Genomic DNA, 72,089 nt, shown 5'->3' with positions numbered 1-72,089 from the left:
AGGCCATAGTTTCTAGATGCAATATTGTATGATCCTAGTATACATTCTCAAAACAGGGTTTATATGACTGGTTTAAAATTTAGTCAGAATGTTTTTTCTGATTCTCATTGTAAAGGAAAATACTTGAATAAGAAAGTTTTCGTTTAATTCATCTTGATTCCCCTACAGGTATCCAGCCATCTTGAAACTTAGTCATTTTAAAACTTAACTCTTAGATTGTTCATGTTTTCAGAGTGACTAGGCTTAGAATCATTGTTTAGTATTGATTGCAGGAGATATAATTTTCATATTGTGTGTTCTAACCTTTTTCTTACTACAGGTCTCCTTCCCAGCCGTTCCCTTCCTAATCCCCTCTTCTCCTCTTGAACTCTCTCAGTCTCTGTGATTTATCTATCAGAGTCTTGGAGCTGTTCAGTGGTGGACGTGTTGGGAATGTGCACAGACCCCGAGGATCTGGTGACTCAGACAGAATAGTGAGCCCACAAGTTATTATCCTCCTGGCTTGTGTATGTTCTCAGCATGGCCACGCCAGACGAGTTAGTCAAGGCTATCACCCAGCTCCCAGCATCCAAAGAATTGACAACTAGCTTAGCAGAGAGAGTGAGTCAGTTGCAAGATAAGGCAGAGAAGAAGGAACAAAGTCCCACAGGTGTGTCTTGGCCAGGTACTTCTTCTCAGTCTTCTGGAAGTAATCCAATTTTCCTAAATGTTCCTTCTGCTATTCCTTTAGCTCCCCCAGAATGTTTCTCAGGTGACCCATTGAAAGCGCAATCTTTCCTGGTTCAAGTGGAACTACACTTCACCTGCACAGCAAATAGTTTTCCCGATGCCCAGTCCAAAGTAGCTTTCTTGTCATCATATCTGACTGGGAATGCAGCTACTTGGGCAATACCTCTTGTGCGTAAAAATAGTCCCTTGTATAACTGGAGAAATTTTGTTCGTGAATTTGAGAGAGTTTTTGATCGTAGAACTGTAACACAGTCAGCAGATCGTGAATTATTAGATTTACGCCAAGGGAATCAAGACCTAGTGTCGTATTTAGCCAACTTTAACCGGCTGGTTGCCGAGACATCCTGGCCTGAAGAAAAACGAGCGGTCTTGTTTTACAAGGGATTCAAAGAGGAATTAAAAGATATCTTAGCGCAAATCAATCCACAACCTACAGACTGTCAAGAATTAAAAAATCTTGTCTTGAGACTTGATCATCGTTTAGCAGAACGTAAAGGAATGTGCAAAAAGATTGAAAAATATTCATGGTGAGTTCATGATAACAGAGACTCAAGAACTCCGAAAGAAAGAACGCCGGGAACCGATGGAAATTGGAACCATCAGAAGACCTTTGACCAAAGATGAAAAGGACCTACGCAGAAAAAATTGACAATTTCTTTATTGTGGGCAAAAAGGTAATTTTCCAAAGATTGTCCAATCAAACCAAAGAACAAGCAAGGTCCAGTTCAGAAGGTCGCAGCCAATGCACCAGTTGAGTTGGAAAACTAAAACACCCGAGATGCAGAGAAGGGTTGCTCTTGGGTGTCACCGTGGACCCTTCACAATCTAGACATCTTAAACTGGAAATAAGAGTTCAGGTCAAGAAAAAGATCTATTTCAAAAAAGCTCAAGTCGATTCTGGGGCTACTGGGAATGTTGTTGATGTCCAATTGGTTCGTGCATGGGGGGATCCCATGTATTGAAAAGAAGAACACAGAAATCATCCAGGCTGTCGATGGAAAACTCTTGACTGGAGGTCCGGTAACTCTTCAGACTATCCCCTTGTCGATGATTTGTGAAGATAAGATTCAAAGAAAGAAACATGAAGAGAAAATCATCTTAGACGTGATCCATGCTCCCCAATATGGGATTATCCTCGGCTTGCCATGGTTAACTGATCGCAATCCAGAGATCAATTGGGCAGAATGAAAAATCGTGTTCTCATCTGTGCTATGTAACGAACAATGTCTCCAAAAGATTCAAGTACCAAAAGTTTGCAACTCTTACATAGCTACTGCCGCGGAGAAAGAAATTCAGCTGCCCAAACAGTATTCATCTTACAAAGATGTATTTGATGAGAAAGGAGCAGAGACTCTACCTCCTCACAGATCTTATGACTGTCAAATTGATCTAGCCCCAGGTGCAATACTTCCCAACTGTCGTGTATATGCCCTGTCAGAACATGAAAATCAACATTTACGAAAATACCTAGATCAATTTTTGGAGAATGGCTTCATTCGCCCCTCTAAGTCTCCTGCAGGTTCGCCTTTGTTTTTTGTTCCTAAAGCTAAAGGAAAACTTCGAACTTGCATTGACTATAGGGGTTTAAACAAAGTCACCATCAAGAATAAATATCCTTTACCCCTAATTCCGGTCTTATTGGAACAAGTAAAGAGAGCAAAAATCTACACGAAGCTTGACCTTCGAGGTGCTTATCATTTGGTCAGAATGAGAGAGGGTGATGAATGGAAAACAGTGTTCAAGACAAGATATTGCCTTTTTTAATACACCTTCATGCCTTTTGGTCTGTGTAATGCTCCAGCAGATTTTCAATTTTTCTTGAATGACGTTCTTAGAGAGTACCTCGACATATTTGCCATAGTCTACATCGATGACATTTTGACCTACTCAGACAATGAAAATGAACATGTCCAACATGTCAAGAAAATTCTTGCAGCCCTTCGAAAACGCCTTTTATATTGCAAACTAACCAAGTGTGAGTTTCATGTTACCACAGTTGAGTTTTCAGGGGTTATTCTTACCCCTCAAGGTATGGTGACAGCAGAAAAGAAAGTAAAAGCCATATCTGAGTGGCCCACCCCAAAAACTGTTCGTGATGTACAATGTTTCCTGGGGTTTGCAAATTTTTACCGGAGGTTCATAAATCATTTCTCCCAGACAGTGGCTCCAATCACTAAGCTACTAAGAAAGAAAGAAAAGTTTGTATGGTCCCCAGAAGCTGATCAAGCCTTCTCGACTTTAAAGAAAGCTTTCTCCACTGCCCCAGTCTTAACTCATCCTGATGCGAATCAACCTTTCATAGTGGAAGCTGATGCTTGAGATGTAGCAATAGTAGCCGTCTCGAAATAAAGACACTGGTCAACTTCATCCTGTAGCTTATATGTCTCAGAAGTTGAACGAAGCCGAACAGAACTATGTCATTGCTGAAAAAGAGCTTCTGGCAATTCGTGATGCCTTTAAAGAATGGAGACATCATTTGCTGGGTGCCAAATACACTGTTACAGTATATACTGATCATCGTAATCTTCAATTCATGAGTTCCGCCAGACTTTTGACCCCTCGGCAATTACGCTGGATGCTTTTTTTTGCCGAATTTGATTTTGTAGTAACCTTCCGGCCTGGTAAAGATAATCGCAAGGCTGACGCCTTGTCCCGTCAAGAGTCTACCATGTTGCCTGCATTTCAAGCCTCCAGAGCTATCATTGCTCCTGACAAGGTTCTATGTATCATAAAAACTGAAGATTTCTTTGAAGAAATTCATAATTCTTTCACTGTTGAAAAATGGCAAACATGGGCCCAAGCTGATCCCAAAAGGTCAATCAAGCAAGGTTTACCCTTTCATGACGCTTGTTTGTTCGTACCCACTACCAAACTTCGCAAGATAGTGTTTCATTGGTTACATGTTATACCTACTGCAGGTCACCCAGGTACTCCTAAAACTTTTGAACTGATCCAACATTATTTTTGGTGGCCTACCCTAACAAAAGATGTAAAAGCAATGGTAAACAACTGTGAAGTTTGTGCTCGCATTAAAACAAGTCATTCAAAACCAAAAGGATTATTACATCCACTTCCAACCCCAAGTCGTCCATGGGACCACATTTCTTTAGACTTTTTTACCGGTCTGCCAGTGGTTCAACAGCATTCAGTAATTCTGGTAGTAGTAGATAGTCTCACAAAATATGGACATTTCATTGCCTGTGAAAAATTGCCCACTTCTAGTGAATTGGCAACTATTTTACTGAACAGAGTGGTTCGTTATCATGGACTGCCAAAGGTTATCCTCTCCGATCGGGGGTCACAATTTTCCTCCAATTTCTGGAAGACATGGTGTAAAACGCTCCAAGTGACATCTACGCTATCTACTAGTCACCATCCCCAAACAGATGGTCAAACGGAAAGACTAAATCAGACTTTAAAACAATACCTACGTGCCTACGCTGAAAAGGCACTTCATTCTTGGACATCTATGCTCTGGTTAGCTGAGTTAGCTTACAATAACTCATTCCACACTTCTATTGGGGTTACACCCTTTTTTGGTTTATTTGGCTATCATCCTGACACCTTGCCCATCACAATTCCTCAAGAAAGTTCTCTTACTCCAGCTGTGTCAGAAACCATTCAGCATTTACATCAAACCCAGAAACTGATTCAACAGTATTTAGAAAAAGCCAAACAAAAATATAAACAAAAATATAAAAGGCATTATGATAAGAAACATTGTGAGGGGCCGCAATATCAACCAGGTGACAAAGTGTGGCTTTCCACAAAACATATAGGGGGTCATTCCGAACCCGGCGGGTGGCGGGCGCCAAAAGACCGCACCGCGGTCAAATGACCGCGGGGGTCATTACAACTTTCCCGCTGGGCCGGCGGGCGATCTCCAAAAGATCGCCTGCCGGCCCAGCGGGAAAGCCCCTGCAAAGAGGAAGCCGGCTCTGAATGGAGCCGGCGGATTTGCAGAGGTGCGACGGGTGCAGTGGCACCCGTCGTGATTTTCAGTGTCTGCAAAGCAGACACTGAAAATCTTCATGGGGCCCTGTTAGGGGGCTCCTGCACTGCCCATGCCAGTGGCATGGGCAGTGCAGGGGCCCCCAGGGGCCCCACGACACCCGTTCCCGCCAGCCTCTTCCTGGCGGTGTAAACCGCCAGGAACAGGCTGGCGGGAAGGGGGTCGGAATCCCCATGGCGGCGCTGCAAGCAGCGCCGCCACGGAGGATTCCCTGGGCCAGGGGAAAACTGGCGGGAAACCACTGGTTCCCCTTTTCTGACCGCGGCGGTAATGGCCCGGGAAGCACCGCCAGCCTGTTGGCGGTGCTTCCTCTGCCCTCCACCCTGGCGGTTTCAAACCGCCAGGGTCGGAATAAGGGCCATAGACTTCAAGAAGAAGCACATGTTTAACCCCAAATTCATAGGTCCTTATACTGTCCTTCAGCAAATCAATCCGGTGACTTATAAACTACAATTGCCCGGATCCTTACGGATTCATCCAGTGTTCCACACTTCCCTCTTGAAAAAGGCAGTCCAAAAGGTCCATCCTCATCCAGCTTCTGTTCTAGTACAAGGGGAAGAAGAATATGAAGTCAAGAAAGTGTTGGATTCTAAACTGAGAGGGCATAATCTATGGTATTTAATCTCATGGAAAGATTATGGTCCTGAAAGTAACTCATGAGTTTCCGCATCTGATGTTCATGCTCCAGTGCTTGTGAGACGCTTTCATCGTCTTAATCCAAGCAAACCAGGTCCTAGAGCGCGTCTGGGAGAGGGGAGTACTGTCAACACCAGAGTAGTACACGCTCTATTGGCGACAAAAATGAAAAAACCCAGCACTCTCAAAACAACGTGATTTATGCATTGTGCTGATATGTTGTGTTTTAACCTTTTGCATTGCAGAGTTAAATCCTAAAAACTTATTTTTAACATGTTTACAAATACTGTTCCTTTGCAATGTATTGCTGCAGGTTTTCAGAGTGTGTTAGGGTGTGGCTCCTTTCCAGGGCCTTCCAGAGACTTTCCCTGCAACATGCCTGGGCGCGGTTCTAGGCTGGGCCAAGATTCTATAAAAGAGAGTCAGCCCAACTCCCAGTGCTCACTATTCAGAGGTCCCGGTGCAGAGCTGCAGCTTCTTCCTGAGCTCCTGTCCCGGCGGCCTATTTGGATCTTCTAGTCTTCTGCCCTCATCATTCATTTGGTAAGCATTGTTTCAGGCGGTAAGACGGTGGTTGGCCATTTCCAAACACCGGTATTGAGACTTTTCATATTTCTGGTTTTAATTCTTAAAAGAATAACAGATTATTTGCGCGCTGCCATTTTTGACAGTTTTATGATGGTTTGCAAATAGGCAGGACGCGTGAGTTATTCCATAAAGGTTTTGACTTCATTATTCATTACGCGCTGCCATTTCTTGACAATTACGTGGTGGCTTTAGAATCGGCAAGACGTGCGATTCGTTTTCTGGTGTTTGGACATTGTTGTCCATTGCGCGCTGATATTTCTTTACATTTACATAATGTTTTACGAGTTGGCAAGACGCGCAACTCATTTCATGAGCATTTAACTTAGTTGTTCCTTACGCGCTACCATTTCTTGACAATTACATGGTGGCTTAAGAATCGGCAAAACAAGCTCGATGTGTTTCATTGTACTTTAATCTTGTTATTTATTGTGAGCTGTTAATCCTTGACATTTACATTGTGTTTTACGAATCGGCAAGACGCGCGATTCGATTAATGAGGATTTGACTTTGATATTTATTGCATGTTACCATTTCTTGGTATTTTACATGGTAACACTCGCATTGGCAAGACGCACAATTCTTTCCTCGAGTTTAATTCATGTTGTTTTATTGTATGCTACTATTTTAAGATATTTATTATGTAATGTTTGAGTTGACAAGTTATGTGATTTGTTTCCTTAATCCAGACTGCGTTATTCATGGTGCACAATCGTTTTAATGGTTTTTACTATATATATATATATATATCTGTAATATTCGCAATTTGTGTTGAAACATTTTAAGAGTACACAGAAGGCCATAGTTTCTAGATGCAATATTGTATAATCCTAGTATACATTCTCAAAACAGGGTTTATATGACTGGTTTAAAATTTAGTCAGAATGTTTTTTCTGATTCTCATTGTAAAGGAAAATACTTGAATAAGAAAGTTTTCGTTTAATTCATCTTGATTCCCCTACTGGTATCCAGCTATCTTGAAACTTAGTCATTTTAAAATTTAACTCTTAGATTGTTCATGTTTTCAGAGTGACTAGGCTTAGAATCATTGTTTAGTATTGATTGCAGGAGATATAATTTTCATATTGTGTGTTCTAACCTTTTTCTTACTACAGGTCTCCTTCCCAGCCGTTCCCTTCCTAATCCCCTCTTCCCCTCTTGAACTCTCTCAGTCTCTGTGATTTATCTATCAGAGTCTTGGAGCTGTTCAGTGGTGGACGTGTTGGGAATGTGCACAGACCCCGAGGATCTGGTGACTCTGACAGTCTCCCACAGTACAGTGGCCCTTCTGTCAAATATGGTGGAGGTAAAGTCCTTGCCTCCCCACGCCAGACAGTAATCCTGTGCACTGTGTGAACTGCAGCTGCTCGGGCTTCTGTGCACTTTTCCAAGACTTCCTTCGTGCACACCCTAGCCCAGGTCCCCAGCACTCCGTCCTGCATTGCCCAACTCACAGAGTTGGACTCCGACGTCGTGGGACCCTCCTTTTTGACTCTGAGTCAACCTCTGTCCTCAGATCTTCTAAGTGCCTGTTCTGGAACTTCTGCAGGTGCTGCCTGCTTCTGCAGGGGCTTTCTGAGTTGCTGAGCGCCCCCTCTGTCTCCTTCTCCAAGGGGCGATCTCCTGGTCCTTCCTGGGCCTTAGCAGCACCCAAAATCCTCAACCATGACTCTTGTAGCTAACAAGGCTTGTTTGTGGTCTTTCTACGTGGAAACAACTCTGCATCCTCCAGCACGCCATGGGACATCTTCTGACCAAAGGAGCAGTTCTTGGCACCTTCCGTTGTGGCAGAATCCTCGGCTTCTTCCACCCGGAGGCAGCCCTTTTGCACCTTCATCTGGGGTTTAGTGGGCTCCTGCCCCCCCTGGACACTTGCGTGACTCTTGGACTTGGTCCCCTTCCTTTACAAGTCCTCAGGTCCAGGAATCTGTCTTCAGTGTTTTGCTGGCAGTTGTTGTCCTTGCAGAATCCCCTATCTCGACTTTACTGTCTTTCTGGGGTAGTAGGGTAACTTTACTCCTACTTTTCAGTGTCTTGGGGTGGGGTATCTTGGACACCCTTAGTGGTTTCTGACACCCCCAGTGACCCTCTACAACCTACACTAGGCTGGGGTCCATTCGTGGTTCGCATTCCACTTTTGGAGCATATGGTTTGTGTTGCCCCTAGGCCTATTTCTACCTATTGCATTCTATTGTGATTCTACATTGTTTGCACTACTATTCTAACTGTTACTTACCTGATATTGGTTTGTGTACATATAATTTGTGTATATTACTTACCTCCTAAAGGAGTATATCCTCTGAGATACTTTTGGCATATTGTCACTAAAATAAAGTACCTTTATTTTTAGTAACTCTGAGTATTGTGTTTTCTTGTGATATAGTGCTATATGATATAAGTGGTATAGTAGGAGCTTTGCATGTCTCCTAGTTCAGCCTAAGCTGCTCTGCTATAGCTACCTCTATAAGCCTAAGCTGCTAGAACACCTCTAATCTACTAATAAGGGATAACTGGACCTGGCAGAAGGTGTAAGTACCACAAGGTACCCACAATAAGCCAGGCCAGCCTCCTACATGGTGTCCCCTTGCTGAAGTAGCTTGCATGTTGTTGTTCTATGGGTAATGTATGAAATTGTATTGTTATATATTTGTCTTTTGCTTTAAAGGTACCAGCTGCAATTTATAGATTAATTGCTGCATAATGACAATAATTCTTTTATAATAACCCTAGTTAGTATGGTTTTCTAAATTTGTGTTTCTAAATTCTTTTTACATGAAGTCCAACATGTTAATGCTAATTTGTGGTTAGTGAGGGAATTTATTTTTACATGCTCATGATTTATATTGACTTTCTTTGATCTTTAGCCCTAATGTATACTATAACGCTGTTGCAACTATTGGTGTTGTTAATCAGTGTTATACTTGAGAGAATTTGCTTGCTTGCTGTGATTAAACTCAGATATATAAGACGTTCTAATCAGCCATTATTGATTCTATATGCTTATCATTAATGTTTGAGAGTTATTTTCATGACATTAGCATTGTTAATATAGGGAATAAATTCATAATCCTTCTTAATAAACTGGTGTGGTTATTGTTTAGTGTTTAGATTAATGAATACCTTGATTATTGTTGATTACTATGACAGTCATTATTGACATCCCCTCAAACCGATGTTGTGTCGATCCATTAGCCTAAGACATGAAATCCACTATTTAGTTTGAAGTAATAGCTAGGATTTCTTGGCACTGCAGCAGTTTTTGGTAGCAGATTACGGTTACATCATCGTTTGATGAAGTTATGATGAGGATGTTATAGTTTGTGAAAGAATTCTTTTACATTCATTTTGTAAACTTTTTCTGAAATGTTATACAGATTTGATAAAATGAGTTGCTAGTTGCCTTAAGTGTCTTTCCTCAGTTCTCGGAGACACTCTAGGTTGAAGAGTATGTCTCTAGCAGTGTTTTGATTGAATTGAGTGAGATGAAGTTATTTTGCGCTTGCATGGCTTAAGCTAATTTGCAGATGATTGAGGTGCATATGAGTTTAGAAGGAGTGGGCGTACTCCACTAGATATGAGAGTAGGGAAGCGGCGTTCTTCATTTGGGTGTGGCGCTTAGTGCAGGGAAAGTTATCCACATGGTTGTTGATGACGGACCTAATGAGAGAGGTCTAAGACTCCGGAGTATATTGACAAGTGTAGTGAGACACTTAGTATATGTTGTAATTTGTCCATTTAGTAGCCCGATCCGGCGTGGTTGGTAAGTCGAGGTTGTGAGATAATTGGTGTGATTGGATTTTACTGAGAGTTGGTGAGTACTAAGTGCACTAGGACAACAGTCCCATGATCAGTTGAGAAGTGAAATTTGCAGGTTGAATTTCGCTCGCGAATGAGGGGAACTGTGAAAAAGAGTAAGCAAAAGCCAAAGGTATACTTTGGAAGGTTCCTGAAGCGATTATAATAGCCTATCTGTAGTAAATTGGCAAATTTGTTTTCTTATTTGATTTAAGGTTTTGCTTGCAAACTAATGTTGCATTGATTTAATGTGTGAATTGTGGAAAAGTCAAGCCGAAAGACTTTGTCAGCATCTCAGTGATCACGCTGAGAAGGGGTGTGTGCATTAGTGTGACGTAAGCTGTGCCGCGCTGGGATAGGATTAGTGGATAAGTGGATTAGTGAGAAGGGTCGTGAACGGATTCGTCAATCAGTCAAATAATAGTGTAATGCGATTGGAAGGTGAGAATGTCGAAGAGAATTGTGGGATTGTAGTCACTTTTTCTAATTGGTTATTTTTGAACAGATTTCCATTATTGTTTTGCTTAGTTTGATTTTGTTTGTGAATAATTTTGTTTTTGTGAACTTTGTTTTTGAATAAATTTGGTTGAAAATAAAGATTTTTAAGGTTTTGAGAAGTATTTTTAGAGGTGATAAATATATTCTGGCACTTGAAGGAGAAATTTGTCCGCCAGAAAATACTCCAGCATACATTGTGATTGAGGAGAAGGGTGCGGGAGCGTGCCTTTGGTTGAAACACTGGGTTAAGATCACGAAGAAAGAAGGTTGTTTAGCTTTTCCAGAAAATGAAACATTCAATTTAAGAATTTTGGAGAATTTGAGAATTTGAGGTTGAAGTACAGTTTAAAACCTCCTCCGAGGCCAGCACAGTATGAAGCCTTAGCAATTTGGGAAATAGTAGCTAGACAGCAACAAGCATTGAAATTTGAGAAAAGAATGAGAGTAGAAAAGACACTAACAGAAGCTAGATGGGATGAGGAGCAGAAAAGGTGGAGAGTGGCAACTCTACAGGGAATTAGATTATTTCCTGCGAGGACAAAAGATGATGAGTCAAATGATGAAAAGAAAAAGAAAAAGAGTTCTTCGGTAGATAAGGAACGGAAACTGAAAGACTTAAAACGAGTTATGTTTAATGATGATAATGAGTTAGATGATGATGAAATAGTTTTTGAGATTTTGCAGACTTATCCCCCACCAAATACAGGTCAAGGAGATCAGAGAACCAGGGAGAGTGGAATAAGTGGGAATGGGACTAGTAATAAAATTCCTACTGCACCATCCACATCGGAGTTATCACAGAATATCCTGAATAATGAACGAGTTCAGATGCAGAGTAGTTTCAATGATTCATTAAACAACAGACATCAGTTGGAGATAAACATTCCTGAAACTTATCCAGAGACTGAGGTTATAAGGACGACTACTACTTTAATGTTGTCTCCAAGTCAACAAGGGCTGAATATGATTCAAAAGGAGCCTGTTCAAATACAGATTCCTCAAATGCAGAGCATGAGAACAATGCAGACACCGAAAATGTGATCTTTTGTTTGTCCAGATGCAATTTATGTACCTATTATGATGGGTCCGCTTAAGCCACTATATGCATAGACTAATAATAGTGGAGCAAATTCTTTGGTCCAGTTTCAGATTGGGGTTTTGGAAAAACCGACTCTAAGACAAGAACAAACCCTGAATGAGACTAATTATTTAATAGATTTGTCTCCTGTTGGGAATTCTGGGACCAGATCCTAGAGTAAACAGGGGGAGAGACTATTGTCTCCACAACAATGTGCGAGCAAAGCACAAGAACAAGATTTGGGTGCACAGTCTAATGAGATTTCTTTAAAGGGTTTATCTGCACAAGAGATAACAAAGTGGTTAGAAGATTTAAGTAATTCAAAGTCTTTAGAGAAAAAGAGCAGAGATGAAGACTCAACAAACAGAGTGAGGTTGTCAATGGAAGGGAATGGACTTCTTGAAGGAACAATGGGTGTTAATAGACTTGAGTCATATACCGAAGCTCAGTTAAGATACGTATGTAAAACAATTACAAAGGGAGCAGAAAAAGTACACCATCAATTACAGGAAATAGAGGACAAGTATGACAATTATCTAACGAAAATGAAAAGCCTGATGAGAAGTTATAGGTGAAATATGGATAAAGAAGACTTTATAGACATGAGGTCTGCAGGGATAAAAACACATCTTAGGGAACTACTTGAAAGAGTGCAGGTTTGGAGAGCATTAGACAAATGGGAGGGCAGATGGGTCAAGAAAAGAGAAAGACCAAAGAAAGAAGACATGGCACAGGCAGGAGACAAGTGAAAATGTTGCCAATGAGGGAAACACCAGGAGGAGATTTTGTACATGTACCTTGGAGTAGTGGTGCTATCTAAATTTTTACGAATGATTACCCAAGAAAAGCCAGTAGAATGGTATCAGCAGACCGATAGGTTCGTGAAGTTTGCAAAATGTCTGTGGGAAGACCTGAATACACTTTTTGATACTGTTGTTTTGGCAGATTTGTGGATTGAATGCAAAAGGAGTGTGGATTGTCCGACAAGTGAGCCACAAAGGGATTTGAAAACAGGTACAACATCTCCAGAAGTAATGAAATATTACTATAAAGTTGTTGAGTTCCTGAAAACAAGAATTTCACTGAAAAATGTTGATTGGCAACGTATAGATAGAACAGCGCAGGAAGGAAAGGAATCAGTTCATGCATACTATGAGAAGTTGTTGAAAGCATTTAAACACTTCAGTGGTGTGGAGACAATCGAGAAAGAGAGTATGAATCATTAGGTGTTTAGGTTTGTTGAAGAATTAAAACCAGAAATTAATCAAATGATTAAGAATCATTTAATTTGATGTCAGGCCAAACTGATTGATGAAGTGTTACAGTATGCGAAATACTGTAGTGATGAGATGAAACAGAAAAGGTTGAAGGAGAAAGCAATGGTGATACAGATTAAGGCTGCACAGACAGGACTGGAGGGAAATTTTCAGCAACAGCCGCAAGGGAATGACATGTTTCAGAGTCAAGGTAGAGGCAGAGGTCGAGGTGGAATGATGCTTTCAGTGGTCAATAGAAATATGGATTTGAATTCAGTGGTAATACAAGATGAGCATCAAATGAGGAAAGTGCTACCTTGTCGTAATTGCGGGGGAATTGGACATTGGAAGAGACAGTGCCCGTTACTGAATCAAGGTGGTGTTGTGCAACTGACAAATGGTGTCAATTCTTATCAGATCATGAGAAGACCTAGAATGGGAGGTCAAAATCAGAATTTCCAGAATAATATAAATACCATGCAGGGATTTCAACCTTTGCAGCCGGTGCAGCAGATACAGAATGTACAACCACAGGTACAACAAGTACAAATGCCACAGATGCAACAAAAACAGCCATAGGTGCAGATGGTACCTGTACAGCAAATGCACCTACCGAGGCAGGTCCAAATAAAGGGTCCTAAGGATCAACAACAGGTAATTCTTTCGCAGGTGGTCACAAATCAGAAACAGAACAAAAGTAAAAAAAACAGTTGATCAATTTCCTTTACACAGTGAGGATGAAATAAAAGATGAATGGCTGTTGGATAGTTCAGATGAGGAAGAGTATGTGATGGCGGCATCATTAGAGGTGGATCAGAGGGGTCGTTATGGGAAAGGTGAAGTACATGGTCATAATGTTAACTTTCTGGTTGACACAGGAGCTTCACGCTCAACAGTAAGAACTAAAGAAGTTCCAGATATACAGATTTCGGAGAAAACTGTCAGATTGTAGGAGTTGCGAGTAAGCATTTGACTAACACTGTTACAGAACCAGTTTTTGTGAAAGTTGTCAATTCTAAAGATTTTCACAGTTTTGTTATTTGCAATTCTAGTCCAGTGTCATTACTTGGAAGAGATCTGCAGTGTAAAATAAATTGTTCGATTTCATGTTCGACTAGAGGGATTGAGATTGAGACATACAGTGATGGAGAGGATTCAATGATTACTGTAAAAAAAGAATGAGTGTCTAGGGAGTTTCCTCTGATTAAGTTTGATGAGCAAACAAATGACAACAATAATTCAATTTATTTAATTGATTTATTTCCAGTTTTTTAAATAAAAGATCTCCCAGTTGACTTACAGGAAAGAGTCAAGTCAAAAGTTTGGGATCTGTCATGGAAGGACAATGGTCTGATCAAGGGAGATGAAGGAGTCAGAGTGGCTGGGAAGGAGAATGTGGTGTTTCCCAAACTGCACAACATCCAATGGCAAATGAAGCAATTGAAAGAATAAGGCCTTTGATAGAGTAGTTTCTGGAACAGAGAGTTTTGAAAGAAGTGATGAGTAGCCTGTGTAATTCACCAATAATGGGTTTGAAAAAGCCAAGAGGGAAAATTCGTCTTGTCCAGGATTTGAGGAAAATAAATGATATTGTAGTGAAATGTTGTCCAGTTGTGCCAAATCCAGCTGTGATTATGCCTCAGATTCCGTGTGCCCTGAGTGGTTCACAGTAATTGATTTGTGTCAAGCATTTTTGTCTGTGCCTCTTAATGACGACAGTAAATACCTCTTTTGTTTTAAATTCCTGACCAGAGTCTATTGTAGGTGCAGAATTCCTCAGGGGGTTTTCAGAGTCACCATCGATTTTCAATCAGATTTTGAAAAAGAACCTGGAGTCATTGGTAATGCCCTACCAATTGACATTGGTGCAATATATTGATGATCTATTGATTGCATCAAAGACAAAAAAGGCTGTAAGAAGGATACAATTGCATTGTGGAACTTTTTGGGAGACAATGGTCATAAGGTATCCCCTACAAAATTGCAATATTGCCAGCGAGAGGTAAAATATTTGGGTCATTTGATTGAGAAACGGTCCAGGAGAATTTCGAAGGAAAGATTAGCGACAATTATGAGAATGAAAATACCAAGGGGGTCATTCTAACTCTGGCGGGCGGCGGAGGCCGCCCGCCAGAGTTCCCCCCTCCAGAATACCGCACCGCGGTCAGAAGACCGCTGCGGTTATTCTGTGTTTCCCGCTGGGCTGGCGGGCGACCGCCAGGAGGCCGCCCGCCCACCCAGCGGGAAACCCCCTTCCCACGAGGAAGCCGGCTCCGAATGGAGCCGGCGGAGTGGGAAGGTGCGACGGGTGCAGTTGCACCCGTCGCGAATTTCAGTGTCTGCTGAGCAGACACTGAAATTCTTTGTGGGGCCCTCTTACGGGGGCCCCTGCAGTGCCCATGCCATTGGCATGGGCACTGCAGGGGCCCCCAGGGGCCCCACGACACCCCATACCGCCATCCTGTTCCTGGCGGGCGAACCGCCAGGAACAGGATGGCGGTATGGGGTGTCTGAATCCCCATGGCGGCGCAGCAAGCTGCGCCGCCATGGAGGATTCAGCAGGGCAGCGGAAAACCGGCGGGAGACCGCCGGTTTTCCTGTTCTGACCGCGGCCAAACCGCCGCGGTCAGAATGCCCTGCGGGGCACCGCGAGCCTGTTGGCGGTGCTCCCGCCGACCCTGGCCCCGGCGGTCAAGGACCGCCGGGGTCAGAATGACCCCCCAAGTTCGCAAAAAGAGATGAGAATGTTTCTGGGAATGGTACGATATTGTCGTCGGTGGATTCCAAATGTTTCATCTATTTCTAAACCTTTGCAAAAGCTGACACATAAGGATGTTTCAGACCCCATAATGATGGATAAAGAATGTATGAGAGCATTTACTGAATTGAAAGAGAGTTTGTGTCAAGCTCCAGCCTTAGGTATGCCTGATTACACAAAAACGTTCCTGGTGTTATGTCATGAACGAGATGGATGTTCTTTGTCTGTCTTGACACAGACACATGGTGGTGTCAATCGACCAGTAGCATATTTTTCAGCTACTTTGGATCCCGTTGCAACAGCCTTAACAGGATGCCTACGAGCAGTTGCAGCAGTTGAGCAGAGTATAACTCAGAGTGAAAATATTGTAATGGGTTATCCTCTGACACTAATGGTACCTCATTCAATAAAAATTCTGTTGACACGATCAAAGACACAATTCCTGACCAATGCAAGATTGACACGATATGAGAAAGCGATTCTTGGGGCTCCTAATGTGACATCAAGAGATGCACAGTACTTAACCCAGCAACATTATTACCAGATGAGAGAAATGATTCAGATAAAATAGATGATACTGAACATGATTGTTTAGAAGTTACAGAATTGTGCACAAAACCTACAGCAGATATTTGAAACACTTGCCTAGATGATAATGATCAAATCATCTTTGTCAATGGTGCCTGTCTGAGAGATAACAGGGGTACACTGAGAGCAGGCTATGCAGTATGCACGATTACTGGCATTCTAGAAGCCTCAAAGGAGTGTTTTCTGCTCCGGTCGTAGAATTGATGGCTCTTACTAGAGCGTGTCAAATTTCTGACCAGATGAAAATAACAATCTATACTGACAGCCAATATGGATTCGGCATTGTGCATGACTTTGGACAAATTTGGTCACAGAAAGGTTTCTTAATGCCATCAGGTTCAACTGTAAGAAATAGTGAAAGAATACATGAACTAGTACAAGCTGTACTGAAACCTGAGAAAGGTGCTGTGGTTACATGTGGTGCACATCAAAGGGGACAGGATTATGTGACTTTGGGAAATGCTAATACAGATCAGGTTGCAAAATTCTGTGCCTTAAATAGTATCTCATTCAAAAGAAAAGGGGAATTGATGTCCGAAAATGATGACGTCTATACACATTTTACAATGCAAATTGTTGAGACTTTGGAGGAGCTGAAGGCTATACAAAATAATGTTCCAAAGAGGAGCATAGAGATTGGGTGAAACAAGATTAAATACAAAGAGAAGATAACATTTGGGTGACAAAAGAAGGAAAAGCGGTTTTATCAAACAGTTTGTTGACATAGATGGCCAGATATTACCATGGTCAAGAGCACATAGGGAGAGATGCAATGATCAGGAGTTTCAAACAGTTCTGGTTTAATCCAGAATTTAGGCAAGTTGCTGAATTGGTTTGTCATGGATGCATTGTTTGCCAGCATCTGAATGTTGGTAAAGGAACAGATGTCAACATGGGACACATAGGCAATGCGGGAAGTCCATTCTGCAGAATGCAAATGGATTTTATTGAGATGGCTATGTGTGCTGGTTTGAAATATGTGTTTGTGATTGTGTGCATTTTTAGTCACTGGATTGAAGCATATCATACAAGGAGAAACAATAGCCTTACGGTAGCTAACTTACTTTTGAGAGAATTGATTCCACGTTTTAATTTCCTGGTCTCTTTGGAATCAGATAGAGGAAGTCACTTCAACAACAAAGTGATAAAATTACTTTTTCAGCTTTAAACATTCAGCAGAAATGACATTGTAGTTACCGCCCAGAAGCCTCAGGACTTGTAGAGCAGATGAATGGAACTTTAAAGTTTCGATTGGCAAAGGTGTGTGCATCTATAAATTTGAAGTTGCCAGATGCTTTACCTTTAGTTCTAATGTCAATGAGAACGACTCCTGATAAGAATACTGGTTTGTCTCCTCACGAGATTCTAATGGGGAGAGCAATGAGATTGCCAGTGATACCTGTAAATGTACTTGTAAGTATTACAGATGACATGGTGCTAGATTATTGCAAAAGCCTGGCTGATGTGGTTCGATCTTTTTTTCATCAGGTGGAAGCCACAACAGTGCAACAAACCCAAGGTCAAGGCCACAACTTGAGAGATGGTAACTGGGTTATCATACGGAAGCATGTCAGAAAGTCGTGTTTGGAGCCACAGTGGAAGAGGCCCTACCAGATCATTCTTGTGACAACAACAGCTGTGAAGTGTGCAGGTTTGCAGAATTGGGTGCATGCCAGCCACGCAAAGAAAGTGAATAACCCAACAGAACAAGAAGAGGGGCTGTTGAGGTTACCAACAGCTAACGACATTCCAGATAAAGAGCAAGAAAGAGAAGAGTTGGATCCTGAGAGTGTTCGAGATGTACCTACTCCTATGACGGATGAAAAAGAACAAAGTTTGGAAGAAATTGAACAGGCTGTGAATGGAGTAGAAGAAAAATCAGCACAAAAGGAAAGAGAAAGAATGGTTAAGAAAAGTTCTGATCAGAGGAGGGTGTTCACAGAAGAGAGTGATCAGAGACTGGTTGAGAGAAAACTTGTTCAAAGGAGGGTGTCCTCGGCAGCAGGTGGTTTGACAAACCAAACTGAACAAAAGAGTGACCCCAAAGGGGAAGGAATTGAGACAAATCCCGCTCAAGTAGATTCAACTCTTCCTGAACCAGTTGAGGGAACGTCAGAAGAAAGAGATTCAAGCTCAAGTTCAAATCCAATTTTGAGAAAGTTGTTGACGAAGAAAACGCTGGTAGGAGATAATTGGCCAGAGAAAAGTTTGAAAGGAGGAAGAATAAATGTTGTACCACCAATTCAGGAGGAAAAAGAGTTGAATGAAGGAGAAAACAGTAGTGGAGAAAATGGTGAAAGTAGTAAAAGACCAAAGAGAAAGAGAGTTGCAAGCAAGAGATATTCTGGTCCGGAATGGGCATATGTAACTACAAATGAATGGCAAGAAGAAGTTTTGAGTTATTGTTTTGACAGAGACACTGAAAATGTTCATTTTGGCATGTGAAGAACAACAGGGTATGTTTGGAAGAAGTTGAAATTGAAAACTATCTGAAAGTTGTGCTTATAAAGAGACATTTGTAACTGAAATTGACAAATTGATAACTGAATTTCACAAGCTGCTGTACAGGAATTGACCAAAAAAGACTGTCCTGAGTGAATGAACTATTGAAAAAAAAGATTTTAAGGAGGGGTTTTTGATTTTGTTTCTTTGAAATTTTTAATTTTTTTAATTTTTATTTTTCAAATTCTTTAGAGACCATGAGAAATTTTAGTAACCAAAACAGTAGAATTAACCAGGGCAAAATTGTAGGTATTGGTTTGGCGGTAGCGAGTGTGTTAATGTGTTTATTGTTAATTGTAGATATGATTGTTTGTGAGCTGAATGGAGCCAACCATATTGCAGAGATTGACAGTTCTTTGCATACTACTACATCAATAACAAAAGATAAGTTTAGAATAGATGTCAAATACTTACATGAAGAGAAAGAGTTTTCCTCTAATGTTTTCTATCGCTTATTGCGTGAGTATGTTGAGGTGATGGACGCGAAAAGACTGTTATGTTTGTACACAGATGCCGACTTCAGTTGAAGAAGGAACTACTTATCATAGCTTGCCTATGACATATGCTATAAGTTGCAGTTTTTTAGTAACAGGTTTCTATAACTAAGAATATATCCAGTATTTATTCTCTAACTTTGACTTAGTGTTTTGGCTTGTACCTGTCATTGGTTATTTGAATAAAAGAGCCAAGGATAATAACATAGTTTTATGAGAGATTTCTTTGAGCCTACTTTAACCTGTGGCACAGCTTTTGCTCATCGGAATAACTTGACCTGTTTACTAACACCTGTAGAGAAGACATTTTTAGATAATAGAGAAGATAGAAGGAGAGAAATAAAGGCGTGGATAAATAAGGGAATGATTAGTCGTAGACCTGGGATTGATTATGCTCATACTGACATTACTAAACAAGGAAAATTAACACTGGATGCTGAACAAGTGGGAAAGCTTTGTATATACAAGCCACAGAGTAGTAATGATAAAGTGTTTGTGGGAACGAGTGAATGTAGACATGTGGTTATGTTTCAGAGTAAATGGAATTTTATGATGAATGGACAGGATCCACCAGTTCCTGGTGTTTACTAAATTTGTGGAAGAAATGCATATCACCGTCTTCCTAGAGGATGGTATGGCACATGTTATTTGGGAGTAGTCTTTCCAAAAATACACTAGCTGGAAGACTTGAGTAGATTTCCTAAGATGACGAGAACACAAATGAGACACAAGCGAGAATCAGTTTCTAGCATTGTGGGAGACATTTTCGGAGCTATAATTCCTTCAGTGGGAGTAGTTGAAAATTCTGTTAAGATACAGAAGTTGTCTACAATAGTAGATAACATGTTGACAAGTTATTCTGGAGCTATCATTCTTCTAGATACTGAGTTAGCTGCTACAAGAGCTATGGCACTTCAGAACCGCCTTGCATTAGACATCCTTTTGTTGAAAGAGGGCGGAGATTGCAAATTACTTGGTTTGAGTCATTGCTGTACTTACATACCAGACAATTCAAGAGAAATAAGAGGTTTGATTAATAACATAACAAATAACAAAGCAAATGTAAAAGAACTAACTGAAACTACAATTTGGGAGAAAGCTGGCAAATGAATTGCAGCTGTGGGAAAATGGTTTGGTAACGTAGGGAAAGGCATCATATTAAAAATAATAAAATGGGTGTTGATAATTGTGTTTTGTCTAATTGGGATTTGGGGAACATGTAAATTAATCAAATGGCTGAAAAGGAGAAGATTTGAAAAGAATCAGAGAAGGTTTGATGTACAAATGACTAAATTTTACGGGAAAAGTAGAGGGAAAAAGGAAGACAATGCAAAGATGAAAGAAACAAGGTTTTGAATTTTTGAAAATAAAATAAATGAATTTATTATAGGTTTGTGTGATGAAATAGCCATCAGAGGAGGGATTGCAGGAGTGGAAATTTTTAATGATTTCTTTGTTAATCAATAATGTACTGATCATTGATTAACTAACATGTGAAAAGGGGGCATGGCCAAGATGGCGGCGGGTGCGGACGATTTAATTAGAGCTCCACACATGGCCTGAAATTATCTTGAAATTCCTCTTTCCCCAGGTGACAAAACTACTGAACTTGCGTGTCTGGTGCACCACAGTTCCCCGGGACCCCGACGAGCTGACCCGGTTGCCGCCGCGGATCGGTGGGGGTTGGGGTGGAGGCAGTGGCGCAGACCTAACATGGACCCGTGCGGCCCAGCGGTCGGGCTGCCATCCCCCGTAAACAAGAGCCAAAATACTGTTCCTGCTGAGAGTGATACTGACTGAGATCCGCAGGTTGCCGGCCTTCGTGGAAGCACAGGGCGGGACCCTCAGGCCTAGCATAAGGTTCATAGGCCTAAGCAGCGGGGATTTGACCCGGTCGCCGCGCACATCTCTGATGACGTGGCCTGGCCCCAGATCGGTAGAGGACGGGGTGCAGCCTGCAACGAAGACCCGACATGGACCTGTGCAGTTTGTCGACCGGAGCTGACACCCGACGCCAATGAATACCGGAGTACCGTCACTGTCGAGCGCGACAAAGTTACAGATCCGGCGGTGCAGGACGAAGATCCCAATCCCCGTGGGTGCACGCGATCGAACCATTGGGCCTAGGGTGAGGTATGGAGATCTGCGCAGTAGGCGGCGCTGCGCGATCATTGCTCCCTGTGAAAAATAACCTGGCAGCGGTCAGGAGCGGAGTCGGACTACGCTGCGCTCTCTTATCGGAGTGGTCTGGTGGTGTCCCTGGGTCCAAGAAACGAACAGTGTGCATTCTGCCCACCTCGAGATACACTCAATCTGCCCGTGAGTGGAGAATGGCTCAGCGACGCTTGTCCCTTCATACAAAGTGTTAGGGCAGCACTGATTTTATTTCTGTGCATGTCACACAGACGCGAGCGCATCAACATGCAATCACTGAATGTTGCTATTCGGCATACGGCCTCTGCTGAAACTGTCATAACACCCCCACACCTGCCCCCACAGATGCAATACTATTTTGGGAAGCGCTCGTAGTGCACCACTCTTTAGCGCTCACGCGGCTGGCTCTGCGGTCGCCCCACATCCTGGGTCTGGTGGTCCTGCGTGTGCTCCTTCGGAGATCTTCTCATGCTGGACCCTACAAAAGTTGCTATACAGGTGAACTAGTACAGCGAGGAAAGTTAAGACCTGGACCGTCTGCGATGTCCCTGGCCCTCCCCCTGATACCTCGAAATTGAAGTACAACACAGTATATAAGCTGCATAAGTCGCCCACCTAAGTCACTACTTAACGTGCAGCGCGACCAAAGTGCATGCAACTATGATGAAGCCGAAACCTCCGAGGGGTTACGTGGAGGCCAGACTCGAGGGCCCGCCGCTAGCAGTGGACACAGACTCATACTCCGCTGCCTTGCATAAAGTGACTGAAACACTGGCCGCTCACTCTATACAAATTGATAAAGTGTTGCAAGCGATATTAGACACTAAAACATCCCTCGAAGGGAAGATAGACGCGATGGCAGTGGAGGTCACTATACTATGCACTGAACACCGAAAATTAGCGGACAGAGTCACCGCCGCCGAATCAACCCTAGAAACGTCTCAGCCCAATATCGAGGACATGAAAGCCCGAATCCAACACCAGGAATCTGAGATAATACAGCTCCAAAGACAATCCTACTAAAAGACGCAGAGTACACGCCTACCTCAGATGCCACAAGACACATATAGCTATACTGCAGGAGACCCATGCAACTGCACAAGAACTAGGCGAAATTAGTAAGAGCTGGCTGGGCACTCTGTATGGTACTAAAATCTCAACATATGCGAAGGGTGTACTAATTTGGATCGCCCCAGGGGTCCCTTACGCGGTCCAAAGCACATATATAAACACAGATGGCAGGTATGTCTGCCTCACTGGAGAGCTGAATGGTAGACAACTAACTATAGCCAGTATAAATGCACCAAACACGGGACAGGGGGAGTTCCTCCGGGCCACGTCTGCACAGATTTCGCAAGACCCGTCCATACCTATTATCTGGGGAGGTGACTTCAACAGTGTAGTGGGCATATCAATGGACAGGTCCCATCCCCCAATGGCAAGTGCCCCTAGTAGACGGGTATCTAGGATGCTAGATACCTGGATAACAGAGCGGAGGTTACGCGATGCATGGAGATGCCTCCATCCCATCGACAAAGAGTACTCCTTTTACTCACCGGTACACAAGCTCCATACACGGATTGACTTACTATTATGTTCGGCAACGATAACACACTCAATACACATCGCTAATTATATGGCTAAAACCCTATCAGATCATTGTCCCTTAATTGCCACACTGAGGTGGGGCACTCAGTTGTCATGCATCCCTAGGTGGCGCTTACAACCCTCCCTACTGCGCGACCCGCTCTTTCGGGAAAAACTTGCTGACACCATAGTGTCCTATTTTACAATTAATAACCACATCACGCGCGATTGAATGGGTTGGACATAAGGTGGTAATCAGAGGCATGTGTATTGGGGAGACGGGAGGTATCCGATGCACATTACTCCTAGAGCTACACGACACTGAAGGGAAATTACGTAAGGCAGAATGCGAAGCGGCCTCAGACAGTGCCGCTAGCAATGTCATGATTCAACTTAAAAAACAATGGGGTGACATTGAAACTCGCTCACGAAAATTCGACTATCGACACTATATGGCATGCCTTCACGCCGAGGGTGATCGATCCAGCCGCTTGCTGGCTTGGCTAGCGAAAGGGACGCAGCGGCATACTCCTATAAACGCCATCCGCCTAGATACAGTCGTGATTGTGAATACACAATTAGAAATAAACGACGTATTTAAGCAATACTATGACACACTATATCAGGCTGAACCCTCCCACTTTCGACACAACTAGACGATTTTTTCAGGGCCTCCCCTGTAAATCGTCTATCGACAGAACAAGCATTCGAACTAGACAAACCCATAGAAAGGGACGAAATAATGCAAGCACTGCAACAACTGGCCCACAGTAAGGCTCCAGGTGGAGATCCACTACCGATCGAGTACTATCAGACTTTTTCATCACAGACGCTCACACTGTATCTGGCTATGCTGCAGGAGGCATATGAAACAGGTCGTCTCTCAGATTCACAGCGTGAAGCAACAATAGTAGTCCTTCATAAGAAGGGTCGCGACCCTCTGGATGTACGCTTTTACTGACCTCTGTCATGACTAAATTCTGACTGTAAACTACTGGGCAAGGTACTGGCGAACTGTCTTCTGCTGATAATCTCCTCCCTGATACATCCAGATCAATCCGGTTTTATACTCAAACGCAACACTTCCATCAACATCTGGAACCAGTTGCATTCAATAGCTGAAACCCCTGAAACAGATTATTCTAGAGTGGCGGTTTCACTAGACGTCAAGAAAGCGCTCGACACACTGGGCTGGCCCTTCCTGATGGCCACTCTGTGGTCAATGGGATTTGGCACAGCATTCACACGCTAGATATCTAAACTATACACCGGTCCAAAGGCACGAGTTAAGACTGGTACCATCATCTCAGAAGAATTCGAGATTGGCAGAGGTACGCGTCAGGGATGCCCCCTATCACCACTCTTGTTTGCACTAGCCATCGAACCTCTCGCAGCTAGACTGCGCAATAAAGCAACAAGATGGAGCATACCGGACGGCACGGAATACCGCATCATCTCCTTCTATGCAGACGATGCATTAATATACCTACGCAATCATTCAGAATCCCTATCGAATTTACTGCAGCTACTGAATTCTTTCGGAGACCTATCAGGCCTACGTATCAATTGGGCTAAATCATGTCTATTTCCCATGCGCCGGCTACCTGACCCACAGGGCCACATGCCTACCGAGCACAATTTACAATGAACTTATACTACTTTTAAATACCTAGGTGTGCACATATATCATGATGAATTTGATATAAAGGAGGGCAACCTGGACCGGGCGATTAGATCAATAAAAAGCTCAATACCCTTTTGGTGTTCATTACCACTCTCACCCATGGGTAGAGTAGCATTAGTTAAAATGATCATACTTCCCCGGCTACTCTACTATTTCACTGCCCTACCACTTTGGCTCCCTAAAACTTTTTTCATGCAGCTGAATAAGCTACTGACCGAATTAATATGGAGCAGCGGACGCAGTCGTGTGACCCTGGCCAAGATCTGTCTCCCGGTGGAAAGAGGCGGGATGGGTGTACCACAATTCGAACTATATTATGCAGCAGCTCAGCTACATTGTATCCTGAACTGGTTACAGGATCCTATCCATCCTGAAAGCCACATGGTGGGAGCGCAACTGGGTAGTTTAAATATACTGGAATGGCTTATCGGACGCGTGGGCTTCCCGCGCCACGGTAATATTCTGATAAAAGTGGCCGACCCTAGCATCACTATGTGACCAAGGGGGCCCGAATGCCACCATACTCGCCCAAGATCCCATTACTTGCTACCCCAGGTATATATAAACTGCACAGTCGTTCGAGCCTTACTATTTGGGCCACTAAAGGTCTCCAAACAATCAGAGACCTGTTCGCAGAGGGCCAATTTATCTCCTACGAAACACTTGCGGCGACATATACTCCAGGGCAGGGCGGGTTCATCATGTACGGGGCACTGCAATCTTTAATACGTAATACTGGGGGTACGGTGGAAAGGAACCCCTGTTATCACCTATTCTACACGAATTGCTGCTGGGCGCCGGTACAGAAGCACGAATTTCCTGGATCCATAACATATTACGGGCTTGCCCAGAAGAAGTACAGCTACAAGCCAAGCATAGATGGGAAATGGTCCTACATACACCCTTCACAACACAAACATGGTCCTTGGCTCTCACAGCCACACGTGAGGTATCATGCAATGCCCGCTTTAGATACACCCAACTCAATTACCTTCACCAGACATACTTAACTCCATATTGCATTTGACGCATGTTCCCACAGGCCAACCCTGATTGCCCGAGGTATGTCAGTACAGAAGCTGACTTTTTCCATATGACCTGGAACTGCCCACCACTACTCCGCGTGTGGCAGGACATTACAAAACAAACTGCGGCGTGGCTGGGATTACCCCTGACCCCCACCCTGAATCTTGCCTACTGGGTATACGTCACAGACGTAGTAGAGATAAACAAAAACACAGTTGCGCAGATCTAGCGTTCGTCATACTTAAACAACTCATTGCTATGCAATGGAAGTCACCTAGCGCCCCAGATACCCGCCGTTGGATAACTGACTTCCAGCATTGGGCCAACACAGAAATATAGGTGCTGCATACATTGCGCGATATCGGTGTGGTGGTCAAGGGCGCCGACATATGGGATTCCTTTGCAGACCAACTGAAGGAAAAGGACGATACCCGACCTCCCTAGACTGCTGGTATAATGACTATCTAGGACATTGCAACCGGTACACACCGGAATGTTCGATTACTTAGATAAGAGTCCTAAATCGAACATAGGCCATAAACGCGTAACTACAAGTTCAAGATAAATCGCTGCGAAGTCACACTTGAGGTGGGACTTTTTTCCCTTATCAACCACGTCCCACTCGAGGATTATAACTTACATCCTGCTTGCCTTTCGCCTGCTCACCCCTGCTGCCTCCCCACTCTCCGGGCCACCAAACACTTGAGCCGCGGTTCATCCATTGAGCAAACCTCATTTACCCTCCTTTCTATTTTCTTCTTTATTTTGTTTCTTTTTCTTCTAAGAAATGTAGGTGTATTGTTTAAATTGTTGTGTTTTGTTTATGTTACAAATATAATAAACAGAATTAAGAAGAAAAAAAACTAACATGTGAAAAAACTGGTGACTTTTGTAAATGGTCACCATAATTCATTTTGTTCTGTGCCTCAGTAAAACTTTAGTTAAAATCGCTGTTATTTTCTGTTGCTCAATGCTTACCTAAAAGAGTGTGATTAATAGCTTATAGATGTGTAAACAGCTACTCCTTTTGGGTTGCTGCGTTAGGTCTTACAAGGTCAGATTTATTAAGTCATTACAAGAGTTTGACTGTTCTGTTGTTTAAAATAGTCACTAACATGTGGAAGTAGATGATACAAAATAAGACGTTTCTTCCTGAGAAGAGAAGTTTTGATGAGATGGAACAATGGAGCCGGGAGAGGAGAAGAAACTTTTATAATTGCGTTTAGCTAACAATGTCGTCAGCAAAATCTTAGTTATCTACTAGTAATTTTTATTGGTTGAATTTTAAAACACCCCATGTACTGACCAATCACAAATTTTTCAACAGTTGATATAATATTCTGTCACCTGTTCTGGAGAGATTCTTCTTCTTCTTTTTCCTTCTTCATTAGTGCGAATTGAAGTATTTCTTAGTGGAGGTTCGAGTCATATTAGTGATGTAGGTTTAGCTGTCGATGTAGGCCAGACCCTAAGAAAACTTACCTGATGGTGTCCCCTTGCTGAAGTAGACTGCTTGTTGTTGTTCTATGGGTAATGTATGAAATTGTATTTTTATATGTGTCTTTTGCTTTACAGTTACCAGCTGCAATTTATAGATTAAGTGCTGCATAATGACAATAATTATTTTATAATAACCCGAGTTAGTGTGGTTCTCTAAATTTGTGTTTCTAAATTCTTTTTACATGAAGTCCAACATGTTAATGCTAATTTATTTTTACATGCTCATGATTTATAATGACATTATTTGATCTTTAGCCCTAATGTATATTATAATGCTGCTGCAAATATTGGTGTTGTTAATCAGTGTTATGATACTAGATAATTTGCTTGTTGCTTTGATTAAACTCAGAGATATACGACGTTCTAATCAGCCATTATTGAATCTATATGCTTATCATTTATGTTTGAGAGTTATTTTAGTTACATTAGCATTGCTAATATAGGGAAATAAATTCATAACCCTTCTTAATAAACTGGTGTGGGTATTGCTTGGTGTTTAGATTATTGAATACCTTGATTATTGTTGATTACTATGACAGTCATTATTGACATCCTCTCAAACCGATGTCGTGTCTATCCATTGGCCAAAGGCGCAAAATCCACTAATTAGTTTGAAGTAATAGCTAGGATTTCTTTGCGCTGCAGCAGATTTTGGTAGCAGATTACGGTTACGTCATCGTTTGATGATGTCATGATGAGGATGTTATAGTTTGTGAAAGAATTCTTTTTAAATCATTTTGTAATTTTTTTCTGAAATGGTATACGGATTTGATAAAATGAGTTGCTAGTTGCCTTAAGTGACTTTCCCCAGTTCTCAGAGACACTCTAGTTTGAAGGGTATGTCTCTAGCGGTGTTTTGATTGAATTGAGTGAGGTGAAGTTATTTTGAGCTTGAATGGCTTAAGCTAATTTGCAGATGATTGAGGTGCATATGAGTTTAGAAGGAGTGGGTGTACTCCAAAAGGTATGAGAGTAGGGAAGCGGCGTTCTTCATTTGAGAGTGGCTTAGTCAGGGAAAATGATCCACCTGGTTGTTGATGACGGACCTAATGAGAGAGGTCTAAGATTCCGGAGAATATTGACAAGTGTCTTTAATGGCTTTCTTTTTATAGTTTCACATAATTCTTTTCTCAGTGTTCAGTTCATGGGTTAACTTCACGTGCCAAAGTATTGACCTGGAATTTCACGAATAAAACAAAATGACAAAAAATCGCTTTGCCACTCATTAGTTGTTGCATATGCCCATTCAGGTCCAGAGTATCTTCGATTTGCAACTCATTTCCTTTTCTGCCTTCGATCTCCACTTAATTCTTCATCACTCAAATCTTCTTTTCTTGTTGTGTACTTCTTCTTCGATTGTTGACAATGTGTTTGGTTCTTTTCTCTTAGCTTGGGATCTTGGCCATTTGTCTCCCTTCAGTGTTCCTTTTGTCAATGCTCTTTTTAGTGCTGGACTTGCAGTTTCTCCTTGCTCTGCAGGATTTGGACTTGAGGTACCCGCAACTGGCTCTTGAGGGGTCAGATCTTTTTGACTCTGTTCTGCTTCTGCCCTTTCCACTGGGTCACTGGGCTGTTTTGTCTCTTCAAGCTGGTCAGCTGCTTCTGGGAGAGCCCTTCTCTGACAAGACTGTCCTGCTGCCTCAGTTGAGACTGGTTCAATTTCACTTTCCTGTATTTCTTCCGTCTCATCTCTTACAGGGGTATCTGGATTCTCCTCTGTCTGCTCAGAGTCTGTTTCTGATTCTCCAGTTTCTTTCTCCACTTCTGGAGCCTGTCTGGATGTTGTTCGTACTCTCAACAACTCTTCTTCATCATCCAAAGGACAGGGTACTTTTCAAGTGTGAGTGGCATGTACCAAGTTTGGAACTCCTACACACTTCAGAGCAGTGGTAGTAACTAGTATTACTTGATAGGGACCCTTCCACTGAGACGCTAAACAAGCCTTCCTCACGTGTTTTCAGATCACAACCCAGTCTCCAGCTCTCAGGTTGTGACTTTGTTCTTGGGGTGGCAGCACAGTTGTTGCTTCCACCTGATGAGATAAAGAGCAAACCACATCAGCCAGACCCTTGGAGTAATCCAACACCATATCATGTGTTATGTTCACAAGAGCATTGCAGGAACCGCTGGCTACCTCATTACTCTGCACATGAGGATTTGATGCGGCGAAAGTCCAGTTTTCCTGCCGGGTGTATTTCTCATTCGTATCAGAACTAGTGGTAGCGCATCTGGCCATTTCAGATTCGTAGAAGCACACATCTTTGCAAGTCATGACTTGAAGGTACCATTCATCTGCTCTACGAGTCCTGAGGCTACCTGACAATAGCTACAGTGCAACTTCCTCTATCTGGTTCCAAAGAGACTGGAAAACCAAAACGTGGTGTCAGCTCCCTAAGCAATAATTTTGCTATGGTAAGGCTGTCATTCCTGCGTGTGGGGTATGCTTCGGTCCAGTGACTAAAAATGCAAACAATCACCTACACGTATTTCAATCCTCCACACACAGGCATTTCAATAAAATCAATTTGCATTCTGCTAAATGGACCTCTCACTCTCCCAATGTGGCTCATGTTAACAACTGTTCTTTCACCCACGTTCATCTGTTGGCAGATGATGCAACGGTGGCACACTGCTTAGGCAAACTGTCTAAATTTTGGATTAAACCATGTCTGCTTGAATGTTCGAATCATGGCATCTCTCCCAACATGTGCTTGACTGTCATAATATTTAGACATTTGTGTCAGCAAACAGTTCAGCAAGACCACTTGTCCCTCCCCGGACACCCAAACATTGTCTTCTCTTTCTACACATTTCATTTTAACCCACGTTTTCTGTTCTTCTTTGCCAACATTTTCTTGCAGACCCTTTAACTCTTCCCAAGTGTCAACAACAGTCAATGCATAATTTGTACAAACTTCTTCTTCTGGCAACAGTTCCCATTTGTCTTTGAAGGATATACAATTCAATGCATAAACCTTGCAACTTGGTCTGCATATCCATTTGCCATTGAAACCAAATTTTGTGATCTCTGATGTGCACTGCATTTCACCACAGCAATGTTTTCAGGAATTTCTAAAGTTTGTAAGAAATCATGAATTCTTTCACCATTTCTAACTGGTGAACCAGAAGAGGTCATGAACCCCTCTGTGACCATAGCTGGCCAAAGTCGTGCACTATTCCAAATTCATACTAGCTGTCTGCATAAATGGTAACTTTAAGCTGTGCAAAAACATGGCATGCTCTAGTAAGAGCCACATACTCAGCCACTTGTGCTCCCTGAAGCCAGGAAACTTCGAGTATTCCAGAAATTGTGCACACTGCATATCCTGCTTTTAATTTTCCCATGTTATCTCTTAAACAGGAACCATCAACAAAAGTAATTTAGTCATTTTCTTCCAATCGGGTATCTCGAATGTCAGGTCTAGGTTTAGTGCACAACTTCTAGACAGTCATGTTTGACATCATTCAATTTGTCAATTTCAACATTTTCTTTAGGAAGCAAAGTTGCTGGGTTAAGCACTGTACGCCTTTTCAAAATAACATTTGGGGAACCTAAAATTATAGTTTCATATCTGGTCAATTTTGCATTTTGTGAGATGTTGTTTTTGTCTGGCTGAGCAGAACTTCAATGGAGTGAGGGACCAAAACAGTTAAGGGATGTCCCATCACATTTCTCTCACTCTGAGTGAGGCTCAATACAACCGCTGCCACAGTTCGCAAACAGCCAGGCAAAGCTGCTGTAATTGGATCCAAAGTAGAGGAAAATATGCTACGGAGCGGTTTACACCATCATGGAGCTGTGTCAAAACAGAAAGAAAACATGCATCACGTTCATGACAAAACAACATGAATGGGTTTGTGTAGTCAGGCATTCCCAAAGCCGGAGCTTTACACACACTCTCTCTCAACTCAGTAAATGCTTTCATTCAGGCTTGATCTAACTCTAGGTGATAGCTAACTTCTTTGTGGGTCAGCTTCAGTAATGGTATGGAAGTGATTAAGAAATTGGGAATCCACTGGCGACAATAGCTCAACATCCTGACATCTCTTTGTGTAGCTGGTGGGTTCATCTGCATTATGGCAGTGACTCTCTCTCTGGAAATCTTTCTTGCTCCATTTTCAATCAGATGTCCCAAGTATTTCACTTCTTTCTGACAATACTGCAATTTTGCTTGGGACTCTCTGTGTCCGTTGTTTCTCAAATGGTTTAGTAAGGCAATAGTATCTTGCCTGCATGCTTACTTTGTCATTGAAGCGACCAACAAATCATCAATGTACTGAACTAAAGTCAATTGCAAAGGCATTTCCAACATATCCACGTTCGTCTTCAGTATCTGATTAAAAATTGACGGGGACTCTGAAAAACCTTGAGGAATTCTGAACCAAAAATATACAAGATCAAGGAGTTTAAAGCAGAAAAAAACTGGCTATTCTCATGAAGAATGACAGAAAAGAATGCTTGTGATAGATCCACTACAGTGAACCATTCAGCATCACATGGGATCTGAAATGATATCACTGCTGTATTTGGCACCTCCGGACAACATTCAATCATAATATCATTGATTTTCCTCATGTCCTGAACAATCTGAAATTTTCCACAGGGTCTTCTCAATGCCATAATAGGATAGTTACATGGACTGTTCAGTACTTCTTTCAAGACACCTACATCCTCATTATTACCTTGGTGGTAAAAAACGAATACCGCCGTGCTGACTGCCGCCAGCATACCGCCGGGGAGGCGGACATCGATCCACCACATAATGACCATACATTCAAAACCAACAGAAAATAGCCACAACCACAAATCTGCCAGACCCGCTGAACTTGATAAACTGTTGGTACTACCACCCATACCGTTACGCCACCAACACTACGCCCTCCAAATAATGGCCCACCCATCACCACAACGGACATTCAATGACGGTAAACCATTGGTGGTGGACATCGCCGCAGCGGATAAGGCCACCCAAAGACAAAACAAGACAACATTGGCCAGAAAAAATCCCCACACCTGACACTAATACACACACCCCACACACCCACCAACAGCACTATAAAACACACAACACATTGCCCACAATCCTTTGCGAACACGACAACACCGCGTTAACTAGCCACGCAAATCACAGAGACAACAACACACACATACCACAACCACCCATTCATCCGTCATGCACCACACACCCCACTCCCCACCACATTACTCAACACCCTCTGCACAACACACACCACACAACACCCATGTCCCCACAAAGACACCCTTGTTTCACGGATGAGGAGTTTCAGGTCATGGCTGAGGAAATAGTCACAGTAGAGCCACAGCTGTTTGGAGTACAGATCCAGCAGATATCCATTGCTAGGAAGATGGAGCTATGGCGGAGGATCGTGGACCAGGTGAGTGCTGTGGGACAGCATCCATGAACAAGGGACGACATCAGGAAGAGGTGGAATGACCTATGGGGAAAGGTACGTTCCATAGCAGCAAGGTACCAGCTTGCAATCCAGAGGACTGGCGGTGGACCCCCACCTGCTCCCCCACAGCTGACAGCATGGGAGGAGCAAGTCTTGGCAATCCTGCCTCCTGAGGAACTCACTGGAGTTGCCGGAGGACTGGACACTGGTGAGTCAATTTTACTACCTATCCCCCCATGCCAGCATACCACCACCACCCCTCACCCTGAAACCCATCACTCCACTCCATTCCACACAGTGCACCACCACAATTAACTTACCTAAATGCCAAGCCCTGCATGCCATACACACTGCATGCACATCCTTTCAAGCCTTGCATGTGCACCCACCACCAACTCATGCACAGCATGAAGAACTAACAATCCCACAATATATTACCATACACAAAGGTGGCAGGTCTACATCAATAATATAGGGGAAGCTAGGGATGCCGAATATTTCACAGACCTGTAGCATAATACACCACTTACATCCCCACAGGTACCCCAGCCAATCTCAGCGGCGAGGAGGTGCCACAGCTACCCAGTCCCCCACCAGAAGATGTCCCCAGTGATGACAGCAACTCTGGAGTTCTGGATCTGGATGAACTCCCTGGCCCATCAGGGACCACTGGTCAATTGGCTACCCTAGCCCACACCCAGTCCACCACAGACACTCCCCCTCATTATCCAACACCACAGCAGCCACCTAATGTCCCCAGACCTCTGTCCCCAGGACACGTCAATCAGCAGTGTGCCCACTTGTACAGGGACCCCAGTGCACACCCCACAGGCAAGACAATGAGGGTCCTGGGGTCAGTGGCAGTGGGCTCCACGTTCAAGGAACACAGGCACAGGAGGCCAGGGACACTCGGAGGACAGGTGTGCGCCGGGGGGGGGCAGGCCTAGGGAAGCTACTGTTCAGGAGGCACTGTCAATGTCCTGGGGGCTTACCAACAATCCCAGAACAAGATGTGTCAGGTGATAGACATCATGCAGGAGAACCAGCGGCTGCAGGAGGAACACCACCAGGAGATCAGGAAAGTATTGCAGGCCCTAAACACCACCATGGTCTTCATAGCAGGGGTGCTGGGTGAAATGGCCAACATCATGAGGGACTACACATCACCCCAGCAGGCCCCTTCCACTAGTGTGTCAACTGACCAGCCTTCCACATCTGCTGCAGCTAGTGGACAGGAGGCCCTGCCACAGGACCCACAGCCCACCAGCACCCCTCCCCTTGCAGAAGGTGAACCACCTCGCAAACATTCCCTGAGACCTAGACAGACACCAGAGACACTTGCCAAAACCAAGACCGCCAGGAAATGAGCTCCTCCTGAATGTCCTCGTTGTGGTCCACTGTGTCACCTTGTCCACTTCAAACTGCCATTGCTCCCCTTTCTATGGCCGCTTTGACACTGGACCTGTGATACAAACAGACTGGACCACTGCCCTAGACTATTGCCAACCATCACCCCACTCTATTGCACTTCCCATTGTTGAACAATTTTCAATAACCACCCTTGGACACAACTTGAGTAATAGTGCTTTATGTACAGGTATTGCACAATGTAACAAAGTGTAATGAACTGCATAATCCTGTGTAAATGTCCAGTAACATGTTGACCCATACAAAAAATGTATCTCAGCAGTCTGTACACATCACAGCAGAACACTGTTGGAACAACTCCAACATCTGCAATAAGGGAATATGTAGGTGACAGTCAGGTAGGATGCAAAGGGAATCACTGGCATCATGCTGCAGTCACACAGTACAACACTAAAAAGTAGTCTTGCTTAGTTCAACAGTCTTACCTGAGTGCTATTAGAAATACTGCTGGATCAAATGTGACCTGTTGTCCACATCCTCCTACTCTTGCTCCTCCTCTCTGTCCTCAGTGTCCACTGCTGACACAGCTGCATTGTCACCCTCCTCCTGCAGATAGGGTACATGCTGTATGAGGGCCAAATTGTGCAACATGCAGCACACAACAATGATTCTGCAGACCTTCTCAAGGGAGTAGCATAGGGATCCACCTGTCAGATGGATGCACGTGAACCTAGCCTTCAGGAGACCAAAGGTCATTTCTACAATCCTCCTGGTATGCCCACGGGCATCATTGTACCTATTCTCAGCCCCTGTTCTTGAATTCCTAACAGGGGTCATGAGCCAGGACAGGTTTGAGTAGCCGGAATCACCTGCATGAAGTAAGGAACACACATTAGCCCTGCGCAATGGCATGGGCGATGACTCCTGAAGGCATACACTCACAAACATTGGGTGGGGACACAGGCTCACCTATTAGCCACACTCTGTGTCTCTGTAGTTGTGCCATCAGCTGTGGGACACTGCTATTCCTCAGGACAAAGGCATCATGCTTCGACCCTGGATACTTGGCAGTGACATGGGAGATGTACTGGTCAGCCAGGCACACCATCTGGACATTGAGTGAGTGAAAACTCTTCCGATTCCTGTATACTTGTTCATTGACCCTGGTGGGGACTAAGGCAATATGGGTGCCATTGATGGCCCCAATTACTGAGGTATATGTCCCACTGCATAGAATCCAGCCTTCACTGTGGGTAAATCGTCTACCTGGGGGCATGTGATGTAGCTGCACCTGTGTTTGAGCAAGGTAGACAAAACCCTTGCAAGCACAATAGAGAACATTGGCTGTGACATCCCTGCAGCTAAGCCCACTGTCACCTGGAAAGAGCCTGTTGCCAGGAAATGGAGCACTGAGAGTACCTGCAGAAGACGGGGGATTGCTGTGGTGCAACAGATAGCAGGTAGCAGATCAGGCTCCAATTGTGCACACAGCTCTGTGATTGTGGCCCGGTCCAGACGATAAGTGAGTATGATGTGCCAGTCCTCTAGTGTAGCCAAGTCCACAAGGGGTCTGTACAGGGGTGCTTGCCTCTTCTATTCCTCTGCAGTGATTGGTACCTAAGGGACCCAAATGTAGAAAAGGAGTGTCAACAGGCACCATGAATACACTACAGCAGTGTACACAGAGCATGTTTGCATGTTGGTCACTGGAACTGTGTAGGTGAGTACATTTGACTACAATGACACACTTATTGAGCTGCACATGTGTACCAGCAATAGAAAATGGCACCTGCCTGTCCTGTATTCAGGGACCGGTGAAAGTGACCACACACCACTGGCGTTGGGGTCATGGCGGAAGGCGGTCCAAACCGCTGTGCAATTCCTCATTGGCTAACATGGCCTTCTATGGAGTATGGGAACCAATGATGATCAACGCCGGCAGTGACAGTGTTCACTGCCACGGACATGACCACCCCTTTACTTGATTCCTGATTTTCCACAGAACAACATCTCCACTGTGTGTGCTGCCGTGACCTGTGTCTGGATCCTGCCATGGCTCGTACTACAGGGGAAAGGGCCTCAGCCTTCATGTGGGAGGAGTTGGAGTGCCTCGTGGAAGGGGTCCTACCTCAGTATGGCCAGTTGTGTGGGCCTCCAGACCAACAGGAGAGTACACCATGGGCACGTTGCATGCAACATGACTGCATGGAGATGTGTGTGTGTGTGCTGGCAGTGTGTCAGGTGGGGGGTATGTCTGGTGGCAGCGTCAATGCAGGGGTGCGGTTCATGTGTGTGCCTGATGAGGGGAAGTGCTTTTTGTAGGCCATATGTGTGACAGGCTGGATTGTCAGGTTCGTGGTGTACCACCTTCTGTGTTTCCTCTGCAGGTCAGCGACCATCAGAAGATGGGATTGTGGCATGCCATCGCAAAAGACATGCAGACCCTGGGGGTCTATAGCAGGCGGAGCACCCACTGATAAAACGGTGTGATGACCTGAACGCTGGGCCCGGAAGACCGCGGAGGCCCAGCTGGGGATGGTCTCCCAACTAGGGAGGGGTGCCTGTCGGAACCTGACCCCTCTGATGGCCCGCATACTGGTGGTGGCCTATCCAGAGATGGATGGGCACTTGAGGGCATCACAGCAGCCACAAGGGGGTGAGTACAGTGTGTATGTCAACCATTTCTGTTGCCTGGCATGGGATTTGGGTGCAGGGTACTAGTCAGTGGATGCCCCAATATGCCTGTTCAGATAGTGCTACGTGGTCCAGCTCAGAATAATAGGGTGTAAAGCATGTGTTAGATAGCTAGGTAGGTGGCTTCCCATGTCAGACAGGGTTTGGCTAGTACCAGTTGGTGTGTAGGTGGCAGGGTTTGACTCCTACATGCTGTGGTACTTAGCCAGTGGTATGCCATTGTGGTCCATACTGCCCATTCTCAGTCTCAGTGTGACAGTAATGTGTCTGCCATCTGGGCTGATGGTGCTGAGGTTGACCCTGTGGTCCCTTTCTCTCTCTCCCTCTCTCTTTTTGTCATCCTGTCCATGTGTGCATTAGCATCATATGGCAGAGGAGAAGGGGCACAGGGGAGTGAGGGAGCTGCAGTTCACAGGACCCAGGAGGCAGAGTCCACAGACGCTGAGGGAACCAGTGGGATGGAGGGCCAGGGGAGCACCACAGCAGGGATAGGAGGTGACACCACTGACTCTGCTTCATCCTCCGATGGGAGCGCCCTGGTGGTGGCTGACCCCTCTGGGACCACCCCAGCTACAGGTATTACCACCACCTCCGTACCAGCACCACCCTCCCAGTAGCCCCTCAATGAGTTGCCTGTGCCCGCTCACCCAGGAGGGTGGGCATCTCCTTCGCCCCAGGCACCTCAAGACTTCCCCCAGTTAGCCCTGCTGCCCTCAGTGATGAGGCTATTGACTTCCTGAGATCCATCTCTATATGGCAGTCAACCATTGTGAATGCCATCCAGGGACTGGCATCCCAGATGCAGCAATGCAATGCCTTCCTCGAGGGCATCCACGGTGGGTTGGCGGCCCTACAGACATCATTTCAGGCTCTGCCCTCTTCACTGATGGAAGCCAGTGTCCCTGTGTCATCCATCTCCCTCCAACTACCACTACCCAGTCCCAGTCTCCTCACCCCATCCCATACCACGCACACATTCAGACAAGCATGCACCCAAAACAACACACAAGGCACGCACAGACAAACACAAGCAGCACACTTCAGTCCACAAGCACTCCCACAGCCAACAAACAGATGCACACACAACATCATCCACTGCCTCCACTGTCTCCCCCCTCTTCCTCCTCCCTTACAGTCACATACTCACTCACACCTGCATGCACTGTATCAACAGTCCTAGATCCTGTCACCTGCACAGCCTTGCCCACAGTCTTCACAACAGCAGACCCGCAGACATGCACCCCACACACCACATGCGCAGTCACCACCACCACATGCAGCACACCAACCTCACTTGCAGACACCACCACAAATTCCATCCACATGTCATGTTTGTCCTCCCCCACCCTGTCTGCCTCCTCTAGTAACACACACATGCTCGCACTCAGACCCCAACAGCCATCCACCTCACACGCGCACACTGTCCATGCACCTGCACCCAAGTACAGCACACCTCCTCCTCCTACAACCACTCCCTCTACCTCCACTCCCATCCCTCCTCCCACATCCCACCCCATTGGCCCCAAGAATGTTTTCCTTGCCCGCCTTGACCTCTTCCCTCCCCGTCCTGTCCATAACAGGAAAGCCACACCACCCGAGGCCTCCTCAAGCACCCAATCCGACACAGCTCCACCCCCAAAGTCTCCAGCTGCCACTATGGGGCACATGAGTGTAAAGCCGGACCCCTGCAACAGGGACACTCCCCCCACCAAACGGAGGGCTAAAGTACCGCCCCCTCCCAAAAAGACTGGCAAGACCATGGGACCACTTCCAAAAGCTAGGGCCAAGGAGGCCCCAACAAAGTCCCTGCCCAAGGAGGCCACCACGACATCCAAGACCAAGGAAGCCCCCCAGAAATCAAAGACCAAGGAGGCCCCTCAGACATCCCTGGACATGGAGGTCCCACAGAAATCCCTGGACCACTGGCAACCTTTCCTGGGGGTGTTGGGGGCAGGCTGCCATTAGTGCCAGGTGTTTTTCCTTAGGGTATGGTGTTCTTTGCTGTGTATATGTCTTCTGTGGATATGGGACAATCCAGTGTTACCCTATCAGCTTTTTCTCATGAGGGAACCAGAGGTCGCACATAATGGAGTTATCTGTTTCAACCATGGGGATGGGGAGATCTTTGTAGTGTCCGCAGTAGTAATCCATGTTTACCTTTGCAATTGCAGAAGAAACAGTGACCAAAGTTTCAGAGGATTCTCGGATGCCTGCAATCCTCCTATCCTCTATTTTGAGGTTAGATAGACAGAAGAAGAGGTGGAAGCCTCATGGAAAGATAAAAAGCCTTCAGTACCCTCACGGACACAATCGGCAAAATTTCCATCTAGCAAACCATAGACCTGCAGGTGCCATTGACCTTCTCCATGCGGAGGGAGCCCCTTGATTATCACCTCTAACAGGGAGTGGCCAGAAAGGCACCTAGGGAGAATGTCTGCACGTCAGATGCTGGAGTAAATAAACAATCTAACCTAGAATGTGACCCATGAGCGCCAGAGTAGAATGTGTAATGTGTTGTGTGTGGGTGGTGTAGTCTCTGTACGTCAGTCAGCCTCAGTGAAGAAGCCTACTCTAGTAGTGGAGTCGTATGACTTTTGGCACCCATGGTCCGAACATCCAGGTCTGGATTCATAAAGGTGTTAAAGTTACCACCAAAAGTGAATTTGCCCTCTGGTATTTTTAGGACCAGGTCAAACAGGGAGCTCAGTGTATCAATGACCAAAGCCAGCTCCACATTTGCACTTACAAAAGACCAGGAGACACCCTCCAGTGATCCGGGTGCTCCTACATACCAGACCAACGGATCCTTATACACTCCACTTACAGTATAGGGACAGTAGCTACTCCCCTGGATCCAGAAGTAATTCCTCCATGAGCCTCCCCAACATATCCATAGCTACCCAAGAACCCAGCAGGTTTAGTTCCTTCAGAAGGCTAAGTTGGAGGCAGTGTCGCCTAAGGTATTACAATGTCACCCCTCTCTTTACTTTGTTGTTCAAACCATTTATATTCCCAGAAATTATTTTAAATTAAATCCACTTCATATATGATGTATTGTGAAGTTGGCTGTAAAAATTAATGGGGCTCACTAATCTGATTAGCCTGGTGCTGTCTTCTAACTGAAACAAAAACTCAATCCCACTAACAACCCCCACCCCATACTTCCTAACATGAAGCATTCGTAGCGAATAAACTCTAACTTCCCAACGGTCAAAGACCTAGCTGACCATTTCCCATCCATGATACTAATAATTGAGGGTTACCAACAACAAATAAGCTGTATCTCGAGGCCCCCATTAAATATATCAATTCCCGCTAGAGGCTATTGGGATGGATGCCCTGTCTCCAGCAGACCTGCACCGTCTCAATCCCAGCCAATTCCAGATGCAGAGCCTGGGAAGCCTCCACATCACCAAATTCACTGCCCATGTAGCATCGCTGTCATCAATTCTGGTGGTTCTCAAGAGTTCCCTGGCATCCACCTACGCCTCCACTCAGTTGCAGGCACTCTCTGGGGATTCAAAGAAGTGTGCTTTGCCTTGGTGAATAACTTTGAGCATATACTGAAGTTCCATGGCTCTAACATTTTGTTTCACCTCTTGGAAGGACTTGTGCTGCTTCCACACCCTGGTGGCGTAGTCAGGGAAACTTAAAATCTTGGTAGAGTTACAGAGCACTTCTCTTCACTCTCATGCCTTCCGTAGTATTGCGTCTCTTTCAGCATAATTCAGCATTCTCTTAATCATTTAGAAAAGAGGGTCCTTAGAGGGGGCTTTACACCATGGTATGTGTTAGAAATTGGGCCTCTAGTTGGCAGAGGTATTCACCCTTGTCCAAATAGGGACCACACTCCTAGTCAGGGTAAGTCATACACAATCCAAATGATCCTGTGCCTACCTTGGCTCTAAGCAGTCAGGCTTAACTTAGGAGGCAATGTGTAAAGTATTTGTGCAATAAATCATACAGTAACACAGTGAAAACACCACAAAAATACACCACACAGGTTTAGAAAAATATAAGATATCTGTATGGTTAAATTAAAGTCAAAACGATAAAGATTCAATAAGCACAAGTTTAGATGTCACTTTTTCAAGTTTAAAAAGAGTCTTAAATCTTAGAAATAAGCAGTTGTTACCATGACAGAGACCACAGAGGAGGAGATGAGTGGACAAATAAGGTGTGCATCAGATTTTCCAACTCGGCACAGACGATGTGTTGTTTCTTTCCATGCTGCAAGGGGCTTTGCGTTGATTTCTGGCATGTAGTCTTGTTTCCTCACTGTGATGTGTGGATCTTTTGATGCCCCAGGACGATGCAGGTAAAATCCTGGGCGTGCTGGGCAAAGTCACAGGTGTTGCATCGATCCGGTAGGTGATGCATCGGAGTTTCTTTCGCACGGCAGGCGCTGCATCGATTTTTCACTCAGGAAGTCGGGCTGCATCATTCCAGCTCGGCTGTGCGTTGATCCGATACAGTGTGTGTCAAAGTTCCAGGAGCAACACCGGCGCTGCGTCGATCTTCGCTCAGGAAGTTGGGCTGCGTCATTCCGGTTCAGCTGTGTGGCGATTTTCCTGTTTCCAGTAGGCTATGCTTTGATTTTCGGTGCACAACTGGTCCCTTGAAGTGATTTAGGTGGTCATTATGAACACAGCGGAAACAACCGCCGTGTTCATGCTGGCGGTCAAAACACTGACCGCCAGCGACCCTGGAACCCTGCCGGCCAGATAGTTAACTTTTCTGTGAGCCGGCGGGCGGAAACCTTGTTTCCGCCCGCCGGCTCACAGAAAGGCTCGGCCGGGACATTGACGGCGTCAATGCCTCTGTGCGGCAGGTGCAGTTGCACCCGTCGCACAGATCACTGCCGGAAAATCGGGCAGTGACCTGCGCGACGGGGCTCTGCATCGGGGCCCCTGCACTGCCCAGCAAAGTGCATGGGCAGTGCAGGGGCCCCCAGGGGTTCCCTGGGGAACCCCCTCCGCCAGCCTTTTCCTGGTGGGATATCCCGCCAGGAAAAGGCTGGCGGGAAATGAAACATTATCCGCAGGGTAGCACAGCTACCCTGGCGGAAGGTGTTTCAACCTGCCGCCAGGCTGCCTGATGGCGGGAGCCTGGCGGTGGGTGACTGCTGCCACTGGCGGCCGTCACCATGTCCGTTATATGGCGGTTTGGCCCGCCATATAGGCTGGTGGCTTCAGCCGCCACTGCCGGCATGGCGGTCCAAACCGCCATGATCGTAATGAGGGCCTTAGTCCCTCATTATGACATTGGCGGTGACAGTTAAAGTGGCGGTAATACCGCCAACTGCATGGCGGTAATTACTGCCAAATTATGACCATGGCGGTGATACCTCCCATAGACAGCCAATGTACCACACCAACCGCCAGGGCGTAAACACCACTGACCACGGCGGTAGACATCAACAGAAAGGTGGAAGACATAGCAAACCGCCAGGATTTCTGGGGTGGTACCAATGCCATAAAGAGCCTGGCAGAAACACAGGACAGAAAATGAAAGACTCACCATCAGGGACACAGAGGACTCTGACGCCTCCATGGAACCAGAACTCCAAGTCTTCCCGATGCTCTACCATGCCATGACCGTCCTGGAACACCAACGCCAATGAAGGTGACAACAGTGAGTACGGCCGCCTAGCACACAAGGGAGGGAGGGAGGAAAAGGAGAGTGATGCACACAACACACACCATTCATACACACACCATACACAGAACCAGATGCAGAGTAAAATGAGTGTCACCGCACCCACATGAAAATAATGTACGAACACTGTAATTTGCTGCCAACAGCCACCATAATGAAACATGAAATATAAATGCAGGCGTCAATGTCCAGATTGGGCCAATGGCCAGTCCAAAGTACCAAAGGGTCACATGGCCACAGGGCACAGTCCAAGGCCCAACTTGACTCCTGACATGATCCGGACTCCACTGTTCAGGGGCATCATGTTGGAAATGGGCAGGCACCTCAAGGGGAAGGGGGGCACCTCAGCTGAAGTGGGTAACATGCCCACTGGTTCCAGACAGGGCCCCTTGCCCAACAGTCTCTGGAGGGGAGTGAAAGGCCACAGTCTCTGTAGTGGGTAACATGCCCACTGGTTCTGGATGAGGCTCCTTTCCCAACAGTCTCTGGAGAGGAGTGAAAGGCCACAGTCTCTGGAGTGGGTAACATGCCCACTGGTTCTGGAGGGGGCTCCTTGTCCAACAGTCTCTGGAGGGTGGGCTACATGCCCTCACCTGGTGGACGGGCACCTTGGGTGCCTCTGCTGGTGGAGAGGGCTCCTTGCCCTCTGCTGGTGGAGGAGGCTCCATGGGTGTCTCTGCTAGTGGAGAGGGCTCCTTGCCCTTTGCTGGTGGAGGGGACTCCTCGGCTTTCTTAGGTGGTGGAGGGGGATCCTTGGCTTTCTTTGGTGGTGGAGGGGGATCCATATGTTCCGTCTTGTGACGGGCCCCCTTGGCCCTTGACATGTGACTGGTGTCCTTGCCTCCAGGCCTAGGAGGTGCCTCCTCTGACCCCGTCCTCTGTTCCTTGGGTTTCGCCACCCTAGTCCTCCCTTTCTGAATTAGAGGTGTGCACTTACTAGGAGTGGTTGCTGTCACACTCAGCTGCACCTTTGTGCCAGCAGCTGATTTGTTGGTGGGAGAAGGGGCAGACTGTTTGGCTGAGGTGCTGGGCTGGGTCATTGGGACCCTGCTCTCACAGGCAGGACGGGGGTGGAGGGACAGGGAAGGGGTCAAGTTGGGCAAGTAAAATCGTCTTAGGGACTTTGGGGTGGGATGTGGGAGTAGTGATGGGAGTGGAGGTAGAAGGAGTGGCTGTAGGAGATGTACGTCTGCAGGACTTGGGTGCAGGTGCATGGACAGTGTGTGCGTGTGAGGTGGATGGCTGTTGGGTGTCTGAGTCGGAGCGTTTGTGTGTCTTAGGAGGGGGGCAGACAGGGTGGGAGAGGACAAACAGGACTTGCGGATGGATGTTGTGGAGGTGTCTGCAAGTGAGGTGTGTGTGTTGCATGATGTGATGATGGTGGTGGTGGCTGTTGATGCAGTGCATGCAGGTGTGAGTGCGGATGTGGCTGAGAGTGAGAAGGATGTGGGGGAGACCATGAAGGCAGTGGATGTTGTTGTGTGTGCAACTGTCTGTTGTTTATGTGAGTGCCTGTGGATTGAAGTGTGCTGGCTGTGTTTGTCTGTGCCACTCTTGTGTGATGTTTTGTGTGCATGCTTGTCTGTATGTGGGCATGGGATGGGTTGGGGTTCAGGAGACTGGGACTGGGAAGTGATAGTTGGAGGGGAATGGTAGGAGCAGGGACACTGGCTGCCATCAGAGACGAGGCCAGAGCCTGAAACGATCTCCATAGGGCCGCCAACCCACAGTGGATGCCCTCCAGGTAGGCATTGCATTGCTGCATCTGGGATACCAGCCCCTAGATGGCATTCACTATGGTTGACTGCCCTACAGAGAAGGATCTCAGGAGGCCAATAGCCTCCTCACTGAGGGCAGCAGGACTGACTGAGGCAGGGCCTGAGATTCCAGGAGCGAAGGAGATGCCCACCCTCCTGGGTAAGTGGGCATGGGCAACACGCTGGGGGCTAGTGAGAGGGCGGTGCTGGTACGGGGGTGGCGGCTGTACCTGTAGCTGGGGTGGTTCCAGAGGTTTCTGCCACCACCAGGGAGCTTCCATAGGAGGAGGAATCAGAGTCAGTGTTGTCACCTCCTGTCCCCGCCATGGTGCTCCCCTCACCCTCTGTCCCACTGGTCTCCTCAGCATCGGTGGACTCTGCCTCCTGGGTCCCATGGGCTGCAGCTCCCTCAGTAGCCGGTGTCCCTGCTCCTCCGGCAGATCATGCTAATGCACACATGGACAGGATGACAGAAGAAAATAGGAGAGAGAGAGAGAGAAAGGGAGCACTGGGTCAATTACAGCACCAACACCACAGATGGCATACACATTAATATCACACACAGGGATCAAGATTGACTACTATGTACCGCACTGGCATTCCATTGGCTAGGTACCACAGCAAGATTAGAGCCAACCACCGCCATCTGCCCCCCTCCTGGGACCTACTAAGCCCTGTCTGACATGGAATACCACCTGGCTAGTTATCAAGATTTTGCAATTTACCGATTTGCCCTGAGCTGGACCACGTAGCAATGTCTGAGCTAGCATTAAGGGGCACCCACTGACTGAAACCCACTACCAGGACCCCATGCCAGGCAACAAAGATGGTTGTTACACACACTGTACTCACCTCCTTGTGGCTGCTGTGCTGCCCTGAAGCGCCCATCCAGCTCTGGGTATGTGGACCATCAAGGGGGGTCAGGTTCTGACGGGCACCCCTCCCTCGTTGGGAGGCCATCCCCAGCTGAGCCTCCGCAGTCTTCTGGGCCCAGCGTCTCAGGTTCTCCCACCGTTTCCTGCAGTAGGTGCTCCGCGTGCTATAGACCCCCAGGGTCCACACGTCTTTGCCGACGGCATGCCTCAATCCCTTCTACTGATGGGTGCTGACCTGCAGAGGAAATACAGGCAGGCAGACACGATTAACCATACAATCCAGTCTGTCACACATATGGCCCACAAATACCATTTCCCCTCAAATGCCACACACATCACCCAGAGCCCTGCATGTACATTACCACCAGCCATACCCGCCACCCAAATTTCACACTGCCAGCACACACATCTCCATGCAACCTTGTGGCATGCATTGTCCCCATGGTGTACTCACCTGTTGGCCTGGAGGCCCATACAGCTGTCCATACAGGGGTAGAACCCCATCCACGAGGCATCCAACTCCTTTGAATTGAAGGCTGTGAGAGACCCCACCCACACTTTTTGTCTGGTTTCTGAATGCAACTTGGACTGGAGTGCACTGGAATCCTGCTAACCAGGTTCCCAGTGCCAGTGTTCTTTCCCTAAAACATGGTGAAAGCATTTGAATACACCATTAGGTACCACTATAAGTCCCTAGTAAAAGGTACTTAGGTACCCAGGGCATGGGGTACTATGGGTAAGCCCCTGAGGGCAGCAGCACTGAATGTGCCACCCTCAAGGGCTGTGCATACAGATGCACCCAGCACTGCCATAGCAGGTTGATTGTCCTGGTGCAAACCTAAAATACTAACTTGATGGCACACTCTCTGTGTGCCCTGTCTACCGTACACTGCATACGTTATGGGTATCTCACCCCTCTAGCAGACCTTCCAGCCCTAATGCAGGGTGCACCACACTATATGTGAGGGCATAATTGCATGAGAAATATGCCCCCACTGTGTCCTTGCCAAATATGGGACATAGTGAGTGAACAGAGCAGCCATTTTAATATATGTGCTGGACACTGGTCAATACGAATTTCCTAGCTACTCTGAACCCTGGGTTGTTTTGTATCAAACAACTCATACTAATAAATCCCAACTGCTACCAGTACTGGATTTATTATAAAAAGTACCCAGCAGTCACCTTAGCGGGGCCCCCTGAAAAAGCTAACTATCCTGCCATGGTTGCTGACTGGTTCCATCCAGCCTGCTGCCTCCAGACAGCCAATCCGCAAACCTCTGGGGAGAGCCCTGCCTCTCTGGTTTGTGAAACAAAGCCTTTCCTGGGTGGAGGAGATAACTCCCACTCCCTCAGGAATGTGCACTGCCCTGGCAGTGCGCTTCAAAGGGCTACTGCCCTTGAAACTCGACCCCAGAGGCCTGCTGCTGGCAGCAGATGGCCTCCCCCTTTGCAAACCCCCACTCTTGGAGGAAGCAAAGGCAGGAAACCACACAAAGGGTAGGAGGAGTGGCCTCACCTAGCCTGCACCATCCTAAGGGGCTTGCAGGCGAAGTGGACCCTTCATTTCATTTTTTTCCATCTTGGAATGGAGAAAAATAGCCAATCAGGTTTAGGGAAGTGACCCTTTCCACAGGAAGTGGCCACTGTAGTGAGTGTAGTCACCCAAGGGTAAGTGTCCCAATGGACACTACCAGGTTACCCCTAAAACGCCCACTAAATTCAGTATTTAGTGTGCTCCCCTAGACCAAGACTTTAGATTTGAAAAGGATTCTAAGAAGAAAAGAAGACCAGCACAAAAAGAAGACCACAGCAAGAGAATTGAGGACCTGCTGCACAAGAAAAGGTGCCAAACCCTGCCTGCTGCACCCAGGACCCAAATATCGCCGCTGTGGAGGAGCTGGACACTGGACTGACCCCAAGAAACCTATGGGACCTCCAGGCTTCAAGGATCACCTCATATCTCCCTCCTTAGTGGAGGTACCACTCAGGAAAAACAACAAAACTGCAAAAGATCAGGAAACCAGTGGAGGACACTTCACTGAATCACCGATATCTCTGTGACCAGAAGTCACAGCTGGACCCAATGACACACAAACAGTCCGGAAGTACCCCCCAACTGTACCACGTTTGGTGGTGCTGTGACCCCTGGGGGCTGAGATAGAGCAATACCCTGAGTCCTGGTCAGCTGATGTTGGACCAGGAGAAAACCAGCTCCCCCAGAGCTAATATAGGATCAGGAGGAAGCCCCAGTCAAGGGGCTTCAGGAACACCCTGGACCTCTGACAAGAGGGCCCCCTTTGTCCTGCAAGCAACCCCCAAAAAGACTTACCTCCAGTTCCAGAGGACTCTGTTGCCCACAGCCTCCAAGACCTCCAAAATGCCCTGCACCTGGCCGCCCTGGGCCTTGCATCACGGGTTCTGCTGTGTGCCCCGGGTCCCCAACCGCTTGTGACCTCTACAGCCAAAGGGGACCCCCAGGCACCACTTTGAATTTGCAAACCAGCTCCTTTTCCAAGTGACCCAGCTGGGTGGCCCTGTGCCTTTGCCAAGAACGTTGCCAACGCTGCTCCCGACGAAACTGGGAGCTGCCCGAAACTCTCCAGCTGACACAAGGTGCCGACCAACCTCTGCAACCATCCTGCAAAATAAGAGACTGGTAACTCAACGATTTTTCATGCATTTTTAAAAGTGACTGCCTATTGATTCCAATGGTGTGTAATTACACACAGAAAGACTAACTTTGCTAAAACTTTAAAAAGTCATAACAAGTAAAGTACTTAATCTATTCCAAAGATTTTGGTCCTAAAAATTATATAAAAGTCTGAAGGATTTTTTATAAAATCTGGTCTTGAGTTCTTCATTGAGTGTGTGTGGTGCATGGTTAGATTTGTGAGAACAGCAAATACCTAGCACATCTCCTTGATTAGCCTAACTGCTCGACCAGCTACCTTAAAAATTAGAGCATTAGGTGGTCTGATTTTTCCCCCTGAAAACTAACATGTCGTTGTTCGGACCCTCTGCATAGTGTACTTGATTTTTGTATACTACATAGAGAGCCAGCCTCCAACAAAGGCAGGGGCAGTTTCCCCTGTCACACAGGCCGTGGAAGGTTCCAGACTCAGGTCACAGCAGCATACGCAATGGATATGTTGCCCTGTGGAAAGTCAGGAATCAAGTGAGGTCATAGACAGAAAATGGCGGGCACGTCCACAGCAGGGTACACTGTCACTGCCGCCGATGATCCTCATTGAACACTGTACTCCATGGAGCCACATTTTAGCACATTTTAGCCAATGAGGAATAGCACAGCGGTGCAAGATCGCCTTCTGCCATGACTCCCAATGTCGGTGGAGTTACATCACTTCCACCTGTCCTTACATACAGGAAAGGCGCTGACCATTTTATGGTGCAGGTCAACATTGAAACATGAAATTGAAAACTGCGTCATTGCTGTCAATTGTACATACATTGCCATTTACACAGTCCAAGTAAATGCAAGCTCAATGTACACTGAGGTGGTGGTTCCATTGTTCAGTTTGTCACTCCATTCTCACTCTTGTGTCCCTTGGGTACCTACCACTACAGAGGAATAGGAGGAGGAGGCAAGCTCCAGTGTACAGAGCCCTTGTGGACTTGGCTACACTGGAGGACAGGCACATAATACTCACCTATAGACTGGACAGGGCCACAATCACAGAGCTGTGTGCTCAATTGTAACCTGATCTGATATCTGACATCCGTCATCCCACTGGGCTCCCCCCTCTTGGGCAAATTCTAACTGTGCTCCATTTCCTGGCAACTGGCTCTTCCAAGTGACGGTGGGCTTGGCAGCAGGAATGTCACAGCCAATGTTCTCAATAGTGCTGGCAAGTGTTTTGTTTGCCTTTCTCAAACACATGTGCAGTTACATCGCTTTCCCCCAAGTGGAAAATGTGGGCACTGTGAAGGCTGGATTCTATGCAATGGGACATATTCCAAACATTATTGGGGCCATTGACGGAACACATATAGCATTTGCCCCCCCTCCCTTGGCACAATGAACAGGTGTTCAGGAATTGGAAGAGTTTCCACTCACTCAATGTGCAAATGGTGTGCCTGGCTAAACAGTACATCTCCCACGTCACTGCCAAGTATCCTGGGTCGGTGCATGACTCCTTCTTTTGAGGAATAGCAGCATCCCAAATGTGATGGCACAACTCCAGATACACAGGGTGTGGCTCATACGTGAGCCTGAGTCCCCACCGAATGCATGTCAGTGATTGCCTTCAGGAGTCATCCCCCATACCATTGTGCAAGGCTAATGTTTGATCCTCAATTCTTGCAGGTGCCTCTGGCTACCCAAACCTGTCGTGGCCTTTGACCCCTGTAAGGAATGTAAGGAGAGGGGATGAGAATATGTATAATGATGCTCATGGGCGAACCAGGAGAATAATTGAGCCGACCTTTGGCCTCCTGAAGGCCAGGTTCAGATGCCTCCATCAGACAGGTGGATTCCTCTACTACTCCCCTGAGATGGTCTGCCAGATAGTTGTTGTATGCTGCATGTTGCACAACCTGGTCATCAGACAACGTGTGCCCTATCTGCGGGAGGAGGAGGGTGAAAATGTTCCTGTGGCAGCAGTTTACCCTCAAGACAGTGAGGATGAGGAGGCAGAGGATGAAAATGTGGACAACAGGACATCAGTCATATGGCAGTACTTCCAATAACACACAGGTAAGACAGTGGAACTGTTCATTCCTCTGATTATTTATCTTTTCAGTGTGGCTGTAGCACGATGGCAGTGACTGCCTTACCATCTCAACTGACTGTCACCGATGCCTTCTCATTTTTTAGATGTTGGCATGGTTACAACGGCGTACTGATGTGATGACTACAGACAGCTGCATGCCATCATTTGTATGCAATCACAAAGTTCAGGACAATTGTATAAGACGAAACTGTTAATATTATTGCACATTTACGTCACATTAAGCACTATCACTCAAGTTGTGTTCAAGGGTATTTATTGTAGTGAAAAATATAGAAGGAATAGTGCAATGGAATGGGTGATGGTAGAGATAAGTCCAGGGTATTGGTCCATTCTGTTTGTAGCACAGGTCCAGTGTCCAAGGGACCATAGGAAGGGGAGAAATGGCAGTTCAAAGTGGAGAAGGTGACAGAGTGTAACACAAGGGGGACATTCAGGAGGATCTCATTTCCTGGCAGTGGTCTTGGCAAGTGTCTCTGGCATCTGTCTGGGTCGAAGGGAATGTTTGCGGGGTGGTTCACCTTCTGCAGGGGAGGGGTGCTGGTGGCCAGTGGGTCCTGTGGCAGGGCCACCTGTCCACTAGCTGCAGCAGATGTAGAGGGCTGTTCAGTTGACTTGCTAGTGGAAGGGTCCTGCTGGTGTGCTGTGTAGTCCTCCATGATGTTGGCCATATCACCCAGCACCCCTGCTATGGAGACCATGGTGGTGTTGAGTGGCCTGCAAATCTTTCCTGATCTCCTGTTGGTGTTCCTCCTGCAGCCGCTGGTTCTCCTGCATCATGTTTAACATCTGACCCATTTTGTCCTGGGATTGTTGGTAAGCCCCCAGGACATTGGTGAGTGCCTCCTGGGCCTGTCCTCCCCCTTGTGCACAGCTGTCCTCCGTGTGTCCCTGTCCCCCTGTGCCTGTGTCCCCTGAACGGTGTGCCAACTGCCACTAACCCCAGGACCCTGATTATCATGGCTGTGAGGTGTGGACTGGGGTCCCTGTACAGGTGGGCACACTGCTGATTGACGTGTCCAGGGGACAGAGGTGTGGAGACGTTGGGTGACTGATGTGGTGTTGGATACTGAGGGGGGAGGCTCTGTGGTGGAATGGGTGTGGGCTGGGGTAGCCGACTGACCAGTGGTCCCTGATGGGCCAGGGAGTTCATCCAGATCCAGAAGTCCAGAGTTACTGTCATCATTGAGAGAATCTTCTGATGGGAAACTGGGTAGCCGTGGCACCTCCTCACGGCTGATATTGGCTGGTGCACCTGTGGGGATGTAAGTGGTGTCTTATGCTACATGTCTGTGACATTTTCTACATCCTTAGCTTCCCCTATGCCGTTGCTGTTGCCCTGCCACCTTTGTTTGGGTATGGTGAGGTCTTGTGGGATTGTTTGTTGTGGTGGGTGTACATGCCGGGCTGGGAGGGATGTTCATGCAGTGAGTATGGCATGCAGGGCTTAGCATTCAGGTTATTCTATTCTATTGTGGTTGTGCACTGTGTGGGATGGAGTGGCGTGATGGGTGTCAGGGTGAGGAATGGTGGTGGCATGCAGGTATGTGGGGGGATAGGTAGTAAATATTGACTCACCAGTGTCCTGTCCTCTGGCAACTCCAGTGAGTCCCTCAGGATGCCGTATTGCCAAGACTTGCTCCTCCCATGCTGTCAGCTGTGGGGGAGTAGGTGGGGGTCCACCACCAGTTCTCTGAATGGCGAGCTGGTGCCTTGCTGCCATGGAACATACCTTCCCCTGCAGGTTGTTCCACCTCTTTCTGATGTCCTCCCTTGTTCTTAGATGCTGTCCCACTGCGTTCACCCTGTCCACGATTCTCCACCATAGCTCCATCTTCCTGGAAATGGAGATTTGCTGTACCTGCGCTCCAAACAGCTGTGGCTCTACCCTGACTATTTCCTCCACCATGACCTGCAACTCCTCATCTGTGAAACGGGGGTTCCTTTGTGGGGACATGGGTGTTGTGTGGTGTGTGTTGTGCAGTGGGTGTTAAGTTATATGGTGGGGTGTGAGGTGCGTGACGGATGGATGGGTGTTTGTGGTGTGTGTACCGTGGTATCTCTGATTTGCTTGGCTATCTCTTGGCTATTTTTTGTGTTCATAAAGGGTTGTGGGTAATGTATGTGTGTGGTGTGTGTATCAGTGTCAGATGTGTGAATTTAGTTTTGGCCAATGTTGTGTTGTTATATATTTGGGTGGCCATTCTAGCTGCGCCGGTGTGTACTGCCGTTGAATGTCCAACGTGGTGATTCGTGGGTGATAATGTGGTGGGCATTGTTTTGTTGGCGTAATAGTATGGGTGTTCGTACAACAGTTTACCACTAACCTTTGGTCTGGCGGATATGTGTTTGTGGCAGTATTCTGTCGGTTTAGTGTGTGTGTGTCATAATATGGCGAACGGATATTGGTCTCCGCGATGGTATGTTGGCACCGTCACCACAGCGGTATGTGGGATTTATTGCCAATGTCATAATGTGGGCCTAAGTCTTTTCAGCCCTGAGACATCAGAAAACAGGAGGCAAGCTCAATCCAAGCCCTTGGAGAACAATTCTCAGCAAAGTCAGAGGGCAGCAGGGCAACAGCAGAGCAGCAGTCCTTCTCAGCAAAGCAATCCAGATGAGTCCTTTGAGCAGCCAGGCAGTTCCTCTTGACAGGTTGCAGGTTCAGGTCCAGAAGTGTCTGGTTTGGTGGGGTCAGGGACCCTGTTTACATACCCAAAATGCCTTTGAAGTGGGGGAGACTTCAAAGAGTGGTTTTGAAATGCACAAGGTCCACTTTCAGTACAGGTCTGTCTGCCAGGGTCCCAGTAGGGGGTTAGGCAGTCCATTGTGTGAGGGCAGGCCACTAACCTTTGAAATGTAAGTGTCAGGCCCTCCACCCTCCCAGCCCAGGAAGACCCATTCAGTATGCAGATGAGTGCAGGTGTGAATGAGTATCCTGTGTTTGTGGTTGTCTGGGTGAAATGCACAAGGGAGCTGTCAACCAGCCCAGCCCAGGCGTGGATTGGAGATAGGCTGTAAAGCACAGATGGATTTTAAATGCAGAGAAATGCTCACTTTCTAAAAGTGGCATTTCTAAAATAGTTATATAAAATCCAACCTCACCAATAAGCAGGATTTTCTATTCCCATTCTAGCCATACCAAATATGATCTGGTTACCCCTTTCTGATCAGAATCCACCACTCAAACAGTATATCAGGGTAGCCCTAATGTTATCTGATGAAAGGAGCGGAAAACAAATTTAGGAGTTTTCCACTCCCAGGACACATAAAACAAACATGTACATGTCCTGCTTATCTACATAGCACCCTGCCCTATGGGTTACCTAGGGCCTACCTTAGGGGTGACGTATATGTAGAAAAAGGAGAGTTTAAAACTTGGCAAGTACTTTTAAATGCCAAGTTGACGTGGCAGTGAAACTGCACACACAGCCCTCGCAATGGCAGGCCTGAGACATGGTTAAGGGGCTACTTATGTGGGTGGTACAACCAGTGCCGCAGGCCCACTAGTAGCATTCAATCTCCAGGCTCTGGGCGCACATAGTGCACTTTACTAGGGACTTAAAAGTAGATCAAATATGCCAATTGGGTCTGAACCAATGTTACCATATTTAAGGGAGAGAGCATATGCACTTTAGCACTGGTTAGCAATGGTAAAGTGTGCAGAGTCCTACAACCAGCAAAATAAGTGTCACAAAAGTGGAGGGAGGCACGCAAAACGTTGGGGGATGACCACCCTAAGGCTGTCAGGTCTAACATGTGTCCTCCCAGCTGAAAGTGGGGAGAGCTACCCAACCCCTTGGAAACTCTCATTGCTAATGCAGAAGCATCTGGAGAGACCATCAGCATTGCCTTGGTCAGTCATCGTGTGATGCTCCACCTTAAAGTCCAACCCCTGTAGGGAAATGGACTACCTCAGTTGTTTAGGATTTTCACCCCTCATCTCCATGAGCCACCTGAGGGGCCTGTGGTCTGACTGAACGCAGAAGTGAGTCCCAAACAGGTATGGTCTCAGCTTCTTCAGTGCCCAGACCACAGCAAATGCTTCTCTTTCAATAGCACTCCACCTCTGTTCCCGTGGTAATAGTCTTCTGCTAATAAAGACTACATGTTGGTCTAGACCCTCCTCATACAGCTGTGCTAGAACCACCCGATGCCGTGCTCTGAAGCATCTGTCTGCATGCTAAACTCCTTGGAGTAGTCAGTGCCTAGCCTGTCCACGAGCTCATCAGCTCGGGGGATGGGGTGAGCATCCGTCTTCGTGACAGAGTTGAAAACCTGGTAGTCCATGCAGAACCTAAGTTCTGGAATGGCACCGGGTGCGGCAGCCTTGGGAACCAGTACCACAGGGCTGGTCCAGGGACTGCTGGACTGCTCAATCACCCCAAGAGGCAGCATCTTGGCAACTGCCTCCTTGATGCTGGCCTTCACCCTGTCTGCCAACCTGTAAATGTTGTTCTTTACAGGGGGCCTGTCTCCTGTGTCAATGTCATGGACATACAAGTGTGAGAGTCCAGGGGTGAGGATAAACAGGGAGGAGAACTTTTCCAATAACTGGTAGCAGTCCCCTCTCTGATCTAGGGTCAGAGAGTCAGAGAGACTGACACACTCTACTGACCCATCACCTTCCTTGGTAGAGAGGAGGTCGGAGAGAGGTTCACTCTCCTCTTCCATACTCTCATTTATCACCAGGAGCATGTTGACTTCAGACCTCTCAAAATGAGGCTTCAGTCGGTTCTGATGGAGCACCCTTAGGGGGATTCGAGGGGACTTCAGCTCATTCAAGTAAGTGGCATCCAACTTCCGCTTATTGATTTCAAATGGGCCAGTCCAGCGGTCCTGGAGAGCCCTGGGCTCCACTGGCTCCATCACCCATACTTTGTCGCCAGGTTGAAACTATACCAGGGTGGCCTTCTGATTATACCATTGTTTCATAACCTCTTGACTGGCCTCGATGTTGCTCTTGGCCTTCTTCCACGAGCGCTGCATCTGGTTCCAGAGGACCAGCATGTAACTAACCATATCCTGGGGGGAGTTTTCTGGGAGCTTTCTCCCACCCGTCTTTTACTATACCCATAAAGAAGTTCAAAGGGGCTGAACCCCACCCCTTTCTGGGGCACCCTTCTATAAGCAAAGAGAAGGCATTGCAAGAGGATGTCTCACTTACCCCTCATGGGCTCAGGGAGGCCTGTGATCATGCCTTTCAAGGTCTTTTTGAATCTCTCCACAAGACCATTGGATTGATGATGGTAAGGGGTGGTGAACCGGTAGGTCAACCCACACACATCCCACGTAGACTTCATGTATGCACACATGAAGTTTGTGCCTCTGTCAGACACAATCTCCTTTGGGAACTTCACACAGGTAAATATCCCCATCAGAGCTCTGGTCACCACCTGTGCAGTCACTGTCCTCAGAGGGATTGCCCCTGGGTGAGGGGTGGCATGTTCCACCAAAACCAGGATAAACCTGTTGCCTAAGGCAGTCTTGGGGTCCAAGGGACCAATGATGTTGATGCCCACCCTTTCAAAGAGGGTGGCAACGACAGGGAGTGGGGTCAGTGGGGCCTTGAGCCTTTTCCCTATCTTCCCACTAGCCTGGCAGGGTGGGCAGGACCCACAGAATGCATCTGAGGCCACCCACATTCGGGGCTAATAAAAGTAGGTGACAATCCTGGCGAAGATCTTGTCCTGCCCCAAATGCCCCATCAGGGGGATGTCGTGAGCTAGACCCAGGAGGAAAGTCCAGTAGCACTGGGGGGGCCACCAGCAAATGTGCTGCCCCAGCCTCTGGCACATTCGGCTCACTGTAGAGGAGATCACTCTCCCAATAGATATGGTGATTGCCAGAGGCTTCACCTTCTGCTTGGGCTGAGGCCTGTTGCCTCAGACCCCCAAGAGTGGGGCATTCCATCTGCGCCTTGCAGAATTCCTCCCTGGTTGGCCCACCCTCATCTTGCCAGCAAGCAGGCTCAGGTAGATTACCCAGGGCAGTAATGTCCTCCCCAGTTGGCTCAGGGGCCTCCTTCTCAGGGACCCGGTCAACCACCGTAGGAACTTCTGGGACTGGTTTCCGGCATCCCTTTCCCCTCTCCTTGGCAGCTGTCTAGGCGATTGTTCCAGGCTCCAGATGCCTTGACTCCCTTCCTGGCCAGCCATGGACCTTGTGATCATGCAGACCCACTCAGGCAAACCTAACATCTCCAGGTGAGACCTGAGCTCTACCTCCTTCCAGGTAGTGTGCTCAAGGTCATTGCCTAACAGACAATTTACATGCATGGCAGGACTCACAGCTACTTTTAGAGTACCAGAGAGCCCCCCCCCACACACTCAAAAGAAGCCAGAGCCACCATTAGGTGACTCTTATGATTGTTAGCGACTGACACCTGGTGGAATGTATTGGGGCTGCCCTGCTCTGCTGACACCAGCTGACCCCTGACAGTAGTCATGCTGTCTCCTCTATCACGCAGATCCTCTACCCGTTGCCCATTAATGGTGACCCACTGCCTATACTTGGAAGTATTAGCAGGCATGTGGGCTTTTGCCACCATTTCCTCATCTCCCAGGGACACTAGGGTTACCTCTACCTGCTGCCCAAAACTATCTGAGACTACCTCAAGCGCTACAGTAGCCAACCCAGGTGTCTGCCCTCCGGACACTTGCAGTCACCCTTGGAGTAGCCATACTTGGAGTACTCTATGCATTGGGGTACAACCCTCCCTTTCTTATGGTCAAAGAATCCTGGTTTCTTTGCAGACTCCCCTATCCCTTATGGAATTATTTTGGAGGCTGTTAGCCCGGGCAGCTTTTTAATGTGTCTCCCCTGTCTTTTTGCCTTCTGGCCTCCGGTTTGTATGGTTTACTGGACTCTGTTTTTGTTGGTTTATTGTTTCTGCGCACTTTACCACTGCTGATCAGTGCTAAAGTGAAAGTGCTCCCTATGCAAATTTTACTGTTGATTGGTTTACCCATAATTAACATATTTGATTTACTGGTAAGTCCCTAGTAAAGTGCACTAGAGTTGCCCAGGGCCTGTCCATGAAATGCTACTAGTGGGCCTGCAGCACTGGTTGTGCCACCCATATTAGAAGCACTGTAGATATGGCTCAGGCCTGCCACTGCAGTGTCTGTGTGTGCAGTTTTAAACTTCCAATTCAACCTGGCAAGTGTACCCACTTGCCAGGCCCAAACCTTCCCTTTTTGTACATGTAAGGCACCCCTAAAGTAGGTCCTAGGTAGCCCAATGGGCAGGGTGCAGTGTTTTAAAAGGTAGGACATGTACTGGTTTTACATGTCCTAACAGTGAAATACTGCCAGATTCGGGTTTCATTGTTGCAAGGCCTATCTCTCTCATAGGTTAACATGGGGGCTGCCTTTAAATCATTTTAAAGCGCAGATTCTCTTTGAGAGCAGATAGAAATATGGAGGTTAGGGTCTCTAAACTCATAATTTAAAATCCATCTTTTAGTGGAGTTGGTTTTTGGATTGTGAGTTTGAAAATGCCACTTTTAGAAAGTAGGCATTTTCTTGCTTAAACCATTCTGTGATTCTTCCTGTTTGTGGATTCCCCGTCTGTGTCAGTTTGATGGTTGGGCTGTTTACACCTCTCCTTAGATAGTGACACAAAGGGAGCTGGGGTGTAGCCTACATAGCCTGATGAGTCATCTGAGATAGAGTGGAGGGAGGAGTGGTCACTCACACCTGAAAGAACTGTGCCTTCCTTCACACAATGCAGCTGCCAACCCCTTGTTGTGTGTCTGGGGCCTGGCCTGGACAAGGGAGGATCTTACAAACATTTGAGACTTTGCTTTGAAGTTTGCCAACTTTAAAGGCAGAAAGAGGTATGAGTATTGGACCCAAACCCCCAAACTTTTAGAATCTTTCTGGAATCAAGAGGAACCTCTGCCAAGGAGAAGAGGTGAAGAGCTGGGGGAGGAGTACTGTCCATTTGCTGTGTTGCTTTGCTGGACTGGCCTGCAGCTTCTGCTTCTGTCTGAAAAGAGGCCAAAGGGTGAACTTTGCTGTGCATCCTACTTGAGAAAATTATCCAAGGGCTTGGAGTAGAGCTTGCCTCCTGTTGGAAGTCTCAGAGACACCAAAGACTTCAGTCTCCTTGACCTGCAGCACTGGGAACTGTGTGTTTTGTGCTGTTCAAGAGGAGAAACCACAGCAATGCCGCCAACGACGCCGCTGGCCTGCACCGTGACCTTCTGACGCCGCACGGATTTGCACTGCCCTGCTTCGCACAGCGACCCTGTCTCACCGACGGCATTATCGGACGACTTCACCGAACCGTTGCTCACAAGGTGACCTGTGGGCCCCGCACTCCGGGATCGCCTTGCTCACACCGCAGCCTGGGCATCCCTAACGAAGCCGCTCCTGCTGACACTGGAGCCACTGCCTGCACTGTGGCCTGTGGACACTGCTCATGAGGAGCATGAAGCACCGTCCCATCCGCAATGCAGCCCTGGCCCACCGACGCCAGCACCATCCACCAGGAATCCCTGCCCGCACTGTGGCATGTAGACACCGCTCATGAGGGTCACAAAGCACCGCCTCGTCCCGCACTGCCGGCTTAGGCCTACTGATGAAAGTGCTTCAGCAACGACAACGCTGCTGCCTGCACCGTGACCTGGTGACAACGCAAGTTGCACTACCCCGCTTCACACTGCAGCCCAACGCGATCCACGCCGGCGCTCCTGACTTCATCAACCTGGAGATTGATCTGCAACGCGTGTGACTTCAAGGGCCCGATGACTCCCACACCAACTCCGGAACCGACACCGCAACTGCACTCTCTGGAGCTCACTACGAGGATCACAACGCCCTGCAGATCCAAAGGTACTGTTTGTGGGTCTTCCCAACACCGTAGCAGGCCTGCGACACCGCAGCCGGCCTGAACTGTTGGCTTTGTTGATCACGACGCCATGATAGCCACAGGTGGAGCTATCGAAATGAAGGAACTGTATTTTAGAGTAAATCTTGCAGAAGTCATATATTTATTACTGCTAGTTGGATTTTATTGCCTTTCGTCTTGTTTTATATAGATAAATATTGCCTATTTTTCTAAAACTGGTGTCGTGCCCTTTTGTAGTGTTTTCACTGTGTTACTATGTGTTATGTGCAAATGCTTTACACATTACTTCTGAGATAAGCCTGACTGCTCGTGTCAAGCTTCCAAGGGGGTGAGCAGGGGTTATCTGAGCTGGGTATCTCCCTTATCCTGACTAGAGTGAGGGTCCCTATTTGGACAGGGTGAAAACCGACTGCCAACTAGAGACCACATTTCTAACATTGGTGGCAGCATTGGGATGTCCTCTTACCATGCCTTTTCTTTGCCTACCTGGAAGTACCACAGAAGGGGGTTGGCTTTAGCCCCTTTGAACTGTTGTATGGGCACCCAGTCAGAGGACCTCTGAGGCAAGCTCCTAGGAAGCCAACCCAGGATGTATTTCGATACATGCTGGCTTCAGAAATCAGACCGCATGCTTCAGGAAGCTTGCATAAGAGAATCTAGAGGCAAACAAGGGGGGCATGAAATGCTGGTACAACCAGAATACCACTCTGGTTGAGTTTCAGCGTGGCCAGAAAGTGTGGGTCATGGTACCCTTAGAGCCTTCTTCTCTGCAGAACAGGTGCTCAGGGGCATTTGAGGTGAAAGAGCGCAAGAGTGACGTCACCTACTTCATGGACTTGCAGACTCCAAGGAACCTCTTGAGGGTTCTACATGTGAACCGCCTTAAGCCCCACTTTGAGAGGTCCAAGTTAACCATGCGTCTGGCTACAGATGATGGGGTGGAAGAGGACAGTGAACCTCTCCCTGACCTCCTGTCTGCCAACGAGCAGGATGGGTCAATAGAAGGTGTAGTCCTCTCTTATTCACTGACTCTAGAGCAGCAGAATGAGTGTTACCAGTTACTGAGGCACTTTGCAACACTGTTGTCCCTCACTCCATGTGTCACCCATCTATACACACATGATGTGGTCACCGGGGACAGCCTGCCTGTAATAAATAAGGATTATGGGTTGGCTGACAGAGTGAAGGCCAGCATCAAGGAGGAGGTCTCCAAGATGTTGGCTTTAGGGCTGAATGAGTGCTCCTGCAGCCCTTGGTCCAGCCCAGTGGTTTTGGTACCGAAGCCTGCTGCACCTGGTGCCACACCAGAACGTCGGTTCTGTGTGGACTACCGAGGGCTCAATGCCGTCACCAAAACGGGCGCTCACACCATCCAGGAGAGCTTATGAGCTCATAGATTGGATGGGGCATCCAAGTTCCTCAGCACGTTTGATTTAACGTCTGGGTACTGACATATTGCCTTAACCAAGGAGGCTAAGGAGAGGTCAGCGTTCTCAACACAAGAGGGGCACTCCTTGTTCCGGGTCATGGCCTTTGGGTTGAAGAACACCCCTGCCACCTTCCAGAGGTTGGTCAATCAGGTCCTGGCTGGGCTTGAAAACTTCACTGCCACCTATCTTGACAACACTGCGGTGTTCAGCTTCAGTTGGGAGGACCACTTGCACCACCTCTGGGAAGTGTTGAAGGTGATGCAAGCCGCATGCCTAGCTATCAAGGCCAGTAAGTGCTACATAGGTCAGGGGTCAGTGGTGTACTTGGGATACTAGGTAGGAAGTGGCCGAGTGGCACCCCTACAACCCAAAATTGATGCCATTGGGGCACCCCCCAAGATCCAGGCAGAGGTGAGAGCCTTTTTAGGTCTCACCGCGTACTACAGGAGATTTGTGAAGGGGTATGGCACCGTTGTTACCCCCTTGACAGAGCTGACTTCTAATAAGCAGCCTAGATGGGTGACCTGGACTGAGGCAGTGCCAGGCTGCGTTTGACACCATGAAGGAGGCCATGTGCACGGCGCTCGTGCTGCTGACCCCTGACTTCTCCAAGGAGTTTGTGGTACAGACAGATGCTTCAGAGCATGGTGTGGGAGCAGTACTTTCACAGCTGAATGAAGAGGGCCTAGACCAGCCTGTAGTCTTCCTTAGCAGGAGTCTACTCCCCAGAGAACAGAGGTGGAGTGCAATTGAAAGGGAAGCTTTTGCTGTGGTCTGGGTGCTGAAGAAGCTAAGACCCTACTTAATTGGGTCTCACTTCCGGGTTCAGACCGACCAAAGGCTCCTCAGACGGTTAATGCAGATGAGGAGTAAGAACCCAAAACTGTTGAGGTAGTCCATTTCCGTACAGGGGATGAACTTTACAGTGGAACACCATCCTGGCACAGAACACGCCAATGCTGATGATCTATCCAGGTTCTTCTGCCTTAGTGAGGAGGACTCCCCTGGGGTTGGGTAGTTCCCCCTACTCACAGCTGGAGGGGACATGTGGTTTTTGTGTGTCTCCCCTGTATTTTTGCCCTCTGTCCTTCGGGTTTTATGGTTTACTGGACTCTGTTTTTGCTGATTTATTGTCTCTGTGCACTTTACCACTGCTGATCAGTGCTAAAGTGCAGGTGCTCCCTTTGTAAATTGTACTGTTGATTGGTTTATCCATGATTGGCATATTTGATTCACTGGTAAGTCCCTAATAAAGTACAGTAGAGGTGCCCAGGGCCTGTAAATAAATGCTATTAGTGGGCCTGCAACACTGGTTGTGCCACCCACATTAATAGCACTGTAAACATGGCTCAGACCTGTCTCTGCAGTGTTTGTGTGTGCAGTTTAAAACTGACAATTCGATCTGGCAAGTGTACCCACTTGCAAGTCCCAAACCTTCCCTTTTTGTACATGTAAGACACCCCTAAGGTACCTAAGGTAGGCCTTAGGTAGTCCCATGGACATGGTGCAGTATTTCTAAAAGGTAGGACATGTACTGGTGTGTTTTACATGTCCTAACAGTGAAATACTGCCAAATTTGGGTTTCACTATTGCAAGGCCTATCTCTCTCATAGGTTAACATAGGAGCTGCCTTTAAATCACTTTAAAGTGCAGATCCCCTTTCAGAGCAGATAGAAATATGGAGTTTACCATCTTTGAACTCACAAATTAAAAACAAATATTTTAGTGAAGTTGGTTTTTGGATTGTGAGTTTGAAAATGCCACTTTTAGAAAGTAGGCATTTTCTTGCTTCATCCATTCTGTGACTCTACCTGTTTGTGGATTCCCCATCTGGGTCAGTTTGACAATTGGGCTGTTTACACTTCTCCTCTAAACGGTGGCACAAAGGGACCTGGGATGTAGAATGCCTATCCTGATAAGCCATCTGAGCTAGAGTGGAGGGAGGAGTGGTCAGTCATACCTGAAAGGACTGTGCCTGCCCTCACACAATGCTGTCTCCAACATCCTGGTGTGTGTCTGGGGCCTGGCCTGGACAAGATAGGATCTTACAAACACTTGAGACTTTGCTTTGACGTTTTCCAACTTCAAAGGCAGAAAGGGGTATAAGTACTGGACCCAAAACCCCAGAGTTTTAGAATCTTTCTAGAATCAAGGGGAACCTTTGCCCAGGAGAAGAGCTGAAGAGCTGGAGGAGGAGTGTGGTCCCTTTGCTGTATTGTTTTGCTGGACTGGCCTGCAGTTGCTGCTTCTGTCTGAAAAGAGTGCAAAGGGTGGACTTTGCCCTGTCTCCTGCATGAGAAAGTTCTCCATTGGGTTGGAGTAGAGTTTGCCTCCTGTTGGAAGTCTGAGGGACACCAAAGCCTTCAGTTTCCTCAACCAGTAGCACTGGGAACTGTGTGTTTTGTGCTGTTCAAGAGGTGAAACTACAGCGAAGCCGCCAGCGATGCCACTGGCCTGCACCATGACCTGCCGATGCCCCACGAAGCTGCACTGTCCTGCTTCTTGAACCTGGTCTCACCAACGCCATTATTTTACAACTTCAATGAGCCGCTACTCACACTGCGACCAGTGGGCCACGCACTCTGGCTTTGCCTGCTCACACCGCAGCCTGGGTGTAGGAATCTGGCTCTGTATATACTATATCAAAATGAGATATAGGCATTCATTACAAACCTGGTGGTAAATGCCACCAACTGCCGTGCTGACGGCCGCCAACATACCGTGACTGCAGCGGTATACCTTTACGGGTATTATGAACCACACATAGAAATCCGCCACTATACAGACACCCACACAAGTTCGCCAACCCAAGGGTCAGTGATAAACTGGCGTTACCAAAACCCACACCGTTACGCCAACAGAAATACGCCCACAGCATCATGTCCAACGAATCACCGTCGTGGTCATTCAACCGCAGTAAACCATTGGCGGTACAGACCGCCTTGCTCAAAATACACACACACTAACAAAACACCACCACATTGGACAATTCAAAATACACACACCTGACAGACATACACACACCACACCCACACACCCAATCCAATATAAAACACACACCCACAATACCCACAACCCCTTACAACAACAAAAAATAAAGCTAACTGAGAGAGAGACAAGCCAGGAGCACCCATTGATTCAGAGCCACATAACACCATCACCCATACACCATCCACGCACCTCGCAGCACACACCCTAACACATCACCCCACACACCCTCACACATACCACTCACACTACACCCATGGCACCACAAAGACACCCCAGGTTCTCAGAGGAGGAGCTAAGGGTCATGGTGGAGGAAATCATCCGGGTAGAGCCACAGCTATTTGGATCACAGGTGCAGCAGACGTCCATTGCAAGGAAGATGGAGCTATGGCGAAGAGTCGTGGACAGGGTCAACGCAGTGGGACAGCACCCTGAACAAGGGATGGCATCAGGAAGAGGTGAAACGACCTACGGGGGAAGGTGCGTTCCGTGGTTGCAAGACACCAGGTAGCCGTACAGAGAACTGGCGGTGGACCCCCACCTCCTCCCCCACAACGAACAACATGGGAGGAGAAAGTCTTGGCGATCATGCATCCTGAGGGCCTCGCAGGGATAGCAGGAGGACTGGACTCTGGTAAGTTAAATCTTTGCTACTATATCCCCCTCCCTACCTGCATGCCATCACAAACTCCTACCCTTATCCTCAGCCCCATCACTCCACCACCTGACATCAACCCCACTATCACAACCCACCATCCCAATACCAAGCCCTGCATGCAACACCAATGCATGGACACCCATCACAGACCTGCATGGACACCCATCACCACAGGATGCACACTAGTGATAATCACTTAGCCAAATCAATAACATCTCACACAACCAAAAGGTGCATTGCTAATAACAACCATAGAGGGAAACATATCCATGCAACAGATGGCACACACAGATATAATAACACTGCATTTACATCCGCACAGGACCCCCACTCAACGTCACCGGAGAGGAGGTGCCACCAACATCCAGTGTCCCCCCAGAAGAGGCCCACAGAGATGACAGCAGCTCTACACTCCTGGATCACTATGACCAACCTGGCCCATCAGGGACCTCTGGACAGTCGGTTCCCCTGCCACAGTCCCAACCCACCACAGAGCCTCCCCCCTCAGGAAACACCAGCACAGCACCCACCCAGCGGGCCCAATACCTCTGTCCCAGGACACGTCAATCAGCACTGTGTCCACCACTACAGGGACCTCAGGCAACCCCACAAACCCAAGTGTAGGAAGTTGGGTCTGTATATACTATTTCAAAGTAAGAAATAGAGTGCACAGAGTCCAAGGGTTCCCCTTAGAGGTAAGATAGTGGCAAAAGTAGATAATTCTAATGCTCTATTTTGTGGTAGTTTGGTCGAGCAGTAGGCTTAACAGAGGGCAGTGTTAAGCATTTGTTGTACACACACAGGCAATAAATGAGGAACACACACTCAAAGACTTATGCCAGGCCAATAGGTTTTTATATTGAAAACTTTTCTTAGTTTATTTTAAGAACCACAGGTTCAAGATTTACATTAAACACTTTAAATGTAAGGTACTTCACTTAGATACTTTAAGAACTTTGAATGAAAACAATATCATGTACAGTCTTTGTAAAAATGGCAATAAGCTATTTCCAAAGTGGACACAGTGCAAATATCAACAGTTCCTGGGGGAGGTAAGTAAAGGTTAGATTAGGAGGTAAGTAATACACTTACAAGTCTCAGTCCTGGGGCATAGGCAGCCCACCATTGGGGGTTCAAGGCAACCCCAAAGTTACCATACCAGCAGCTCAGGGCCGGTCAGGTGCAGAGGTCAAAGAGGTGCCCAAAACACATAGGTGGTCATTCTGACCTCGGCGGTAAAAGGCGCCTATCGCCGGTCAGAAATCCTCCATAATCCCGCCGCGGTCGCGGAAACCCGCCACGGTCATTCTGACCCGCAGAAGGCAAACCTCCGAAAATCCGACCGCCACAACAGACCGCCAGACCAGCGGTCGGCGGAAAAGTGGAGGTGACAAAACCTCCACCGTCACGCCAACAGAAATACGCCCATGCCATTACGACCCACGAATCCACGCGGCGGTCATTCAAACGCGGTATTCCATTGGCGGGACACACCGCCGCGGTCAGAATACACACAAACGAACAAAACTCAGCCACATTGGACGATTTGAATCCCACACACCTGATACACATACACACACCACTCCCACACACACAATACAATATAAAACACCCACCCACATCACCCACAAACCCCTACGCTAAAAAATTCATAAAGAAGGCAAGAGCGAGACACCAGCATCCAAAAAATAACAGCCACAGCCACTCAACACCATCACCCACACACTATCCACACACAAAACAACACACACCACCACACTCAACTCACTTAAATACACATACTCCACCCCACACATCATACACACCACCCCATGGCACCCCAAAGACAACCCCGCTTCACAGACGAAGAACTCAGGGTCATGGTGGAGGAAATCGTTCGGGTAGAGCCCCAGCTGTTCGGCACACAGATACAATACACCAGCATTGCCCGGAGGACGGAGCTATGGCAGAGGATTGTCGACAGGGTCAACGCAGTGGGACAGCACCCCAGAAATCGGGAAGACATCAGGAAGCGATGGAACGACCTACGGGGGAAGGTGCGTTCCATGGTATCCAGGCACAACATCGCCGTGCAGAAGACTGGCGGAGGACCCCCACCTCAACCCCCACAATTCACATCATGGGAGGAGGAAGTCTTGGACATCCTGCATCCTGACGGCCTCGCAGGAGTTGGCGGAGGAATGGATACTGGTAAGTTGAAGCTTCAATACTGCTTCCCCCCCACCTGCATGCCAAATCATACCCCAACCCTCACCCCCATCCTCGAACCCCACCCTCACCCCCATCCTCGAACCCCACCCTCACCCCCACCCCCACCACCATCCTCACCCCCACCACCATCCTCACCCCCACCCCCAGCACACCTATTCCCCGCCAATGTCTCACCATCACAACCCACACATCCCAAAACCTAGGCCTGCATGCGTCCACTAAGCATGGACACCCATCACCAAAGCATGCCCAATGCATATACACATCCCCCCCACAAGCCACCCTCACCAAAGCCCCCACACACGAATGCCAGCACTTGGGGACACGAGAACCCACAGATACACCCATATGCCACACATTGAAACTATAACCATACCTCTATACCCCTGCAGGACCCGACCGTCAACACACCGCGGCGGAGGGGCCAGAATTCTCCACACCCCCCACCCAAGAGGCCGTCAGCGATGACAGCAGCTCTGTCGACCTGGACACCGATGACCAGCCCGGACCATCGGGGACCTATGGACAGTCGGTTCCCCTCACACAGGCCCAGGCCACTACAGACCCAAACCCCTCTGGGAACACCAGCACAGCTCCCACCCAGCGGGCCCATGCCTCTGTCTCCAGGGCGCGTCAATCTGAGGTGTGTCTACCACTACAGGGCACCCAGGATAACCCACCACCCCAACAACAACAGGGACCTGGGGGCAGTGGTAGTGGGCACACCGGCCAGGGGGAAGAGGCCCAGGGAAACAGGGGAACTCGGAGGGCAGCTGTGCGACAGGGGGGGGAGGAGAGGCCCAGGGAACCCACTCTCCACGAGGTCCTCACCACCATCATGGGAGCATACAACCGCTCCCAGGAGACGATGGCGACGGTACTGGCCCGGTTCCAGGAGATCCAGGTACTGCAGGAGGAACACTATCGGGGGTACAGGGAGGACATCAGAGCCATCAACACCACCCTGGTTACCATGGTAGGGCTGCTGCAGGACCTCGTCAACAACAGGGCGGACACTCAACAACACCCAAGGGCCCCTGCCACTAGCCTGGACCAAGAACAGCCAACCACCTCCGCCGGCGCTAGTGGACAGGAGGCCCCCGCACAGCAGCAGCCCACCAGACCCCCACCTCCTGCAGGAGAAGAACCACCCCGCAAGAGGGCCCTGAGATCTCGCAAGAAGACAGAGTAGGATGTCAAGACCCCCGCCAGCAATGGATACCACCTGATGTCATCCCACTGTCCCACATTGTCACCCTGTCCATCCTTGAACTGCCCATGCTCCATCTCTCCACAGGCCTCTGGACAATGCACCTGTGTGACTGTTACTCTGGACTCTGCCATGGACATTCCTTCACCATAGCCCCCACCCACTTGAAACCACCCATCCCATTTTGAGCACTTAAATAAACACCTATTTTGCACCAAAATATCTGGAGTCTGGCTGTGATTTCAATATATTGTAATTGACATGACAGTGCAAATATGTCCTTGTACATGGTGAAGTCAACAAACAGCTGCCACAAAGCTGTAGTCCATGGGGAAACGAAGCACAGGACTCGTAGTGGGGACCCCAGATCTGAAATAGGGAGGGAAAAGCCAAAACTCAGTCATCATACACTGGGGCAAATAGACAGGCAGCAGAGATGCTGGAGAGTAGTTAACATTTACTAAATTATCTTTGAAATGTTACCTGTGTCCTATTGGAAGTACTGTTCAATGATTCTGTCCCTGTTGTCTGTTTCAGCCCCGTCGTCTTCCTCCTCGTCAGTCTCCTCAGGTTCCACCGCTGCCACAACACCACCGTCTCGACCATCCTCCTGCAGGAAAGGCACCTGGCGGCGCAAAGCCAGGTTGTGAAGCATGCAGCAGGCCACGATGATGTGACACACCTTCTTAGGTGAGTACATTAGGGATCCACCTGTCATATGCAGGCACCGAAACCTGGCCTTTAGGAGGCCAAAGGTGCGTTCGATCACCCTCCTAGTACGCCCATGGGCCTCATTGTACCGTTCCTCTGCCCTGGTCCGGGGATTCCTTACTGGGGTCAGTAGCCACGACAGGTTGGGGTACCCAGAGTCCCCCACTAGCCATACACGGTGTCTCTGTAGCTGTTCCATCACGTAAGGGATGCTGCTATTCCTGAGGATGTAGGCGTCATGCACTGACCCTGGGAATTTGGCATTTACATGCGAGATGTACTGGTCAGCCAAACACACCACCTGGATGTTCATTGAATGGTAATTTTTTCTGTTCCTGTACACCTGCTCCCTGTCTCTTGGGGGAACCAAAGCCACATGGGTCCCATCAATGGCACCAATGACGTTGGGAATATGTCCAAGGGCGTAGAAATCACCCTTCACTGTAGCCAATTCACCCACCTCAGGGAAAATGATGTAGCTCCTCACGGATTTCATCAGGGCAGACAACACTCTGGATAACACCTTCGAAAACATGGGTACGCACCGCCGCGGACGTCACCGCCATTTTCTATCTACTTATCCACTTGCGACTTGAACTTTCACAGGAGAGGACCTATACTGCAAGTGTTGCTGTGACCTCGGTCTGGAAGGGACAATGGCTGCTGCGCCTGGGGAAAGGGCCCCTGCCTTCACTGGAGAGGAGTTGGAGAAACTTGTGGATGGGGTCCTCCCCCAGTATGCGCTACTCTACGGTCCTCCAGACCAACAAGTGAGTTTAATTCAATATGGATTTGGGGCCACTGGCTGGCTTGGGGGCCTGGCGGGGGGCCTGGCGGGGATGGGGGGCATGTTGGGCCTGGCGGGGGGCCTGGCAGGGATGGGGGGCATGTTAGGCCTGGTGGGGGGCATGGCGGGAGGCCTGGCGGGGATGGGGGGCATGTTGGGCCTGGCGGGGGGCATGGCGGGGGGCCTGGCGGGGATGGGGGGCATGTTGGGCCTGGCGGGGGGCATGGCGGGAGGCCTGGCGGGGATGGGGGGCATGTTGGGCCTGGCGGGGGGCATGGCGGGGGGCCTGGCGGGGATGGGGGGCATGTTGGGCCTGGCGGGGGGCATGGCGGGGGGCCTGGCGGGGATGGGGGGCATGTTGGGCCTGGCGGGGGGCATGGCGGGGGGCCTGGCGGGGATGGGGGGCATGTTGGGCCTGGCGGGGGGCATGGCGGGGGGCCTGGCGGGGATGGGGGGCATGTTGGGCCTGGCGGGGGGCCTGGCGGGGGGCCTGGCGGGGATGGGGGGCATGTTGGGCCTGGCGGGGGGCATGGCGGGGGGCCTGGCGGGGATGGGGGGCATGTTGGGCCTGGCGGGGGGCATGGTGGGGGGCATGGTGGGGGGCCTGGCGGGGATGGGGGGCGTTGGGCCACTGGAAAGGAAAATGCTGACAAACTTGAACGTGGTATTTCTCCCTCCCTGTACGTGTCACATAGGTCCGCGCCCATGAGAAGATCGGGATTTGGCGTGCCATCGCCAAGGAAGTCCGGACCCTGGGGGTCCACCATCGACGGGGCACCCACTGCCGCAAGAGGTGGGAGGACATCCGCCGCGGGACCAAGAAGACCGCCGAGTCTCTGCTGGGGATGGCCTCCCAACGTAGGCGGGGTGCCTGCCGTCAACTGAGCCCCCTGATGTTCCGGATCCTGGCGGTGGCCTACCCTGAATTGGATGGGCGCGTGAGGGCAGCACAGCAGACACAAGGGGGTGAGTACAAGCATTATCTACTCTGTTGTCGCGCAGTGGAGGTGTCTGGGTGGGGGAGGAGGGCTGGGGGTCCCCCTAGGCCAGGGCGATATCTGTAGGCTGGGCACCCCCGTAAGCCCCTGTGTCCCCAGCCACCACCCTCAGTAGTTTGTCAGTACAGCCATCCCTGGGCCGTGTCATCCATGGGTGCAGTTGTCAACTCTAGGCGTGTAGGGCATGTTCCACGGAATGCGTAGCGGACCCCAAGTGCGCAACTTAGTGCAGGGGGCATCTGTGTCTGTCATGTCCGCTAACTGTACCGGAGATCCATGTACTCAATATCCCTTTATTTCTCTCTCCCCCCCCCTTTTTGTTTGTCTTTCTGTGCTTGTGTGCATCAGCATCATCAGGCGGAGGAGAAGTGGCATCGGGGCAGGAGGGAGCTGCATCTCACATGGCCCAGGAGGGCCATGCCACAGAGTCAGACTGGACCAGTGAGACGGAGGGCGAGGGGAGCTCCACGACGGGGACGACTGGACCCTGCAGCGACACAGACACGTCCTCGGAAGGGGGCTCCCTTGCGGGGGTGGCACCATCCGTGCCCCCCGCCATTACAGGTACAGCCGCCACCCAGCGCACCATCTCCGCCCTCCCAGCAGCCCCTCAGCGTTCGCCCCGTGCCCGCTCTGCCAGGAAGCCGGGCATCTCCTTCGCCCCAGGCACCTCAGGCCCTGCCCCTGTTACCCCCGCTGCCCTCAGTGAGGAGGTCATTGACTTCCTCCGAACGCTCATTGTTGGGCAGACTACCCTTTTGAATGCCATCCAGGGGGTGGAGAGGGAGGTTCATCGCAGCAATGCGTACCTGGAGGGCATTCATTCGGGTCAGGCTGCCCATCAGCGATCGTTCCAGGCTCTGGCCTCAGCACCGACGGCAGCCATTGTCCCTGTCTCCTGCCTGCCTCTACTAACTCCCTCCTCCCAGTCTCCTGTTCCTCTGCCTGTCCCACCCACACCATCAGACCAGCCTGCACACACCTCAACACCCAAGAGAAGCTCATCCAAACATAAGCACCACAGATCACGCAGACATTCACACACGCAACATTCCGATGCAGACATGCCAACAGTCACTACCACCTCTGTGACCCCCACCTCCTCGTCTCCCTCCTCCCTCCCTGTGACGTCTACACTCACACCTCCATTCACCTCACCATCAGCCAGTGTTTCCATCACCAGCACACCCTCCACTCCAGTCCGCACACGTGCAGTCACCACCCCCACTGCCATTTACACGTCCCCTGTGTCCTCTCCCACTGTGTCTGTCACCCCCTCTTCCACACCACACAAACGCAGCCACCCACCCACCCAACAGCCATCCACCTCACGACAGCCTATCCCTCCTGCACCTGCACCCAAAGACAGCAAACGTGACTCACCTACAACCACATCCTCTCCCTCCACTCCCATTCCCACTGTACCTACCACTCTCCATTGTCCCAAGAAGCTCTTCCTCGCCACTACTAACTTCTTTCCTGACCCTGAGCCCCCCCCTCCTTCTCGTCGGGGTAAGAAGAGCACCTCAGCCACCACCAGCCCTGCAGCCCCCTTGACAAGGGTGCAGGGGTATTGGAGCCCGCCAGCCCGCATGTCTGGATCTTCGCCCAGCAGCAAGGGGACAGCCAGCCCACCCTCTGGGAAGAGGAGCAGAAGGCGGAAGGGGCGCCGCAGGAGCCCGCCTTCTACATCCCCCCCGGACACCACCCAGAGACAGTCACCAGCCACAGCTCCAAAGGGAGGAAAGGGCCACAGGCCCACGACTAAGGAGGGCAAGGGCAGCAAGTCGGAGAGGTCAGGCAGCAGGCCTGCTGCCCAGGAGGAGCCCACAACCCCCATAGCCGCTGCCCCGGGAGGAACCGGCACAGCTGCCCCGGGAGAGCCCACCACCCCCATAGCCGCTGCCCAGGGAGGACCCAGCCCAGCTGGCCAGGAGGGCCCCACCACCCACAGCCCAGGTGGGCAGTGAAGGAGCACCATCCCCGCTGCCCAGGAGGGCACCACCAGGCAATTAGCAGTTGGCCATAGACCGGCCGCCGTCTCAAGAACCGCTGAACTGGGCCCTTCAAGGCAAGGACCGCTGAACTGGGCCCCGCCGTCTCAAGAACCGCTGAACTGGGCCCTTCAAGGCAAGGAGCGCTGAACTGGGCCCCGCAGTCTCAAGCACCGCTCCGCTGGGCCCCGCCGTCTCACGCACCGCTCCGCTGGGCCCCGCCGTCTCAAGAACCGCTGAACTGGGCCCCGCCGTCTCAAGAACCGCTGAACTGGGCCCTTCAGGGCAAGGACCGCTGACCTGGGCCCCGCCGTCTCAAGAACCGCTGAACTGGGCCCTTCAGGGCAAGGACCGCTGAACTGGGCCCCGCCGTCTCAAGAACCGCTGAACTGGGCCCCGCCGTCTCACGCACCGCTCCGCTGGGCCCCGCCGTCTCAAGAACCGCTGAACTGGGCCCCGCCGTCTCAAGAACCGCTGAACTGGGCCCTTCAGGGCAAGGACCGCTGAACTGGGCCCCGCAGTCTCAAGCACCGCTCCGCTGGGCCCCGCCGTCTCAAGAACCGCTCCGCTGGGCCCCGCCGTCTCAAGAACCGCTGAACTGGGCCCCACCGTCTCAAGAACCGCTGAACTGGGCCCTTCAGGGCAAGGACCGCTGAACTGGGCCCCGCCGTCTCAAGAACCGCTGAACTGGGCCCTTCAGGGCAAGGACCGCTGAACTGGGCCCCGCCGTCTCAAGAACCGCTGAACTGGGCCCCGCCGTCTCACGCACCGCTCCGCTGGGCCCCGCCGTCTCAAAAACCGCTGAACTGGGCCCCGCCGTCTCAAGAACCGCTGAACTGGGCCCTT

This window comes from Pleurodeles waltl, chromosome 11 (genome assembly GCF_031143425.1).
Source record: "Pleurodeles waltl isolate 20211129_DDA chromosome 11, aPleWal1.hap1.20221129, whole genome shotgun sequence".
In the NCBI taxonomy this organism is placed as follows: Eukaryota; Metazoa; Chordata; class Amphibia; order Caudata; family Salamandridae; genus Pleurodeles; species Pleurodeles waltl.
This window is presented reverse-complemented; position numbering follows the sequence as displayed.